Here is a 52,141-nt window from a genome sequence, read left to right as displayed (position 1 = left end):
CTGGTGGGTTGGGTATATCGGGCGTGGATGTTCAGTTGTCTAAAAAAACAGAGGAAAGTGGAGGAGTTTGAGAGGTAGATGAGGCAGGAAACTGAGAGAAAGGGAAGGAATGTTCACAAAATCGAACATCGCGGCTAACAAAGAATTTGTTTGTCTCTAAATTGTAGAGTCTGTAACCCTTTTGGCCAGTAGGATATCCAACAAAGACACAACGTGTGGCGCGGGGGTCAAATTTTTGAATAGGATGGACAACAGTTGCATAACAGAGGCAACCAAATACTCTCAAGTGATCGAATGAGGGGGGCGGTTGTATAAGAGCTCGAAAGGTGATTTATTGGAGAGTAACGGGGAGGGTAATCGGTTAATGAGATAGACAGCGGTCAAGACACAATCACCCTAGAAAATAAGGGGTAGATGAGACTGAAAAAGTAATGCACGTGCGACGGTTAGAATGTGACGATGCTTGCGTTCTACGACTCCATTTTGTTGAGGAGTGTAAACACAAGTGCGCTGATATGCAATACCATGATTCTGAAAAAATTCCCTCATGGAAAAAAACTCTGATCCATTGTCTACCCGAATGGTTTTAATGTTGGCATGAAATTGAGTTTGAGCAAAAATGACAAAAGATTTGAGGAGGTTTTGGGTTTCAGATTTATGTTGCATCAAAAATATCCATGTGCACCTAGTGAAATCATCCACAATGGTAAGAAAGAAACGTGCTCCTGAATGTGTGGGAATTTTATGTGGACCCCAAATATCACAATGTAACAAATCAAATGCAGCTTTAGTGGAGATTAAACTGAGTTGGAATGGCAGTCTTGTTTGTTTGGCCATTGGACAAACACTACAATTATTATCAAAGGAAGTAGTTTTGGAAGGCAATAATGGAGAAGCTAGTCTAAGACGAGAGGGAGATGGGTGTCCAAGTCGCATGTGCCATAAATGAGAGGAGAGGGAAACTTGATATGAAGCAGGTGTCTGTTGTAATGGAGACATGTAATAGAGACCACCACGCTATTTACCCGAGCCAATCATCTTCCCCGTAGCCAAGTCCTGCAAGACACAAAAGGTGGGGAATAAAATGGCACAACAATTTAGAGAATGAGTGAGTTTGCTGACAGACATGAGATTTAGGCGAAAAGATGGAACACATAAAACTTTGTCTAATGTGATATTTGAATTAAATGGTATGGTGCCAGTGGAAGTGATTGGGGCACAAGAACCCGTGGGTAAATTAACAATCGGAATTTGTGATGATTCAACTTTAGTGAAAATTGTGGAGTCATAAGTGATGTGATCAGTAGCTCCACTATCTAAAATCCAAGGTTTGGTGAACACAGAATTTATGGAAGGGTTGAAAAAGGAAGCCAAACCTGCAGCATTAGCATAAGCATTGCTATTATCAGAGGAATGAGTTGAACTTATCATAGAAACAGCTTGTGCTAGTTGCTGGAGTTGCTCTGCAGAGATCTCATTTAGGAGATTAGATTGAGAGGCTAGCTGGGATGGCACACTGAAGCCATGTGGCTGGCCCTTATGCACTGGAGCTATGTCTACTGCATGAGCAGTAGGAAACGACCCACGCGGATTAGTGTTCCCTTTCGATCCTTGATGTTGTTGCTTGGATTGGTTGTGTCTACTGGCTTGAGTTCCTGTGTTATTGGGTACCCATGTCCCATTTTTAAATTTACAGCGATCCTCAGTGTGTCCTCTCCTGTCACAATAGTTGCAACGAAATTTAAGGGTCCGACATTCTTCAATTGTGTGACCGTTTCTATCACAATGCTCACAGTGTTTGTTTGTAGAATTATTCGACATACTGTTAGATCTGCTATGAATTGCAGCTGCAATAGAAAAATTCTCTATTGATCCTATTGATGCTGATGTTACCTGTCGCTGAGTCTCATCTTGAATGACCAGTGAATAGGCTTGACGAACATTGGGTAATGGAGACATCATAAGGATGTTGCTACGAACACCATTGTAACTGTCATTAAGACCCATAAGGAATTGCATCATTCGATCTTCTTCCTTTTGTGCACTGTGTGCGTTCATCTCGTTACATGTGACAGGGGTTTGATGTGTTTCTAATTCATCCCATAGATCTTTGAGTTTCTTGTAATAGTCTGAAACTGTCATGGTGCCTTGTGAGAGAGAAGCGATGGATTTTTGTATCTGATATATGGTTAGAGCATTCTTTTGTGAGAACTGATCTTTAAAATCCTGCCACACTTGATGAACAGTTTTGGCATGGACAACTGCTTTGGCCAGATCATGTTCCACCGAGTGAGCAAGCCATGATAAAATCATATTGTTGCATCGATTCCAGAGAGCATACTCTGTTGGTTGTTCAGTTTCTGAAGGAGGTTGAATGGTTCCATTTATAAAGCCAACTTTGTTCTTGGCTGTGAGAGCATGAATCATTGAATGGTTCTATTCATTACATCGTCAAAATCCAAACTTAATTCAAACAGGATAATAGTTGAGCGTCTAAGACATCGAATCAAAACTAAAAGGAAAACCTAGCAAAACAAGTAAGACATACCAACCAAAACTGAAATTTATGGACTGTGGTTATTTGATATTTTGATAATAAATATTTTTTAAAATGATTTTTAATTAAAAATTTATTAAAATAATATATTTTTTATTTTTAAAAAATTATTTTTAATATTAACATATCAAAATAATATAAAAATATAAAAATAATTTAAAATAAAAAAATTAAATAAAAATTATTTTTAAAAAAAATATTTACAAATTATTTATAAAGCAAGCACAATATGTCACGAGCTAATTAAAAGTTTATTTTAGACAAAAGTAGTTAAAGCACCGGCAACCTTTATATATTAATAAGAAAAGGCAAATATATTTCTAAAGCTAAAGTTTTATTTTAGGCAAAAGTAGTTAAAGCATTAGCAACCTTTACATATCTTAAGAAAAAATGGCAGTGGAGTGCAGGATATGTATAAAGCTAAAGCTTTATTATTGTTTTTTTTAAGTTCGGTAATAATTATTTATCAAAGTATTTTTTATTTAAAAATATATAAAAATAATAATTTTTATTTTAAAAAATTATTTTTGATATTAGCATATCAAAACATTTAAAAACACCAAAAAAAATTAATTTCAAACAATTTTTTTTTAAATTACAAAACACAGTCCATATTATAAAGTGAAGCAGCACACTAGTGAAATCGTCAGGCTGCATTTATATATGATACAGTATTCAGTGAGCTTTTTCTATTCAAACATGGTATCAGAGCAAACATACATGACAGTCTCATCTCCTTCTGCCTAAATTTATTATTTAATGAGTAATTGAGTCTTCCGGAAAATAATATATTACCGGCGGCTGTACACTTCTAAACTTGTCTTCAAAAAATAAATTTATTTGTGCGATCTTCAATCACCTACGCATATGATAGCTATGAAAAAGATAAAGTAGGATTGTTTTATCGAGTCCAGCTACGACTATAATTGCATTCCATCATTTTCTCTTCTTTCCCTGCCTCTCTACTTTCTTCTATATTGTGGGTGGGTGGGTGGGACTGGAAGTAGGAAACGGCACAGAGTCTCCTGTCCTTCAAAAACAGGATCAAAATCCAATAATGGCGGATAAAAATAATGCAGATCCCGTGGGTCAGGATGTTGACATATATAGGATACTGAGCCTCTCTACTATCTTCTATATTGTGGATGGGTGGGACTGGAAGTAGAAAACGGCACAGGGTCTCCTGTCCTTCAAAAAACAGGATCAAAATCCAATAATGGCGGATAAAAATAATGTAGATCGGCCTTTTCGATCATCTACAGTGAGACCAACATAAAAAACCTTTTCAGCTTTATCAAAGATCAGGCCGATGACAATAACTTATGCCAGTAACTTGTAAAAACTCCTCCTTAGAAATAAAAAAATGGGCTAAACAGTTACTTTGTATATTTCGACTGTAAGGAAAAGGAGCGGTAAATTTGAAAACCTGAGACTACCAAGACAGAGACCTTTTCAATTGACTTTCTCAATTGCATTTGTTAAATTTCTAACTTTCTAGGAAATCAAACAAAGGGTCTAAAATAAGTAATAACATTAAAAAAAAAACAGGGGAAATGGGAGCGATATGAAGCTTACTTTTGCAGGACTGGTATTCAGTGACAACAATGTTAGTCTCTAGGTAGCTCCAACACCATCATTGTGCCTTCAGTTTTTTTTTTTGTTTTCGAGTTCTGTTTTTTTATATAAAAAAAAATCAAAATTTTGAGTACAGATTAGGTGATTGGAGAAGGCTTTCCTTTTTGTAGTTACTATCATTTAATTGAGAAATTTTGGGAAATTTTGGTTCAATGAACCCCTCTCCCAGTTAATTGAGAACTGTTACCAACTTTTAAAGAAAAAATAATAATTTTATCATATGAGATTTGTGGATAATAAAATAAATAATTACAGAGTTGGAGAGAGAGAGTATGGAGTAATAATAAAAGATATTAAATGAAGGAAGGAAGGGAGGGAGAGGTTAAAAACCTTTGTATTTAAGAATAAAGATGAAAATGCTCGGTTAAATAATATCCGTACGGTTAAATGCTGCACGGTGAAAATGCTCTAACCATCAAATATGAAAAGATGAGGTTTATGGGTAGCAAAATAAATAGAGAGGAAGAGTATGGAGTAATAATAATAATAATAATGATGATGATAATAAATTAAATTAAATGAAGGAAGGGAGAGGTTAAATACCTTCCGTATATGTTCGTTGAAAATGCTCTAATAATATTCCTTGGTATCCTCCACCCTTTACATAGCGACCATCCATTTGAATGTAGTGCCCATCAATTACAATATGTTTAATGATAGGCCATTCCTACTCGCTCTCGTTTCCCATCCTCCTGTTCTTCCGCTCACCTCTTCACTGCAGCCGTCGATTCTTAAGAATTGCAAAGAGGGAAGGTAGGGTATCATCCCTTGAGACTCAGATAGCTGTCCAAGAGAAGAGAGATTTTGCAGCCCCACTTCTGGAAGAGATTCCATATCATTAATGAAATAAATACCTAGTTCCTTCAATTTTCCCGTCTTATTTTGAAGGAAGAAAGACGTGGAAAACAGAGCATTCTCAGCCCTTTTTCTATTGTTGACTCGTCTCTACTCTTCTTCCACCATCCCTTCAGTCTAGGACAATAAAAGATACGAAGTTCCCTTAAAGATGGGAGAAACACTCTTCTTCCTCCAACCCCCTCACTATCTATGTACTCCAAACTTTCCACATCTGTCATCAACAAATCTTCAAGAGAAGGGATTCCATCTAAGGGAGGGATATGCTCAAGTCTTGTACAATTTTCTAGATGAATCCTTACCAGATTTGAGAGATTTGAAAGCCAACTTGGAAACCTCGTACCTCTATACCCTACCACTTCCAACTCTTGAAGATTCGAGTTTGGTTGGAGGCTTTGCAACATTTTATCATACAAATCAATATCTGAATCACTTAAATGAGAACGTGTAGTTACCACTATCTTACTTCCTACTGCATCACGTGATAAAAACTCCTTCAACCTATCCCATTTTTCACCATCCAGGCCATCCTCACCATCCCACAGATCATCTAATACAAGAAGATACTTCTTTTTTCCTATTCTCTAGTCACCTAGTCTCTCTCTGAGAGCTTTTACTCTATGAACCATCCGTAAACCATACACAAATTGGTTTGATCTTGAGAACAAAAGGCGTACCTCCCTCGATACTCTTTTCCCAGGCATCAACTGTTTCCGCAGAGCTTGTGTTGAGAAATCGTCCAGCAAATCCTCTGCATCATATACAGCTTCCCGCAGCTTCATGAGCCAGTCTTCGATTTGATGGTTCTGTTTTTGTGCCTGCTCCTCAGCGTCTTGAATCACACCCTTAATCCTGGTAACTGTCTCATTGAGCTTCCGCAATTGATCTTGAGCCCCCGCCATAGTGCAACCTCCTGGACTGTTTTAAAAAATCAATCATTACAAGAAACTTCATTTGTTCTTTTGGAGTTCAGAGCTACTCGTCATTTCATGGACTGCTCAGAAATCATAAAGCTGTAGCTAGAAACGAAGTTCAATAGCAACATATTAAAGGCATATGAGCTTTAAAGGGGTGGTTAATGAAGATTAATCATTTTCTAGGTTCAAATACTGGAATCAAGATGTTTCATGTAGGGAAGCCATAATCTTTGAAAACGTACATTGCTATTATATCCAGCCATAATTAACTTTCAATTATGTTTAGGATAAAATTTAGATGTTTAGTACGCTAATGCCTTTAGTTAAAGGATAGGCCACCAAAGCTATAAATCATGGCTTCTCTTTTTCATGGGGGCTTCGGCATGCATAGGGTGCTTCATTATCTGTTCACTGAAACAAATCAAAAGAAGCAAAATGCCTAGTAGTAGTGAATATGGAACCCCCCCTAACTATATGATCAAAAGAGATTTCGATGCGCTTTACTCAGGTAAAATAAATTCCAAACTGTCCCAAACACTCCAGGTATCGAAAACTCCAAATCAATCCTTTGATTCGACTGCACTCAACTAGAACTTTCTTTGCTTTAAAAAATCAATCAGACCATAATCTTTGTTCTTTTAGATCGAGTTCTAAGCAGCTCGTCATTTAGGAATCTAAACAAAACATCAAAATGTTGTGAAATTCTATATATGATTTAGCGATAACACACATGTCCAGATCCCTGCACTCAAGATGTTAACATGGAAACAAATAAATATCTACAGGCTGTTCTGTTAATATTCAAAAGAAGGAACAAAATAACTCGCAACAGCATTGCAGACTGGGTAGCATTCAAAAAATACTGTGAACTTCATCAGGTTGCTTTGTAGTGAAACTCGTCAATTGTAGAGTAAGTAAACCTTCATCCTCAAGTGATCTAATAGATTCCCTGACCAAGACAAAAGAAAAGGCCAATTGAAGGAATTACTTGATAATGTAGAGTGAGAAGGGGAGAGAGAGGTTACTTGATCTTCTCCATGGGAAGTTTCAGCTGTTGGCAAAGTTCATCCATGTGCATCCCTTTTTCCTGCCCACTGCAACCAAGAACCCTTCTCAACATTCGTAAAGGAACTAAACGTAAGTTCAGTATTAGCAGATTAAAATTTAATAGCAGTCAGAATAGTGTTTGCAAAACATGGCTAACTATTCCAAGCAACGCTGCAAAACTTAATTGTCCATAGCAGTCAGGACAAACTGCAAGTGTTTGTTAAAAAAAGAAACCAAAGAAAAAATTAATGGACTGCTAAAAAAACTAAAAACAAGTTCCGTAGCAACAGATTAAAACAGAAAAGAACACCTCTCCATGGCATGGGGCAGAGTGACGTTTTAAACAAATAGAACTCCAATGAAACAAGGAACTATTCCAAATTAGCAGCCTACAGCCGGAGGACAAAAGAGATTGAGAACCATATGAACTTGATATATTAAACGCAATCAAAGGTACTACAGTGGCACTAAGAAAGGGCAAGGCAACCACAGACACCATGAGATTTCTAGGAGAAAGAAGCTGCGTGGAGTAAAGAGTTTAAATGTTCCACTCCCATGCTTGAAGACTGTTGCGGACGGTCAAGGACCAATTGATCACACAATCCCTTAGCCCTTCAACATCAAATTGCTTGGACATTGAAAAAAGTTTATATTTGAAGCTGTCCCATTCCAGGTTTGATGTGAATGTCTGACCATTGATCCGCACAGGAGTGTTCATTGATGATTCAACCATACGAAGCTGAGTTGAAGCTCCACCCTGCAACTTCAGTTGAAACAAATTCACACAACCAACCATCAGAAAACACAATATGCTCTCAAATCATTTCGGAAACTTAAATCCTGATTTTTCAAGCGCTATAATAGTTAGAATTTGGACAAATAAAATGCAGGTTGTCAAAAAAATTTTAACAAAACATTTAAGGCGGACGGCATGACGCCCACCCCAATTACAAAAATCCAATTACAAAAATGAAATTAAGGTCTCCAGTGCGGCCCTAACAAAAATGAGTCAAGTGAGTTCACTAGCCCAATAGTACTTGACCTTTACTTTTATTTTTTTTCTAATTATTTTTTAAAATTAATAGTTTATTATGATTTTTTAAAAAAATATTTTTAATTTATATTTAAATTAATACCCCTTCTCTCTTTTATTTTATTTGGAGTGTCTCTTTTAAATGATAATTATTTTTTTAGTTATATATTTAAATTTGAAGAGTTTTTCTGATTAATCTATAATTTTTTTTTATTGATAAACTTTAGTTTTGATAATAAAAAAAATTATTTATGATAATATTTCTAATATGTGCAGCCTTGCAAGGTGTTTTTTTCTCTTTTATTTTATCCAATATATTTAATTTGTGTCTATATTTATATTATTATTTGCTTGAATAAAAAGATTATTTTAATAAATAAATGTAACAAATACAACCAGGTAAATGTCATGTCTTTTAAGATTAAATATCTTGATTTATACTTATCTCTTTATTTTTCAAGTTTTATTTTTAGGTATTGTTAATGACTTTTTATTTATTTATTTACACACATAGTTCTCAATTTATTTAATTACATATATGCATAAAAACTTATTTTAACTTAATTTTTTAAAATTATAAAAATATATTGAAAAAACTTCCGTATATAATTTTTTATAGAAAGTAAAAGTAACCAACATGCAGCAAAACACGGATTACATAACTAGAATATTTTATTTTGTGTATCTTTTTTATGTATAGTTTTTGTATTTGTGTTTTGATTTTGGTTTATGTTTTTTATAAGGGTGTTCCAAGGTGGTATAGCTATCATCATCATCATGGTGGTGACCTCTGCAAACGTGTGGAGCCATTGCCTCTTGACAAACCATAGCTTCTTATAAATGTCGGCAACTCTTTTACATTTTTCTCTTTATAAAGGCACCATGAAAGTCTCTGCAAACGTGTCGAGTTGATTATGAGGTTTGCTCTTTTTATTAATTACATGGACTCTAAACGTGGAATCAGTATTCAGATATGAGAGATATACCTTTAAAATCTTTTGGAGAAAAGTTTTAATCGTAATTAATATATAAATTGATTTGAAAATATCACTTTGTGATGTGTGTGTGTGTATATATATATAATTCTTTTAGATACCAACCATGTTTAATTTTTAATGAGAGAATCAAACATATAAAAATGAAAATACAGGATGGTTTAATCATGATTAAATTTGTTACTTCAGCAGAACAACTTATGGATATATTCACTAAACTATTAGGAAAAAAGAGATTCTCCACCATGATTCACAAGTTGGGAGTTCTTGATATTCACTCTCCAACTTCAGTAGAAATGTTAAGAAAGAATCAACAATATCTCACATTTACATAATGTATTAGGAAACATATGCTGACAAGGACATCAATTTCTATTGTAACTCTTATTCCAAAAATAGCTTAGCACAATTATAGGAAAATGTTTTTGTATATTGCTGCTGCGATAGATTCAATGAAATTTAATTGAGTTGACAAATCTTTTCTTTCTCTGGTTTTATAGTTTTTTTTAGATTTTCAATGTTATATGAAAAATAGATGTAAAATGAGGAGAATTTAACCCGGTTTGATTTTAGTTTTTTTTAATGTTTTTGGGTGTATTGAGTTGATAAATTGGTCTCTAAGTGTTTCAATGATGTTATTGAGATGTTTTTGGGTTGAATGACTTAAAAATTGAGGATTTTGAATAAAAAAAAGTTTTGCCCTTATTTTCCAGCTACTATAATGGTTTAAACTTGTAAATGACACGTTGTCAACCTTAGCTTGTGACATGTCAAGTGCATTTTTTTTTCCAAGAAAAATAGGGTGAGCATTCTCCTTTTTAAAAATAAAGTCAATCCTAGACACACGAACCTGGGTTTGAATGCCCACTCACACGCTCAAGATTTCCTTAATAGCCTAGGTGTGCGAGGCTATAGATTGGAGTGCCTGGTCTTTTTTTTTTGCTCTCTTTATGTGTGTATGCGCGCGCACGAGTGCATGTTGATTAAGTATAAGTTTAAGATAAAAGAATTATCTCAGTTGAATCTATGATCTGGATCACAAGTTTGATAAGTTAAATCAAACTCTTGGGCTATTATTTGTTTACTTCTAATTTTGTTTTTTCAATGATACCTTTTTTTCAGCATTTCTTTTTTTAAAAAAATATTTTAATAAACAAAATATAGCAAATATAAAAGGGTAAATATCATGTCTTACGAGATTAAATATCTTGATCTATATATATATCTTTTGATTTCTCAAGTTTTAGTTTTAGATATTGTTAATGACTTTTTATTTATCTATTAACATGCATAGTTTTCGATTTATTTGATTACAAGTATACATAAACTTTTTGTTTTGTACTTAAATTTTTAAAACTACATAAATGTGTTGAAAACATGCTTATATAATTTTGTTTTATAGAAAATAAAAATATCTAACTCACAGCAAAACACAAGTCACATAACTCTTTACTATTATTTTATATATTCATCTTTATTTTTGAATCAAATATATTTATATATTTTTTGTATTTATTCATTATTATCGGACAAGTATTGGACTTACAACAAATCACGAGTCACATAACTCATTATCATTATTTTTTATATTCATCTTTATTTTTTAATCAGATATATTTATATATTTTTTGTATTTATTCATTATTATCGGAGAGCATAACGTTTGGTGGTGTGTCGTAATACAATGTAGAGTATTTTTAATTAAAAATATATAAGAATAATATTTTTTAAAGTAAATCAAATTAAAGTATTAAGACAAACGGAGCATAGAACTAGGAGGACAAAGCACACTCTATAAACTAAGGATTCCAAAATCAGTTCTTCTAACAACAGGATGAGCAGTAAATCTCAGACTGGTCAGGAAAGCCTATGGCCTCCATGAAAACAATGATAGTCTGTCCCTATTGTATAATCAGAAGATTTAAAATGTTAAAGAAATCATACCACAATGCATTGGCAGGGGAAATGAAGAGGACAGGTAACATACTCTGCTGTCTACATTTCCAATGTCAAAGTGCTCATGCACCCTCCTAAGGTTAAACACAAGTCAAAACTAGTTTCTACAACAAAGAAAAAACCCCAAATTTGATTTAGTATATCAACAAGTTTTAAGTTCATGATTTGATTTCTGGAGCACCAAACTTTCTCTGACTTAAACTCCATAAAGCAAAAGGAGAAGGTAAAAATGAAGATCAAAATTAAAAGACTTGCACTGAATTTTTCTGTCAATACACACAACCATTTCCTGCAACTGATCCAGCCTGTTCCATCGTCTACAATGAGAGCAACATCAACAACCTTTTCAGCTTTACCATAACTTACATCAACAAGATGTCAAAACTTGTTAGAAAAATAAGCTAAACAATTACTGTGTTTATTTCAACTGAAACCGACAAGATCAATAAATTTCAGTTCCTAGAATAGAAATATGAAAGCACAGTAATAAGACACAGCTTTTTCAAGAAAGCTACAACAAATGGTCTAAAAGAGGTAGTAATGATTAACAGAAAAGGAGGGGATTTGAGATGGAGAGATGAGAGGCCTTACTTTTAGAAGAGGAGTGGTCTTTTGTGGTAAGCTGACTGAGAGGTATGAATCCATCACTATAGGCAGCGGAGGAGGTTCCGAACTGGATGCCGGAGGAGTTAGAGACAGAATTTTTTGAAAAAATATATGAGAGACGTGGGGAGAGGGCAACATTTACATGGAAATAGAGTACTGTTCACAACTAAACAAGAGATTTTCCACTGAAATTAAATGGCCACCTTGCAAAAGAGCAGCTCCTAGAATCGAAGAGACAGGCTGTAGCTCCAAAAATCCTATTGCACTCTTCCTGCTCTCAACATATCAATAGTCCAAACAAAGATGCTCTGAAGCAAATATCAAACTCCTAACGGAACACAAACTGGATATTATCAAACTTTATAAAACACAGTAGATTAAAATTTTGAATGCCACATATATTTAAAACATATAAATTGAATATGATCAAACTTTAACATCCAGGCACTGATATAATGATATTAGCTTTGAAGGCAGATTTTTGACGAAGAGACAAGCACCATTTCTTGACTATATCATAATGCTCATTCGCCCTCTTAAAACTACAGCACCATTTCTTCACTGCCAGTATAAGAAATAAAATAATAAAAATGTCATGTTTTACATATCTCACTTGATTTGTTTGATTTTCCTACACTTTCAGGGCGACCAATCACGTAGCTAGAGGGATAAATTATTTAAAAAAGAGAAGCCTTTGCTTGTTTAGTTATCGGAATATTAAATTAATTCACGTGACGTTATGGAATTAAGATAAATTCATTTACGGATATTATATATTTAAAAAAGAGGAGCTTTTACCCACCAACAGGGAAATGCAACATGTGCGCATAATGCTTATCGGCCATCAACTCCAGACATCTTATTGAGATTTCAAGATTTATCAAACGCTACGGATCGAGAGCAAGCTACTGAAAGTTCCAGGTCTTGCAACGAGCATCATATCTGGATTCTGGGATTTACGATAGCTTCCACCTCTGAACTCCATTGACATCTCTTGCAATGTATATCGGGCATTCATCTCTAGCTTGATAATGGCCTGGGGAGAAGGGGAGAGAGAGGTTACTTGATCTTCTCCATGGGAAGTTTCAGCTGTTGGCAAAGTTCATCCATGGGCATCCCTTTTTCCTGCCCACTGCAACCAAGAACCCTTCTCCACATTCGTAAAGGAACTAAACGTAAGTTCAGTATTAGCAGATTAAAATTTAATAGCAGTCAGAATAGTGTTTGCAAAACATGGCTAACTATTCCAAGCAACGCTGCAAAACTTAATTGTCCATAGCAGTCAGGACGAACTGCATGTGTTCGTTAAAAAAAGAAACCAAAAGAAAAGAATTAATGGATGGTGTCACCCGACATCGCGACCTTAAAAATTTATGTTTTTTTAGAAAAGAATGCATTTCTTGCATCTTTTTTTTTTTATGGGGAATGGTTTGTTTTAAGGAGTCGCCACTTAATATTATGGTTATTAAAAACCCTGACTAGTCAGTAGAGATTCTATGGTACGGGACTGGTTATGCAAAAGAAAAGATATTATCACCCCTTAAACGCCTTGCCTGAGGCAGGCTGCATTGCTGGTTTTGTCATAAATTACTAACATTTTGTTGGTTTATGCTATGATGGTTTGCGTGTAATATTCCTGACTCTAGCGCCAGTGAATATTTAACTACATTATATACTTTCAACTCTGGCGTTGGTAAATATTACGTAGCTATAAAATAAATTTAAATCTAAATCAATATTTTTTATTCCTGACTCTGGCGTCAGTGAATAAACAAATTAAATAAATTTATTTTTTACGCATACATATTTTTTTATGTAACTAAATAAAAGTAAAATATAATAAAATAAAATAAATTTACATCAGTATCTTTATTCCTGACTCTATCGTTAGTGAATAAACCAATAAATTTACTTTATTTTTTTTTTATTTTTGCATGCATATTTTTTATTTTTATGTAATTTAAATAAAATACAATGAAATAAATTTGAATCAATATTTTTATTCTGATTCTAGCATCAATGAATAAAAACAATAAATTCATATTTATTTTTTTATTTATAAATACACACATTTTTGTTTTTTTTATTTTATTTATTTGATTTTTTGGGTTGGGCCCAGCTCAGCCCACGTGGGTTGGGCTAGACCCAGCCAGCCCGGCCCGGTCACTGGCCCAAGCCAGTGACCCGGCTGGGCAAAAAAACTAAAAGCACGCGTGAACTGAATTCACGCGTGCATGAACACTGTGTGAACTGTGAAGGTAATTAAATTACCTTCGCACAATGTTCTTGTAACAATTCAATTTGAGATGAAGATGCAAAAGGGGATGAAGAAACCGGCGTACCTGCTTCTGGAGACCGAAGATGCTTGCAGCGCTGATGATGATTCCCGCCTACTGCTTCCCTTTGTCTTCCTTCTGTTCTCACTTGTCTGTATTTTCCTTTTGTTTTCTCAGTAGCTTTTAAAACTATCTTTGACTGATTCCGGGTCTTTCCTTTGTCTGCAGGGACGAAAGCAATGGCAAAGCCAATACTCCTATCTGTCCTGCTCCTTTACTTTTCCTTCTCTTTTCTGTGTTTTGTTTTTTTGCTCTGTATTTCTGCTCTCTGTTTTTGCTCTCATTTTTCCTCCTGTTTCTGTTTCGTTTTCTCCTCTGGGTTTTTCTCCGTCTCGTCGTCCCCCCTGTCTTCTCTCTTTTTCTCTTCTGTTTTGGTTTTCCCTGCTCGTTCCTCTGTGTTTTTTTTCGTCCCCCTCTGCTCGTTCGTGCTCTCTGTTTTTCTTTGTGTTCGTCTGTTCGGAGGGGAAGGAGGGAAGGTGGTGCAACCGGAGACGAGGCTAACACTCGTGCATTGGCTGGCCAGTGCTGCTCTCTGTTTCTGTGTCGTTTGCTTCTCCAGTCGTCCCCTGGTTTTCTCTGTGTTCTCCCTTGGGTTCTGTCTCTGGTTTTCTTATGATTTTTCTCCAGTTCCCGTCGCTGTGTTTTTTCTCTGCTCTTCCCCCCCCCCCCCCCCCCCGCCTCTGTTCTGCTCTGCCTTTTATAGAGCCAGAGAGCTTGCCCCTAAAACCAGTCCCTGTTACAGTCCTGCATTTACAGGACTGCTAATCAATCCACGAGCGGAATCTTGGGCAAAAGAAGTGGTCCATGATCGGATCGAATTGCTGCCGTTTTCCCTGTTGAATAGGCTTTCTCCGCGCGAAATGGAAGGGATAATGAACAGCTCTTCAAAACGGCGCAGTTTGTGTCCTTGGGAATGACTATTTTTCACTTTGGTCCTTGAACTTCTGGCATTTATCAATTAGGTCCATGATTCCATTAATTAAATAATTCCAAGTCCAATTAAGTCCCCAAACTTTTAAATTATGTTTTCTTGGCCTAAATTTCAAATATATTTTTATTTATTTATTTTTTATCATTTACTCAAAAATTAGGTTACGATAGGATAGAGTGACAACTAAAAAGAACATCTCTCCATGCCATGGGACAGAGTGATGTTTTAAACAAATAGAACTCCAATGAAACAAGGAACAATTCCAAATTAGCAGCCGACAGCTGGAGGACAAAAGAGAGTGAGAACCATATAGAACGCAATCAAAGGTACTACGGTGGCACTAAGAAAGGGCAAGGCAACCACAGACACCATCAGATTTCAAGGAGAAAGAAGCTGCGTGGAGTAAAGAGTTTAAATGTTCCACTCACATGCTTGAAGACTGTTGCAGACGCTCAAGGACCAATTGATCACAATCCTTTAGCCCATCAACATCAAATTGCATGGACATTGAAAAAAAGTTTATATTTTAAGCTGTCCAATACCAGGTTTGATGTGAATGTCTGACCATTCATCCGCACAGGAGTGTTCATTGATGACTCAACCATACGAAGCTGAGTTGAAGCTCCACCCTGCAACTTCAGTTGAAACAAATTCACACAACCAACCAACAGAAAACACAATAGGCTCTTAAATCATTTCGGAAACTTAAGCCCTGATTTTTCTAGCACCATAGTAATTAGAATCTGGACAAATAAAATGCGGGTTGTTGAAATTTTTTTAACAAAAAATTTAGTGCGGACGACATGCCGCCCACCCCAATTACAAAAAAAAAAATTAAGGGCCCAAGCGCAGGTCCTAACAAAAATGGGTCAAGCGAGTTGGCCAAACCTAACAGCGCCTGACCTTTGCTTTATTTTTTTCTAATTGTTTTTTTTAATTAATGATTTTTTTATGGTTTTTTCTCTAAATATTTTTAATTTATATTTAAATTAGTAACCCTTCTCTCTTTCATTTTATTTGGAGTGCCTTTTTTAAATGATAATTATATTTTTTATTTATGCATTTAAATTTGAAGAGTTTTTCTGATTAATCTATTTTTTTTATTGATGAACTTTAGTTTTGATAATAAAACAAATTATTTTTAGATAATATTTCTAATATGTGCAGCCTTACAAGGTGTTTTTTTCTCTTTTATTTTATCCAAACAATTTAATTTGTGTTTATATTTATATTATTATTTGCTTGAATAAAAAGATTATTTTAATAAATAAATTTAGCAAATATAATCAGGTAAATGCCCTGTCTTTTAAAATTAAATATTTTGATCTACACCTATCTCTTTATTTTTCAAGTTTTATTTGTATATATTGTTAATGACTTTTTATTTATTTATTTGCATACATAATTCTCGATTTATTTGATTACATATATGCATAAAAAATTTTATTTTAACTTAATTTTTTTAAATTATAGAAATGTATTGAAAAAACTTACATATATAATTTTTTATAAAAAGTAAAAGTATCTAACATGCATTAAAGCACGGATTACATAACTAGAACATTTTATTTTGTGTATCTTTTTTATGGATAGTTTTTGTATTTATGTTTTAATTTTGGTATATGTTTACAAGGTGGTATAGTCGTCGTCGTCGTCGTCGTCATGGTGACCTCTGCAAACGTGTGGAGCCATTGCCTCTTGACAAACCATAGCTTCTTATAAATGTCGGCAACTCTGACATTTTTCTCTTTATAAAGTCACCATGAAAGTCTTGACATGTCGAGTTGATAATGAGGTTTGCTCTTTTTATTAATTTCTTGGATTCGAAACGTGGAATCAGAATAGATATGAGAGATGTACCTTTAAAATCTTTTGGAGAAAAGTTTTAATTGTAATTAATATATAAATTGACTTGAAAATATAACTTTGCGATATATATATATATATATATATATATATATATATATATATATATATATATAATTCTTTTAGATACCAACCATGTTTAATTTTTGATTAAAAATACCGAATAGAAGAGAAACAGAACGGAAAAACGTTCGGTGGAATGTTGAAGATTTTTTAAAAAAATATATTTACCTTCTCAAAATTTAAAAATAACACAAATTATATAATTTAGATTTCTTTAAATTTTTTAAAATATCAATTTTGTACAAGAGTTTATTTATATTATTTTTTATTTCATAAAATAGATTTTTTTTTATCCACGAGTTCTATGAAATGAAAGTCTTAATGATGTTTTTGTTAAGAAATGATCAACAATATCTTACTTTTACGTAATGTATTAGGAAACATATGCTGACAAGGACATATATTCCTATTGTAACTCTTATTTCAAAAATAGCTTAGCACAATTATAGAAAAATATTTTTGTATATAGCTGATGCGACGGATTCAATGAAATTTAATTGAGTTGGCAAATCTTTTCTTTCTCTGATTTTACATGGTATCAGAGCAGGGTTAACCTAGCTCTTTATCTCTAACTCTGCCTTTGCCTCAAATTCTTGCCTCAATTTTTTCTGCCGATTGTTCACTACCATGGAACGCGAGCAATTTTCAAAGCAACGCTCCTCGTATCTTTCAAATTGAGAGGGACATCGCTTGTGTTTCTCAAGCTCAGATGACAGTTGCTGCATACTATACATTCTGAAGGATAGTGGGATTTTGGGTGCTAAACCTGTGAATTTTTCTATGGAACAAAACACAAAACTCTCTGATGCAGGTGACTTGCTTAAAGATCCATCTCAGTATAGAAGACTTGTGAGGCACCTAATCTACTTGACTATTACACGACAGGATATCATGTATTCTGTATATATGCTAAGTCGGTTTATGCATGCACCACGCAAACCGCACATAAAGGCTGTCTTGCGTGTGTTGTGTTACCTAAAAGGTGCTCCAGGTCAGGGTTTATTTTTCTCTTCTCAAAATGATATGTCTACGAGCTTTTCGTGATTCAAATTGGGCTGGTTACCTAATGACTCGGAGATCCACTACGGGTTATTGTGTTTTTTTGGGTTCTTCGTTTGTTTCTTGGCGAACAAAAAGACAAAAAATAGTGTCACTCTCCTCAATAGAAGCCGAATACAGAGCTATGACAGGCACATGGTGCGAGGTATCTTGGTTACAATCATTGTTGAAAGACCTATAGATATTGCATCTAAAACCAACATTACTACACTGTGATAACAAAGCAGCTTTACATATAGCAACTATTCCAGTTTTTCATGAGAGAACTAGACATAAAGAAATGGATTGTCACTTCATTCGGGACAAAATACAGGATGGTTCAATCATGACTAAATTTGTTACTTTAACAGAACAACTTACAAATGTATTCACTAAACCATTGGGAGTTCTTGACATTCACTCTCTAACTTGAGGGGGAGTGTTAAGAAAGGATCAACAATATCTCACGTTTACGTAATGTATTAGGAAACATACGCTGACAAGGACATCTATTCCTATTGTAACTTTTATTCCAAAAATATCTTAGCACAATTATAGGAAAATATTTTTGTATATAGCTGCTGCGACAGATTCAATGAAATTTAATTGAGCTGACAAATATTTTCTTTCTCTGATTTTACAGTTTTTTTAGAGCTTCAATGTTATCTGAAAAATAGATGTAAAATGAGAAGAATCTAACTCGGTTTGATTTTAGTTTTTTGAATGTTTTTGGGTATTTTGAGTTGATGAATTGGTCTCTAAGTGTTCCAATGATGTTATTGAGATGTTTTTGGGTTGAATGACTAAAAAATTGTGGATTTTGAAAAAAAAAAAGTTTTGCTCTTATTTTCCAGCTACCATAATGGTGGCCAAAATCTGGACTTGCAGGTGACACGTTGTCAGCCTTGGCATGTGACATATCACATGCATATTTTTTTTCCAAGAAAAATAAGGGCAAACATCTTCCCTTTTAAAACTAAAGTCAATCCTAGACACACGACCTGGGTTTGAATGCTCACTCACATTCTCAAGATTTTTCTTAATAACCTAGGTGTGCTAGGTCATAGACTGGAGTGCCTGGTCTCTTTTTTTTCCCTCTTTGTGTGTGTGCGCGCGCGAGCGCATGTCGATTAAGTATAAGTTTAAGATAAAAGAATTATCTCAGTTGAGTCCATGATCTGGATCACAAGTTTGATAAGTTAAATCAAACTCCTTGGCTATTATTTGTTTTCTTCTAATTTTGTTTTTTTATTGATACCTTTTTTTCAGCATTTCTTTTTTTAAAAAATATTTTAATAAACAAAATATAGCAAATATAAACGGGTAAATATCATGTCTTGCGAGATTAAATATTTTGATCTATATATGTCTCTCGATTTCTCAAGTTTTAGTTTTAGATATTGTTAATAACTTTTTATTTATCTATTAACATGCATAGTTTTCGATTTATTTGATTACAAGTATACATAAACTTTTTGTTTTGTACTTAAATTTTTTTAACTACATAAATGTGTTGAAAAACATGCTTATATAATTTTTTTATACAAAATAAAAATATCTAACTTACGGCGAAGCACGAGTCACATAACTCTTTACTATTATTTTATATATTTATCTTTATTTTTTAATCAAATATATTTATATATTATTTGAATTTATTCATTATTATCGGATGAGTATCGGATTTACAACGAATCACAAGTCTGATAACTCATTATCATTATTTTATATATTTATCTTTATTTTTTAATCAAATATATTTATATATTATTTGAATTTATTCATTATTATCGGATGAGTATCGGACTTACAACGAATCACAAGTCTGATAACTCATTATTATTATTTTATATATTTATCTTTATTTTTTAATCAGATATATTTATATATTTTTTGTATTTATTCATTATTATCGGACGAGAGCATTACGTTTGGTGGTGCGTCGGAATACAATGTAGAGTATTTTTAATTAAGAATATATAAGAATAATATTTTTTTAAAGTAAATCAAATTAAAGTATTTAGACAAACGGAGCACTACTAGGAGGACAAAGCACACTCTATAAACTAAGGATTCCAAAATCAGCTGTTGTAACAACTATGACCTCCATGAAAACAATGATAGTCTCTTGTAATATGATTCTGCCTTCAGTTTTCTGTACTGACTATTGTACCTGGCGCCAAATAAACCGAGCAACGCTATGGCTTAAGGTGCCATATGCATGCTAACATGAAAGCCTGGTATAGATAGACTGACACAGAAAATTTGCCAAATAAGAAATCCATGAAAAGGAACTTCATATATATATATATAGGAAGCTTATGACATCCATACCTTGCAGATAAAACACAGAACCATTTTCTGCAACTGATCCAGCCTGTTCCATCGTCTACAATGAGAGCAACATCAATAACCTTTTCAGCTTTACCATAACCTACATCAACAAGATGTCAAAACTTGTTAGAAAAATAAGCTAAACAATTACTGTGTTTATTTCAACTGAAACCGACAAGATCAACAAATTTCAGTTCCTAGAATAGAAATATGAGAGCACAGTAATAAGACACAGCTTTTTCAAGAAAACTACAACAAATGGTCTAAAAGAGGTAGTAATGATTAACAGAAAAGGAGGGGATTTTAGATGGAGAGATGAGAGGCCTTACTTTTAGAAGAGGAGTGGTCTTTTGTGGTAAGCTAAGTTGACTGAGAGGTATCAATCCATCACCACAGGCAGCGGAGGAGGTTCCGAACTGGATGCTGGAGGAGTTACAGACAGAATTGTTTGAAAAAAATATATGAGAGACGTGGGGAGAGGGCAACATTTACACGGAAATTACAGCACTCTTAACTGTATCATTTCTTGACTGTATCATAATGCTCTTCGCCCTCTTAAAACTACAGCACCATTTCTTCACTGCCAGTATAAGAAATAAAATAATAAAAATGTCATGTTCTACATATCTCACTTGATTTGTTTGATTTTCCTACACTTTCTGGGCGACCAATCACGTAGCCAGAGGGATAAATTATTTAAAAAAGAGAAGCCTTTGCTTGTTTACTTAGCGGAATATTAAATTAATTCACGTGACGTTATGGAATTAAGATAAATTCATTTACGGATATTATATATTTAAAAAAGAGGAGCTTTTACCCACCAACAGGGAAATGCAACATGTGCGCATAATGCTTATCGGCCATCAACTCCAGACATCTTATTGATATTTCAAGATTTATCAAACGCTACGGATCGAGAGCAAGCTACTGAAAGTTCCAGGTCTTGCAACGAGCATCATATCTGGATTCTGGGATTTACGATAGCTTCCACCTCTGAACTCCATTGACATCTCTTGCAATGTATATCTGGGATTAGGCAGAGAGGTTGGGTAATTTGTTTTCCCAGTTAATTGAAAAAAGTTGCGAATATTCAAAGAAAAACAATAATAATTTGATCAGATGAGGGCTGTGGATGATAGAATAAATAGATAGATTAAATTAAATTCAGGAAGGAAGGAAGGAAGAGGTTAAAAACCTTTGTATTTAAGAATAATATCCGTAAGGTGAAAATGCTCTAACCGTCAAATATAAATAGATAGATTTGTGAATAATAAAATAAATAAACAAATGGAGAGAGAGAAAGGGTATGGATTATGGAGCAAGGTTGTCAATTCCGTTCTGTTTCGTCCGGAATGGCTGAAACATTCCATATCAATTCAAAAAACGGAACAAATTTCATCTCATTTTAAATCTCGGTCCGTTCCGGATATTTCTGCTAAATTCCGCTCGGAACGTTTCGGTTTTATTCCACATATTTCGTTCCGTTCTTGAAAAGCCATTAAATCAAATTGAACCTTATTCAATTTAATTAATTAAACCACCAAATTATAAAAAACTGTTTTTCATTACTATTTTTAATAACAATGATATTGATAATAATATTGAAAATTATTATTACTATTTTCATTAACAATGATATTAATTTTTTAAAATTAGATTTATCATTAATATATATATGGTTTATATTCATGTTGTTTTTTTCATGTTTATACTTTGTAGGAATTTGAGCAAAACAATGGATGCTTTAGATTCCATTAGCCTTGATAACATTGACCTAACTTTATATTTAAAATATTTGTGTTAAAACATTTTATTTTCATAATATTTTGAAATTTTGTTTAAGTTGAATTACTTTAAGTTAAAAACCTATTTAATTTTGACTAGTTAGGAATATTTTAAATTTTAAAATTATATTTGTTTAACATTGTGTTTATATTGTATAATTTATAATTAATTTATCTTGAATTTGAATTATGTTTGTTGAATATATATATATATATATATATATATATATATATATATATATATAGTACAACTCTGAAATGGCACGCCAAAATACTCCAAAATTAAAACATTCAATTTCAATTAAAAAAATAAAATACCTATCAAAATAAAATTGACAACCTTGCTATGGAGTAATAACAAAAGAAATTAAATTAAGGGAGGGAGGGAGGGAGAGGTTAAAACCTTTGTATTTAAGAATAAAGATGAAAATGCTCGGTTAAATGCTTAAATGTTGCACGGTGAAAATGCTCTAACCATCAAATATGAAAAGATGAGATTTGTGGGTCACAAAATAAATAGAGAGAGAGAGAGTAATAATAATAATAATAATAATAAATTAAATTAAATGAAGGAAGAGGTTAAATACCTTTCGTATATGTTCGGTGAAAATGCTCTAATACTCATTACAAAGGAAAGAGTATGGAATGATAATAATAATCACAGAAAATAAATGAAGGAAGGAAGGGAGAGGTTAAATACCTTTCATATATGTAAGAATGTATGTATGTTCGGTGAAAATGCTCTTTTACCCGTTAAGGGAATATCAATATTCCTTCACCCTTTACATAGCGACCCTCCTTTTGAATGTAATTCCTATCAATTACAATATCTGGAATGTGTTTAATGTTAGGCCACTCCTCCTCGCTCTCCTTTCCCCATCCTCTTGTTCTTCCCCTCAGCTCTTCACTGCAGTTCTTGATTATTAACATTTGCAAAGAGGGAAGGTAGGCTATCCTCCCTTGAGATTCAGATTCAGGTTCAGATAGCGACTTCAACCCTCTGCAATGCCTGATAAGTAATTTATGAAGAGAAGGCATCCCCTGATCAGGCAGTGGCAGAGACTTCAATCTTGAGCATCTCGAAATCGATAGCGATTCAAGAGAAGAGAGATTTTGCAGCCCTACTTCCGGAAGAGATTCCATGTCATCAATTGACCACACATATAGACTCTTCAATTTGGAGAGAGGACGGGTAAATGAAGAAGAAGAAGAGACCGGTGATGTCATCTCCATTGTCTGCTGTAATGGCATTGAACTAGTCCTCCGCAAATCAAGACCTTCGTCGAGAGTTGGAAACAACGGCATTGAAGTCAGATTTGGACAAAATTCAATGCGCAAGGAAGAAAGACGTGGAAAACAGAGCATTCTCAACCCTTCTTCTATTGTTGACTCATCACTATCATCATTCATCTCATCTCTACTCCATCTCTTCCACCATCCCTTCACTCTAGGACAAGCAAGGATAACAAGTTTCTTTAAAGATGGGAAAAACATCGACACTCCTTTTCCTCCAACCCCCTCACTATCTATGCACTCCAAATCATCCAATCCCACAATACTTAATTCTTCAAGAGAAGGGATGCCATGTAAGGGAGGGATATGCTTAAGTCTTCTACAACTTTCTAGACGAATCCTTACAAGACTTGAGAGATCTAAAACCCAACTAGGAAACCTCATACCTCCATAGCCTTCAACTCTTAACTCTTGAAGACTTGAGTTTGGCTGGAGGCTTTGCATCATTTTATCATACAAATCAATATCTGAGTCACTATCCAGCTTTGGGTCCCACCATATGGTCAACGACTGAAGATATTGTTTATCTATCAATTTAGCTCCTTCAAATTCTGATATACAAGAACCACCTTCGTATCCCTTGACTCTTATTTCTAGCCTCCCTCTCAATTCATTTAACCTTCTCAACTCATCCAATTCACCTATCATCTCAGATTTAGGACTTCTTTTTTTTGCAACCATAAAACATGACAACGTCTGTAGACTAGTTATTTTCCCAATCCCACGAGGCATATACTCTAAATCCTCACATAAATCACCATCAAGAATACAACCAACATCAAGATGCCTTAGATTGATCAGCTTACTAATATCTCTTGGTAGTTCCTTAAGTTTACTGCAACCATTGAGCTTGAGCACTTGCAAATTTACCAGATTGGTGACAGAATTAGGAAGCGCCTCCATCTCATAATTATTCGAAAGATCAAGATATTTCAGATGCTTTAGCTTTTGAATGAGAGGTGACCCTTCCTCAATTACCGAAGGACTCAAAACAAGCACACGTAAACGCCTAAAGTCTCGACAAATAGACTCCCATGCCCCCTTATCTCGTTTGCGGCCTTGAAATAATATAACTGTTCTTAGACTTTTTGCATAAGGCAAAGGAATTGGAATTTGTTGTGACAAATCCAATTTCGTGTCAAATGACACGTGCCGAGTCAAATCACAAATCCTATGTCCTCCACGCTCCACTTTGATGCTCTGAAAACCAGCAACTTTGGTTGCAAGATCATGCATAAAATCATGCATTTTGCAACTTTTTATGTTCCCAAGTCTATCCTTTTCCACTTCGTGAAAAAATGACCTCCACAGTAAATGCTCAAAGTACCTAAGACCAACAATATCAAGACACCCACCACCTGAACATGAAGAGCTAATGAACCCTTGTGCAATCCAAAATTGAATCAATGACTTCACATCAATCCTACGACCTTTGGGAAATAAGCTACAGTAAGCAAAACAATGCTTCATAAATGATGGGAGAGGATCATAGCTTAACTTTAGGGTATGAATAATGTTATCATCTTGGACCCTATTTGGAAGTTCTTGTTGGATGAAGGGCAACCACTGGGCTCTATCTTTCAAAGACATTAACCTCGCAATTGCCTTTATGACCAAAGGAACTCCACAACACCTCTTTACAATCTCTTTTCTAATTCTCTCATCTACATGACCCGACTCTTGCCCTTGAGGGAATGCCTTTCTTCTAAACAGATCCCATGACTCAGCTACAGATAGACCTTCTAAAACATGTGGTGCTATTGTGCTTGTGAATTTTGCAATTACATGAGAACGTGTAGTTACCACTATCTTACTTCCTACTGCATCACGTGGTAAGAACTCCTTCAACCTATCCCATTTTTCACCATCCAGACCTTCCTCACCATCCCACACATCATCTAATACAAGAAGATACTTCTTTTTTTCTATTTTCTCTTCGAACTCTTTTTTCAGACTCTCTAACTGATCATCAGAATCTCTACCTACAGCCCCTTTGATAATCTTTCTAACATCTAAGCTGCCTGAGACACTTACCCAGAGTCTCACACCAAAATGCGCCGAAACTTGCTCATCATTGAAAACATGTTGAGCTAGTGTGGTCTTCCCCAACCCTCCCATTCCAACTACGGAGATGACAGAAACATTATGTTCATAGTTGGAATTCATCAGAAAAGTTATAACTGCCTCTTTGTCACTCTCTCTCCCAACTATTATTTCAGGTTCAGATGAGGTAGTTTGCTCCCTGACAGTGGTCAAAGAAGCTCTCTCCTCACCACGAACATCAAAGTTGAATTTTTTACTGTCAGTTTCAATGTCACCTAGTCTCTCTCTAAGTGCTTTAACTCTATAACCCATCCGTAAACCATACACAAATTGGTTTGATCTTGAGAAAAAAAGGCGTACCTCCCTTGATACTCTTTTCCCGGACATCAACTGTTTCCGCAGAACTTGTATTGAGAAATCGTCCAGCAAATCCTCTGCGTCATATGCAGCTTCCCGCAACTTCATGAGCCAGTCTTCGATTTGGTGGTTCTGTTTTTGTGCCTGCTCCTCAGCGTCTTGAATCACAGCCTTAATCCTAGTAACTGTGTCATTGAGCTTCCACAATTGATCTTTGATCCCCCACCACAGTGCAATCTCCTGAGCGGTTAGGGAACCTAATGTCTTTATTATTTCCTCCGCAATATTGAAGAGCACACCTTCAGCCATATTTTCTTTGTAGGTTCAAAAAGGAGTGAGTAGAAGACAAACTCAAAGGAGAAAAAGAAAGAATATGTAGTTGGTTTGGAATGGTGGTCGTTTAGTATGCTAAAAGGGTTTTATATAGTGAAGTAGATTCCGACGTTATCCAAACAGTCAAAGAAATGTGTGGATACTGTCTAAGCTACCAATAAATATCCCTTAATCCTTAGGTTTTGAGCTAAATTATGACTTAAGTCTTTTTTGTTTAAAAATCTAGAACTTAATCTCTGGGACTTATTAAGAAAATGACCTCCGAGTGTTGAAGAATTAAGCTGTAAATATATAGCCTTCCAAATGTAAATGACTATATTATAATCACATTCAAAGCCAAGGGACTACATAATGATTTAGTCTTAATAGTTATACTTAATAATTAACTAGTAGCCTAGGACCACACTTGTATTAATTGTAGGTTCCAAGAACAAAGATTAAGGGGCAAGTGAAATCTGTCGAAGTCTAAGCAAGCCAGCCAGTTATGACTTGGTTAATTAGCACTGATTCCTTGGATTGCTATAAGAGAGACAAGAATCATTAATATGAGAAATGTCCGGGAAGAGATCAAAGCTATGCATGGAAAAATTGATTGGTTGCAGACCAGGCTAATTGAATCGGTCACAGACCTGGAATAGATGGTCTGGATGCAGTATTCATTAGATTAGACGATATAATTTCGCAAGCAATTACGTTAGGTGGAGGAGGTAACCAAGATGTAGATGCTGCAGAGCAGAAGATGCAGGTCCAGAAAATAGACCGCTTCAGTCTTCAGAAGATGCATATTTTCCTGTACTAATGTTCCATTAATTGTAGGTCCCAAGAACAAAGATTAGGGGGCAAGTGGAATCTGTCGAAGTCTAAGTCAAGCCAGCCAGTTATGACTTGGTTAGCACTGATAGCTTGGAATGCTATAAGAGAGACAAGAATCATTAATATGGGAAATGTCCGGGAAGAGATCAAAGTTATGCATGGAAAAATTGATTGGTTGCAGACCAGGCTAATTGAATCGGTCACAGACCTGGAATAGATGGTTTGGAAGCAGTATTCATTAGATTAGACGATATAATTTCGCAAGCAATTATTTTAGGTGGAGGAGGTAACCAAGATGTAGATGCTGCAGAGCAGAAGATGCAGGACCAGAAAATAGACCGCTTCAGTCTTCAGAAGATGCATATTTTCCTGTACTAATGTTCCATTAATTGTAGGTCCCAAGAACAAAGATTAGGGGGCAAGTGGAATCTGTCGAAGTCTAAGTCAAGCCAGCCAGTTATGACTTGGTTAGCACTGATAGCTTGGAATGCTATAAGAGAGACAAGAATCATTAATATGGGAAATGTTCGGGAAGAGATCAAAGCTATGCATGGAAAAATTGATTGGTTGCAGACCAGGCCAATTGAATCGGTCACAGACCTGGAATAGTTGGTTTGGAAGCAGTATTCATTAGATTAGACGATACAATTTCGCAAGCAATTACGTTAGATGGAGGAGGCAACCAAGATGTAGATGCTGCAGAGCAGAAGATGCAGAAGGACCAGAAAATAGACCGCTTCAGTCTTCAGAAGATGCATACTTTCCTGTACTGACCAATTAAAAATTATTAACTTAGAAAAAAAAAATATCTGGCATCTTATTTTTTGGAGGTATAAATATCTTGTTTAAGGAGTCGTCACCTAGTATTATGATCACTAAAAACCCTAATTGGTCAATAGAGATTTTATGGTCCGGGACTGGTTACGCAAAAGGAAAGATGCTATCACCCCTTAAGTGTTCTACCTGAGGGCAGGCTACATTGCTAGTTTTGTCTAAAATTGCTAAAGGTTTGTTTGTGTTCCATTCTTATGATCATTTTATAATATTTCCAACTCTGGTGTTAGTAAATATTCACCTATGAATATTTCTAACTCTGACGTTGGTAGATATTGTGCTATCCACAAAGTATAGTATTCTCGACTCTGTTGCCAGTGAATAAATCCGTAAAATTTGTGTTAAAATAAAAGGAAATTATTTTTATATTTATTTTTATTTCTATATATATTTGTTATTTTTTTATTTTTGGAGTCCAATCTAAAAATAAAAAAGAACATTGTTCCATGCATACATGAGTATTTCACGCATGTATGTAACAGTAACAAGCAAATTAATCTAGCAAACCAGAAAGAAGAAGAAGTTACCTGGTCGCTGTAAGCCGAGGGCGATGGTGATCCAGGCATAAGGCTATTGGCCGAAAAGGAACTCTTTCCTCTATTTCTTCTCATCATGTGCCACCCCCATGCTCATTTGCGTTTCTGTGTGTTCGTCCTCTCTCTACTGGACCGAAGAGAAAAGGTTCCTGCTGGACATGCGTGGTGTAGCTAATACCGGTGGCTGCTGTTTTAGGAGAGGATGAAAGGCTAGAAAGGCTCTCTCTGGTGTTGCTGTCGGCTGCTCCTGGTTGCTAGAGCTGTTAATGGCGTCGTGATAGTAAAGGAGCCGCTAATTTCGACCGGGATGATGAAGATTTCATTGCTGCAGTGAGTAACCAAACCCTACTGCTGCTACTGAAAGGGGCTACTGTCTTTGAGTTTGGTTTGTGGAGAAGGAGTGTCGGTCTAAAGAGAGGAAGCTTGTTGTTGTTGCCGGTTTCGTTGGTCTTAAGAGAAGTTGCTAGACTATGGGGGAAGAGAAGAATGAGAGGTCATAGAGGCAGTGTGTAAAGGTCTGAACAGAAGAGATGAGGCTTCTGCTCCTATCTGGGTTCTGGTCTGGGGAAGAAGGTGGCACCCATTCGGCTATCGAGAAGAAGAAAATGAAATGGCCAGCGAGAAGGGAGAGTGAGGGAGGCCTGCCTTCTAAAATTCCAAGCCAAGAAAAAAATGGTGAATATGAGGGAGCCCTTCCTCCGTGAAGATCTGGAGGCAGGGGAAGAAAAGAAGGAAAGGAAAGGGCTAACGGGGTGCAGCGGCTAGGATAGGTTTCACCGCCCCACCTTTTTTTTTTATGTTTCTTTTTTCTTTTTTATTAACGTGTTTTTTTTTTTTTGTAATGTCTTTTTTCTTATTTTTTTTTTTAATGTTGGCCTCCTAGGGTTTCTTATCATGGGCCCTCTAGGGTTTCGTGTAGCAGCCTCCTAGGGTTTCTTGTAATTGCCTCCCCATTCATGCATACACTGGAATCTGTATTTATAGTGCAAGAGTCTCATCGCGTGTAAGAAACAAAGTTTCAATCAAACTTATTCTCTTCTTTCAAGTTTGAATTTGATTAAGAATCAAATTCAAAAGCAGATAATTATCCTTATCTTGAAAACAGGGATACAATGACAAAAGCACATTGTAGTTTCTAGTTTTCGTGTAAGCTGACAAATCACATCTTTTATCAAAATAAATATCTTATCTTTTAATCTTATATTTTAATCCCTGTAAAATTAAATTAAAACCCAACGGGCCAAAATTGAGTTATAACAGTTGCCCCCTCTTTACAATGCTTACGGTGCAAAGATATTGAAAAATTCATTTTCTTTTGAGTATAGTAAGTTTTGTAAAGAAGAATAAGTGTGAAAACCCTTACTTTTCCTTTCTTTTGATTTTGTCTTTGTTGTTGTGTTTTTTTTTATATAAATAGTCAAGTTGTTTTCGACGACCTACCCGATGATGAAGATGAAACGAGAAAAGGATTTTGTATGCAATGGATAAAATAATATTTTATAGGACACTAAAATAAATGTTAAGATAAGTAGCTATCTTGAAAGATTACCTTTGTCGTAACTCATTTTTGGATCCCTGCATAAAAAAAGAGAAAAGAAAAAAAAATCAATCAAAAATATATCAAAAAAATAATTGCAGTGAAAAGAGAATGTCAGAGCGCCCAGAAAATGGTCAAAAATTGTTTGAGGAGATTCAAAATACAAAGATTAAAATTTGACAGTATATCGTTGACTGATGAGAGCCCTGTTGATGAAGAAAATTTGATTTGAGGAGGAAAAGTACAAAATCAAATGTTTATGGACTTAAATAAATTTTATTGAAAGTTTAATTGAATTTATGGAGGGTTGATTACAAGAAAAATTGATTTTTAAGTCAATTTAGGCTTTAATTAAAAGAAATTAAAGTTCTGGGGTCAAAGTAAACTTTTTTTAGAGTTGATTTGGTCAAATCAGGGGCTTAATTGCATAGATATTGAAGTTTGATGGCCAATTAGGGACTTGATTGAAGAAATCTAGAACCAATGACCAAATTGGAAAAAGTGCGTAAATAAAGGGACTGAAATTGACCAAATCAAGGGTCAAATTGAAGAAATTGGAAGTTTATTGATCAATTAAGGGTCAAATTGCATAAATCCAAAACCAAGGACCAAAGGAAAAAATACGCTGAAATCTGGGGTTTAAATTGAAGTTCTTCATGGGTAAAATTGAACAAAATTAAAAGTTTGAAGCCAATCAAGGGTGTAGATAAAAATAAATCATAAATTGAATGACTAAATCGTAAGATATTGTTCATCCCCTTCTCCAGCGAGGCTGGTTGGGTGGTCACCTTCCCAATGCATTTGGCGCCTCGTTTCTTCACCAAATTGGATGAAACCTACACGCAAACGATGTTGTGATACCTTACTACACGCTAGTGTAAGCTGTCCGGGCTGATCGAGGCTGCAGAGGCGATGGCACTGCCCGAAGTGGCCAACCCGACCAACCATTTTCCTACACAAAACTGACAGTTCATCATGATTGGGATGCTTTCGGATCGAACCAAGGGCTGCAATTTTGCACCAGAATAGACAAAGTGTACCTCTTTTACCGCCTATAAATAGATTTTATCTTCATGTTCTAGGGAGAGAGGATCGGAGGTCCAAAGTTAAGAAAAAATCATCTTTTCCAGGTTCCCAGCAGCTGCTCCTCTCTCTGTTTCTCTCTCCACCGTGGCCTCCTGCCATAACCACCATAGCCGCCACCAGCTGCCACCGTCCTCCCAGTCATAGATAATAGCACCTGCACCGTGAGAAACGAAAGAAGAAGCAAAAACAGAGACAGACAGAGGTAGGAGATCAGCAAAAAAAAAGGAGGAAACCAAAAGAGAGAGACAGGGGAGTGAAAGAGCAAAAAAGAGGGGAAAGACAAAAGAAAAGGGAAGAGGAAGGAGAAGAGCCATCGTTGCTCCACCACCACCGACAGCATCACCACCGCCAGAGAATAAACGGCAAAGAATGGGATAAACACAGGAGAGGGGCATAGGCAACAAAAGGCAGCAGGAAGAAGAAGTAGTAGCCCCTTGCAGCAACCACCGTCTGCCACTGCAGCAACGCCACCAGGGTTCCCAGCCACCGCCACCTCAGCTACAAGTTGCGACCACCCCAGCTCTTAAAGCGCCTCCATTACAGGTAACTCTCTGCTCCCTCTCGTCTCTGTTTTGCATTTCTTTTCCTTGCATGCAGAACGTGCACTGTGCATGTTTCTACAGACAAGGAAAAATCATTACCCGGTTACTGTGCATAAGCACAGTAACTAGCTGATCATTTAACAGGTTATCTGCATGACCACAGTAACCAACCCATGGTTGCCACGGGCCGGATCATCAGCCCAGCTATTGCGATGTCGCGATCTTACAAATTAATTACCCTAGCTTCAAACACAACACACAAGATAATATAGAGCAAGCAAGGGGTCGATCCCACGAGGAAGGTTCACGTCAAATTTTTATGCTAGATGATATGCAATTTGGGGGGGTTGGACGTTATCTAGGCTAAAGCAAAAGAAAATAGAAAACTATCAAACAAAATTTAATAAAATCAAAAAATTATCAAGAGAACAAACCTTGGTCACAAGCACACATCCACCTACAGAAATCAGAACTGATCATGGAAACGAAACATCAATTTATATTCTGAATATTTATATCTTCTTAACATTGGTTTGTTAACGGATTCGCCGTATAACTAACCCTAACAATTAAACAACCACAGTGTCCGCACTAGTAATTTAATTCAATGGTAGCTTTAAGAACTAGATAAGTTGATTAATCAAGAAAACATAATTGTCCGCAGTTTATGTTTGATTTGATTAAATGTTCTCCATAAGATTAATAACGTAGATCCGCCACAATTATTAAACTCAGTTGCATCACAAGTTTATATACCACAACTCCGGTTTTGATATCAAACTTAGCAATAGATTGTCTATAATAATAACTTAGAGTCCACTCTAGCAATTAAAATAAACAATCATAGGAAAATAAGCATAGGAGAACAAACATATTCATCATATAACTTGAAAAGAAAAGATAAAATAAATCTCACAGTTCTTGAAATCCGAAAGTTTTTGTGTCCTTGCAACCAAGAAAAAGTGTTTATCCTTGCATGTTTGTTGAACAACTAATCAAAAAGAAGAAAAAATGTATAATTTCAAGTTTCTTAGAGGAGGGGGCGTTTTTCTCCTCGTGGATGGCTGCCCTCCTTCTCTTCTCTCATTCTTTTTATATCCTATAAAACCCTGATTTCTATTTTATAAAATAGTCCTCCCTTAAGTAGATTGTTTACATTTAAGTATTTCAATAACTATTTTTCTAAAAAAGAAGAATTGGTCTTGCATGAAATCTTCAAGCTTTGACTTAGAGGAACTAAATTGCTTAAATAAAAACTTGGATATCAGTTTAGATGTTTCGAAACGTAATTTGGACTCGTTTCTTCACGAAACCTGTTTGGTGGTAGAATTCAGTTGTCACCTTTGAAAAATCATATCTCCCTCATATGACATCTTTTTTTTCTGAAATTAGGAGCCTTTATAGGCCATTGAGTCAGGAATCCAAAAAAATTAAGTTTACATCAATTGGACTTTTGTAGCTCCAGATATTCAAGTTGGAATGACCGAAGGTCAACACTAGTAGATTGCGAGATTTGACTTTGAAAGCTGCGATTTCCATCTTCTTCCTTATTTTATTTTCTTGCCTTAGATGTCCAAAAAGATATGGATGTTAGCTTTTTAATGCCACTGGAATCACTTCATTTCAACCTCTAGAACTCACTCCCTGCACAAAACATCGACTAAATGTCAAATCTGCTAATTACCTTCAATTTACTCCTTTTTGCATCTTTCATCCAAAAGTGCCTTTAAAACATAAAATAAAGAATATCAAGGTATTTTATATATAAAACATAGGCAAAACACTAGTTAAATGTGGGTGAAACTATCGAATAATATGGTTGCATCACCAGCCCACACGGCCGGGCTGAGTCCAGCCCTGTAGTAGAGGCCTAGCCTGTATAGTTGGGCCGGGTCCAGCCCGGTTCAATAAAATAATAAAAAAAATTCAAAAATTGTGATTTCCCGTGTATTTTTCTACACCATTTTGATTAATATCGGTCTTTATTTTTATATCATAAAGATACAAATTCGGTATTAAAATAACCGGTTTTCAAAAAAAAATATTTTTGTTTTCATGCATACGGCCTAGTCTCTCAAAGCTAAGAAAAGAAATCATATTGTATTTTCATACAACAAAGAAAACTTCATATATATATATATATATATATATATATATATTAGCATGCATTTTGGCTTTAATAGCTAGTTTATTAAAGTCACGAGAACTCGGCCAATATTTCAAAAAAATATTTTGTTTTGTTTTGTTTTAATGTCTGGGATTACAAATTTATATGTAAAACGTATACCCGATATTAAAAAGGTAGTTCTTTTATAGAAATTAGAACGGTTAGGTTTTGCCCATAATATAAGAACTTTCTTACTGAGGAGGGTTTTTCTTGAACCATAGACGGACCAACAATTAAAAAACATGACAAGACCTTAGTTTTTTCAGACAATAAAACAATGTAGCTTACCTTAGGTTGAGCGTATTTGGGGTGCTAATATCTTCTCTTTACCCAACCAGTCTCCATACCCGATCTCTGAGACCATTTAGGGTTCTTAGTGACCAAAATACTAGGTGGCGACTCTCATTCTATTTTTTCCACTGATAAAAGACAAGAATTCTTTGTCTTCCTATATTTTCCAAGTTATACATACCACACCTGATGAGGGTGGTGGGTGATCGTCGCACACATACGACAACCTTAATGGAAATAAATGAATAAAATTTCAAAAATAGCTGAAAAATAAAAAATACAGAAACGTGAATAAAGACCAGATGGAAATGGATTATGATGAAATAAATTTACTGGGATATAAATTAATGAAAATCAAAATAACTCGGGTAAAAAGGTGGTCTAACCTGTATCGGTACTCAAGAATTTTATGCCAAAAACATAAAAATTTACTATTGAGGGACATGAATGGAATTAATTAAATTGTTACAATTTATAAGTTATTAACAAGGGAAGTGGCCGGCCATAAAAGAGAAAAAAGGGGGAAAGGGGAAAAAAAAACAAGAGAAAAACATTAGAAATCAAGAGAAAAACAAGAAAAAGTGAGAGAGAGCTTTGAAACTTGTAAGATTTATAATCTTAGAACATTAAATTAAGGAAGAATCAAGTGAAGGAAGATACAAGAAAAGGAGAGGAGGTTCGGCCACAGTAAGAAGAGAAGAGAAGTTGGGAGAACTTAGATTGGTAAGTATGAAAAATTAAGATTCTTACTTGAATGAAGTGTTTTTTAGTTTATTTGAGTAAGTTATCAAACAATGACAATTAAATTTGATTTAATTTCTTACATTCTTGACTCTTTAAATTAGGGTTCTTATGAGAATTTAAGGAATTTTGAGAAAAGTAGTAAACATGATGGAATTGTGGTAGAATAGTATAGAAATAGTGAATGTAAGTGGTAATTAAGAAAGAAATTGGATAAGTTTGAAGAAATCAACTTGTAACTAAGGATGAGGAAATAAAGGGATGAGGTTTTGATTGTTTTGTGCTTGAGAAAAGATGTTCCTTATCTTATTTGAAGTATTCAAAGTATAAACAAGTGAAGAAACATCATAAGAATGTGAAAAGAATGAATAAATAAATGGTAGAAATAGTTCATGTAAGAATTCTTTAAGTGAATTAAAAGAATAAAATTGATTAAAACTATATGTTGAAAATGAGATGACAAATGAATGAAAACTTTGGTGCAAAACCCAATTAAATAAAAGATATTACGTGCTTCAAATTTAGGCACGTACAAGAAATATTAATGGATTAATAATATAGTGCAATTTGATTGATTCAGGAGTTGTTTCGGGAGTAAGGCATCAGGCAGTAGAAGTTGGGCCATCACGAGCAGACGGTAGGTAATTCATCACTTTTTTTAAAAATTCAAAGTTTCATTAGTAGTTATGAATTGTTTTATCACATAATGATTGATGCAACCATATTATTTGATAGTTTCACCCACATTTAACTAGTGTTTTGCCTATGTTTTATATATAAAATGCCTTGATATTCTTTGTTTTATGTTTTGAAGGCACTTTTGGATGAAAGATGCAAAAAGGAGTAAATTGGAGATAATTGGCAGATTTGACCTTCAATGGAGGTTGAAATGAAGTGATTCCAGTGGAATTAAAAAGCTAACATCCATACCTTTCTGGACATCTAAGTCAAGAAAATAAAATAAGGAAGAGCATGGAAATCGCAGCCTTCAAAGTCAAATCTCGTAATCTGTCAATGTTGCCCTTCGGCCATTCAAACTTGAATATCTGGAGCTACAGAAGTCCAATTGATGCAAAATCAATTGTTTTGTATTCATGACTCAAAGGTCTATAAACTCTCCAAATTTCAGCCAAAAAATATGTCATATGAGGGAGATATGATTTTTCAAAGATAACATCTGAATTCTGCCAGCAAACAGGTTTCGTGAAGAAACGAGTCCAAATTACGTTCCGAAGCATCTAAACCGATATCCAAGTTTTTATTTCAGCAATTTAGCTCTTCTAAGTCAAATCTTGAAGATTTCATGCAAGGCTATTTCTCCTTTTTTAGGAAAAAAGTTATTGAAGTACTTAAATGTAAACAGTCTACTTAATGGAGGACTATTTTATAAAATAGAGACCTAGGGTTTTCTAGGATATAAAAAGAATGAGAGAAGAGAAGGGGGCAGCCGGACAAGAAGAGAAAAATGCCCCCTCCTCTAAGAAACCCTAAAGTATGCATTCTTCCTTCTTTTTGATTAGTTGTTCAACAAACATGCAAGGCTAAACACTTTTTCTTGGTTGCAAGGACATGGAAACCTTCGGATTTCAAGAACTGTGAGATTTATTTTACCTTTTCTTTTCAGTTTATATGATGAATATGTTTGTTCTCATATACTTATTTTTCCTATGATTGTTTATTTTAATTGCTAGAGCGGACTCTAAGTTATTATTGTAGACAATCTATTGCTAAGAGGGTGTTTGGCAGTGTGGTTGTGGGTGCTTTTCAAATAGCTTTTCGTGCCGAAATGCATGCCAATGATGTTTTTTTATTTTTAAAAAATTATTTTTTACATCAGCACATTAAAACGATCCAAAAAGTACAAACCGCACTCAATTTTAGCAAAAAAAAAATCAAAATTTGATGAAACACAGTTACAAACGCAATGCCAAACGGTCCAGTTTGATATCAAAACCAGAGTTGTGGTATATGAACTTGTGAAGCAACTGAGTTTAATAATTATGGTGGATCTACGTTATTAATCTTAGGGAGAACATTCAATCAAATCAAACATAAACTGCGGACAGTTATGTTTTCTTGATTAATCAACTTATCTAGTTCTTAAGGCTGCCATTGAATTAAATTACTAGTGCGGACATTGTGGTTGTTTGATGGTTAGGGTTAGTTATACGGTGGATCCGTTAACTAACCAATGTTAAGAAGAGATAAATATTCAGAATATAAATTGATGTTTCGTTTCCATGATCAGTTCTAATTTCTGTAGGTGGATGTGTGCTTATAACTAAGGTTTGTTCTCTTGATAATTTTCTGATTTTATTAAATTTCGTTTGATAGTTTTCTGTTTTATTTTGCTTTAGCCTAGATAACGTCCAAACCCCCCCCCCAAAAAAAAAAAATTGCATATCATCTAGCATAAAAATCTGACTTGAATCTTCCTTGTAGGATCGACCCCTTGCTTGCTCTATACTATCTTGTGTGTTGTGATTGAAGCTAGGGTAATTAATTTGTGCGACGTGACATCGCAACAATGATATGAAAAAAGTAAAAGAAGAAACTTGTTTGTATTATAATAGGGATGTTGGGTAATTCATATGGAATTACCGGTTTAATTGGCTATTAAAAGAGAATAACTATAAGTTGGGTAATTCGTATAGAATTACCAGTTTAATTGACTATTAAAAAAGAATAGCCGGATGTGGAGTAATTCATATGAAATTACGGGATATTTGTTGGCTATCGAGGTAGGTTAGTCGGATTTGAGGTAAATTATGAATTACCAAATTGAAAATTAAACAATGAGTGTTGGTTGCCGAGGTCCTATAAATATAGGATTGATAAATTATAAATGGGTTATTGATGTTGATATCTAGTAAGTTAGTGATGAAAGACAATTTGATACATTTTAAAGAATAGTGAACATAATAGTTTTATCATTTTTAATGTGTTATCTTCTTTATTTCTTATTAATATTATGTATACAGGTATTTCACGAAGAACTTTGTGTTTAAATCTTTTTTTTATGTAATATCTTTTACTTTATATGTAATTTGTATCATATGTAGATTTTAATAAATGTATCCTAAAGATAATTGCTTTTTGTACACATTTAAAAAGTATAAGATAATTCCCCAAATTCATCATTGTCGTGTCTCTCGACTTGTATGATGAAATGGGATATGATCCATAATGATTGGATTAAAGTGAAAAATTGAGTATTGTGATTGAATGAAGTCTAGCATATTCCAACATTGTCCAACGAGCCAAAGTGTAGCTTAATCAATTTTAAACTAAAAGTATTTAGACAAACGGAGCACTAGAACTAGCAGGACAAAGCATACTTCATAAACAAAGAATAGATAGATAGATAGATAGATACAAGTCGAGAGACACGACAATGATGAATTTGGGGACTCACAAATAAAGCACGTGGGACGGTCACTTAGAGGTTGAAGGAGTGCCAAAATTTATGGATGGTTGGTAATCTTATGTTGTGTAGAAGTGTGATAACAATTGTTTTTTTAAATGTTTTTTGTTTAAAAATAAATTAAAATAAAGTTTTTTTATTTTTAAAAAATTATTTTTGACATCAATATATTAAAATAATCTAAAAACACCAAAAAATATTAATATGAAGTAAAAAAAATATAAAAAATTCAAAACATTAAAAAAATATTAATTTAAAATAAAAAAAAACTTCAATTTTTTTCAACAAAACGTTTGAAATACAAAAACAAAAACCCTCTTAATTCATGCTTACAATCATAGGATGATAATTTGATATTAATTCAAATTTATTAAATGAGTTTTTTTTATGACTAATTCAATGAGTAATGAATATAATATATATATTTCCAAACTCGACTCAAACGACTAATTCATCCCTGCATTCAATTTCCATTGCTATATACCCTCCTGGCTTGAATGTATGCTGGAGCTTGCCAAAAGGTTTAATATAGTTGCCTACTACATTTTGTAAATATAGTTTAAACAGCATCCTGACATAGATTAATTTTAAAAAAAAATAGTCAAGACACCAAACAAACGGGAGACAAATCCTAGTCGTGCTGTTTAATTTTTTTCAAATGAGGAATAAAGTCTTGAGTATTATTTTGACAGCTTAACCGACCTCATTTAAAACATTTGCAAGTTTGAACACAATTTAGATCCTCTTGCATCCCACTCTTATTGCTTTTTGATGCAAGTTGTGTGGTAGGATTGGCTCCTTCATTTTGTTCATTGATTATGTGGCAAGGAAGGTGAGAGCAATACATCTGTAAATTATGTACCATGCATTGAAGTTGACTGACGTTTCATGAAAGTCGTGGATTCTGACGAGGAGCCCACCTCTGACTTGAATGCATCTTATCTTCCCCACAGCACGAATAGACTCAGTCCCCTTCACAAAGGCTACAGACGTTGACACCATTGCCTTAAAATCTTGCTCACAATGCAATGAATAGGTTAAATTTGGCCAATAATGAGAAACACGCAGTACCCAAATGCAGAGCAGCATAATAGAAACATAGCTGTATTGTTTCTGTAGGAATAGAATTCCCCGGGTTTTCTTTAGGAGAAAGTTTACAGCGCATTAGAGCATAGATATCATTACATTATCTCATCTTACTGATTGATAACAGTAAGAATTCCATTGCTGTGACAGTACAATTAAACGAATTTTGCACAAAATAGATGAAATTAAGAAATAGAACATTCATTCACAAGAAATATTTAGAAGACCGTTCAATAAAACAACTTGTGCCAAAGGAGAAAAAACAGGGACTATACAACACGAGGAAATGATCGAAGAAACTGTACCAAGAAACTCGATTGATGTAGGTAACTGGTAAGGTGAGGCCTTGTAAAAAGTCCTCGATGCTCATCTTTGCAGTTTTCAGTCAAGTTTTGTGCAAATTACGTTTGTAGGTGTGGAAACATGGCCTACTTATGATCCAGGAGATGAAGAAACACAAGGTCAGAAAGGGCAAACCCCAAGGCCATCAAATTTGCAGGGAAATCCTCTGGCTGAATTGGTTCAAAACGGTTCAAAACGAATGTTCCAGCTAAACCATCCAAACAGTGCCAGGCAACTTCTACAATAGTTCAAGTTACCTCTCTGAGCTTGTTGGGTGATGTGGTTACTTGTCACAAGGCAAAGTTCACAGCTATGGGCTTGAATTATCTCACATCTTGAAGACACTAGCACTTCCAGCATATCAAAAAATTATCCACTTTGTTATAGCCATAAAAGACCAGCCACATGAGATTACAGACCAGTATCCATACTATAGGAGTAGGAGAACAAATATTGATAAGAGAAGATAGAACAAGAAAGAATAGACCAATGCAAAAAAGGGAAAACATGAACTTTTTATAATGTTGATGAAACTTTGGAACTTTACCGATAACCAACTCAATCAAGGGGAAAACATCCTTTAATTTTGCTCCATTTGAAAGCTGATGACATGAAAGAATAAAAACAAAAGGAGATGGGAAAGGTTTAAGAATTTTTACCTGCACCAGAATAATTAGAACATCCAATTCATTTTTCTCCATTATTTCAATGGTTAAATAGAGTACTAAACAAGAAGTAAAACCATTATGCGCATCAACTGAAAAACAAGAGTCCCTTGTTTGACCATGAGAACCCCAAAACTCAACCAATTTTGAAATTTATTTTTTAAGAATATGGCAACCACATTTAAGATTCCTAAAAACCCCAACTTCTGTGGAACAGATATACCTGCCAGAAGTGTTTGAAGCAGCTCTCTATCCTTTTAAGGTAACTAAATGGGATGCCATTAGAGTTTGAGGAACGAGCATCACAGCTGGAGTGCAATCAAACAGAAGCATGTAGGCACTTAGTTTAGCAGGGAACCCAAACATTCAATATTGAAGATTTGAAGCAGCTCTCTATCCTTTCAAGTTAACTAAAAGAAAGGCCACTAGAGTTTGTGGGAGGCGCATCACAGCCGAAGTGCAATCAAACAGAAGAATGTAGACAAGCAGTTTAGCAGGGACCCCCAAACAATCAAAATTGAAGACCCCAATGCAGGGTGGCCAAGAATGAAACCTCAAGTGTAGAGAAGCACAAAACCAATGAAGCAGACCCAGAAGAAACCTCAACACAAAAAGAAAAGCATAAAGTTTTAGCACCACTCTCAGAAGCAACCTGTCTCAATAAATTCATAAAAACTACCTACAGAGCCTTCTTCTTGATAAGCCTACAACTATCCTGCATAGCTTAAAGAAGATTAACATAGTAATAAGTATGAAGAAAACTTAACCAAATCCAAGAGGCTGAGGGCGTTGCCCGTTTAAAACATAGTCGTACTGAAGTCCAAACATAATAAACACACTAATTTCAGTATTCTCCAAGCAAAGCCAAGTCGCCTAGGCAGCAACTCTTAACTCCTGCTTCGGCGCCGATCCCTGATGCCATTTCTGCACAAAACACGGAACCACCAACCATTAGTAAATCAACATAAGCAAGCAACATGGTTGAGGACAAGGTCCTAACAATGACAATTGGAAATTATAGGAAGTTCACTAAAAAAATTCACCCGTTGGCATATGGGAGCTCTTCACGTCCACGGTATTGTGGTGACCTGCTATAGCTGCGCCCACGAGGTGACAGACTGCGGCGCTTGGGGGATCGTCCTCGAGGGCTGTAGCTCCTGCTCCAGAGCAACGCATGCAAAAGAAGAATTTAAACAGGTGCAAAAACACCAAAGATAATTCCCCTTTATCAAAACAAAGGGAAATTTACAAGCACGCATACACATCATAGACACACATATATTGAAGGCAATATAAGTTTCAAAAATTCACCTTCGACCATAGCTTGGGCTCCTGCGATATCTAGGGCTGCGGCTACGTCGTCTACCTCCTCCTCCTCCTCCTGAACCAACACGCAAGCGACACTCACGAGCAAAATGACCAGGTTCCCCACACTCATAGCACTTCAAGTCAGAACCACCAGAACGACCACGACCGCCTCCTCGTCCACCACCACCACCTCCTCCTCCTCTAGAGTTGTGAGAAAGCTCAACTCTCCAGCCATTTTTTCCTGCTCCAAAAACAATTGATTAACAACTAAAATGAAACTCAGCAAAATAAACCAAATAGCTTATGTGATACATACTATACAAGCAATTTACAGAAAGATAGAGATGAATAAAATTGATACACAACAGGGGTGGATCTTCAACCTACTCAAAAGAAAAGACAAATAGAAAACGTGAAATGTTTTCTACGCCTTTACTATGTCATGCAGTTAAATAACCAAAGATTCAAACAAAAAACTTACAATTATAAAACTAAACTTAGGGGAAAAAACGCATACCATCCAATTCATGAATAGCATCCTGTGCATCCCTTTTATCATCGAAATCAATAAACGCATAACCTGGTGGCCTCCTCGCAACCCAGACACTATACATAACTCAATAACCAAATAGGCAATCATCATTATCAAAACAACCCGTATTCAAGATTCCATAAAACAGGAAAAAAAGATCAAGAAGCCAACCTTCTTATCACACCAAATCGGCGAAACTCATCTTCGAGATCACGTTCAGAGACTCTTGGATCCAAGTTACCGACATATACACGAGACATTGTTTCTTTATATCTGTCAAAATAAACAAAAACCCAGTTCGAAAAACCTGATCTTTTTCTCTCTTTAAACCTCAAGCAACACAAGATAAAAACTTCCAAGAATCAAGAACAGCAAGAAACAACAATAAAAATTGCATGCCGGATTCTTATAAAATAGACGAAAAAGACTTCATGAGCCGTAAGCAATAAATATTTTGTCATAAAAAATTAGATAAATAAGTGAAAGAGAGAGAGATCTGAGAATGTACCAGGAGAAGCTTGTAGGGAGAACCAGAGAACAATAAACCCTAGGCGCCAGCCGTGTTTCTCCTCTACTGTTTTTGGTTTATTTTATGGCTTTGAGAGATATTTTTATAACGAGTAACAAATTAGACTTCTAAAGTCCTTCGATTTTGTAGTTGCTCATACGTTAGTCCCTACGTTTAAGATTTTAATATGCAATTTGGGCCTGAAATAGGAAAAGAGGGATGGGCTGATTTTTGAATTTTGTCAAGTTGGGCCTATTTGACCCACCTTCAAATATGGGTCATGGGTCCAGTATTATCCACCCGAAACCGAAATATTTATTGTGGCCACTATTGTCATGGCGACAATGTTCTTTTTTATTTTATTTTATATTATGAAAGAACAAAAATGGCCAAAGACTATTGTCAGTTGAAAATAACTTTTTTTTTTTACTTAAAAGAAAAGACTTTAATATACACTGCAAAGCAAACATGAAAATCATCCTTGTTCGTTATTGTGATGCGGTATAGTGTGAATTTTTTTTTATCTTAATCACAAATTAATTTAAATCTCAATTTTAAAACATTGGTTAAAAAATTACAATTTATAATTTTTCCTAAACTTATTTTTTCAAATTGCAAATACAAAAACTATGACAATACTAAACACACACTTCATACAAAAGAAAACATAAGTAAAAAGAAAAGGAAAAATAAAAAAATAAAACGTAATTATAATTATATTGGAAACAACGTAAATGAACTAATTGAAGTGACCAATCAAGTTAACTATGTTATCCTTTTTTTATTTAGCACAAGATTGGATTTCATTGAAAGGGCTAACATGTATGCTAGGCTTCACATTATAATTATTATATTTTACCAACCTGCTTCCCACGCGCCTTGGCAACGACCAAACAAAGTACAAACGATAGACAAGTTTACTTGCACAATTTAGGGAGAAAGTGAAGAAAAAGGAAGGCAAACGGCATGGAAAGCTAGCAAGCACAATTTTTGCTCCTTCTAGAATACATATACTAATTAATATGCACGAAGATGGTCAATGAGCTTGCTCAGGGTATCATACGACGACCCATCTTTTTGCACCGCCCTCCGAGCCACCCTGCCTAAGGCCTCTGCTCTCTCCCGTGCACTCCTTCCCTTTTGTCCTCCCATCAACTCCTTCACACCTTCACTAATAGCTTGCCTTGAAACAAGGATTTCAGAGCCTTGATTTTGTACCCTCTTGACGCTAAGCCCGGCTCCGAGTCCATCCACTACAAGCTTCGCATTCAAAGATTGTTCAGCCATCATGGGCCAAGCCAAAATTGGCACCCCAGCAACTACACTTTCTAGCACCGAGTTCCAACCACAGTGACTCAAGAATCCACCTACGGCACGATGAGATAGTATTTGGCGTTGATCAACCCATTCGCTTACAATCAAACCTCTGTCCTTAATTTTCTCCTCCATGCCACTTGGTAAAGACCATGCCTTTGATCGTACCACCCACACGAATGCAAATCCCGACTCCTCCAAGCCAAAGGCCACCTCATCAAGCTGAGAATCTGATACGTCAGCTTGTGTACCAAATGAAACATAGATCACAGAATCTGGTGTGCTTTGCTCATCAAGCCATTGTGTTGACATGGAGGGATTTTGATTTTGGTTAATGGATTTTTCAAGACCCTCGATCTTGTCATACAGAAATAAAGGGCCTAAACACCAAGCCTTAGCCCCATTCATGTAAAATGACTCAAAAAAGGGGATATGATCCTTTTCTAGCTCTTCAAAGCTATTAATAATGATTCCCCAACTGTTTACTTCAGCCCAACCCACCTCACCTATGAATTGAGACATGGGGTCATCATGGTTTGATGATTTCAGTGTTTCTTCGGGCAAGTCTGCTTTAGTTAAAGTGAAAGGAAGCTTCATTCCAGGCAGGTCAACAGGATCAAGCATAGATAGTGAGTTTATCTGTGATGCATTTACCCAAGATGATTTGATAATGGCCATTGATAAGGCACTCATGCCATGGAAGACTAGCCTAGGAACACCTAATGCTTGGCATGAAGCAAGTGTAAAGCCTAGAAAGAAATCCGAAATAACACACAAAGGAGGGGTGTTGGATTTTATCATGGTTTCCAGTACCTCTTCAAAGGGCTTTTGGAGTTGTTTGGTGGCGTGGAGAAAAGGAAGCAAGAACTCCATTGAAGGTAGTTGAGATGTGTTTTCACAACCTTCAGGGAGGCCTTCAATAGTGGGGAATGGGATTTCATTGAGATGGATGTCAGGGTGACTAGGAACACACTTGGCTATTGATTTAGCATTTGAAGGGGTGGTGATGATGGTCACTTTGATTTGTTGAAGTGAAAGAGCTTTTGAGAGGTCTAGCAATGGAAGAGTATGGCCTTGAGACATGAAAGGGAAGATGACAACATGGGATGCCGAAGGGGAAGGCATGGTATCAGTACCCTTGCTCTCTCTAGCGTTTCTAGGGGCTTGATTTGCTTTATCAACGAACTTGTGTGTGTTCCTCGATGGTGCAAAATATTGTTGCTTATATATAGATTCGAGAAGGCAATGCCTCACAAGTCGTGAATTTGAATCTCTCAATTGTAATGGAAAAATAATATAATATAAGAAACAATCTCGATGGACACTTTTACCCAAGTCTGATCTTTGAACTAAAATGGTTTTACTAATAGTTTTTCTCTTCTTTTTTTAATTTTCTCAACTTGAAGCAGTTTATTAATTATAAAATAATGTAATCCTGATAATTTCTTGATGTTGTATTCATATTTATCTAAGTGAATTATTTTTATTAAAACAGTAATTTTTTTTTTTTTGGCATTGATGAGTTTAGAAGAGAAATCAATTTATATAAATTAAAATTTCAAACAAATTTTTTTAAGTTGATATTTTAAATTTTTTTTAGATAATTTATCAAGTGTTCGGGAGTATGATAAAAATTATTTTTTAAAGTATTTTTATTATGAAAATATATTAAAATAATATTTTTTTATTTTTAAAAAATTATTTTTATATTAACATATTAAAATAATTTTAAAATAAAAAAAATATTAATTTAAAATATAAAAAATATAAAATTTTTAAAAGGCAAAAACAACTAAACCGTACGTTACGTTTAACAACCATGCGTGAACCATGTCTTCTTGCACTATTAATTTTGAATGAAATTAATTGATTGATTGAAGTCACATTCAGTTTCAGTAATGGCCACGGCCAAGCAAAGTCAATCAGAGCGTGATTTACTAAGAACAAAATAAGGGTCTTGTCAATACATTGTTAAGGATTTATGCCGCTTAATCCGTCAAGGCGTCAATCATGCTAATTTATCAAGTTTTAGTAAACTGTAAAGACAATCTCGAACAAGATGAATTAAATTCATTTACAGTAATATTAAAATTCAAAATAATTCAAAAACACTAAAAAAAATTAATTTAATATAATTTTTTTAAAAAAAAATATTATTTACACCAATCCATAGTTTTGATCATTTCAGAAAAGACCACCACTTCACATAGTTTTTCCGCTGTCCTTGTTGAATTACAAATGCTTTTGAAATTATTATCTACTTAAAAAATATTAAATTGTTATATTTGTAATGTACTAGTACAAAAAATAAAAAAAAATGTATAATTTTAATATATTCTCACCTATAAAACACTTTTAAAAACATCGTCCATTGCATTATAAAAGAAACACTAGATTAGACATGGTTGTGTGTTTCATGTTGTTCAAAAAGTAAGAGAACGACATTACACGAGTTCATCACAGCATAAATGATTCTAAATAAATAATATTTTTTATAAATAATAAAAATTAGAGACAAATACACATAGTATTCACAAATCATTCGGTCACTTTCATTGCTATTTTTCTAGATCTAAGAGCACTGCCTGGTTGAGAACTTTATTGTTGTTTTTTAAAATGTTTTTTTATTTTAAAATATATATTTTTTAATTTTTTAAAAATTATTTTTAATATTAATGCATCAAAATGGTATGAAAATATTAAAAAAAATTAATTTAAAAAAAAATTAATTTTTTTAAAAATATTTTTAAAATGCAAAAATAAACTAGACAAGTTCTTTCACGTTTCCCTTTAATTTATTTTTATTCACCACAAAATTTGAGTAGCATGTTATCTTAATAATTTACATTAAAAAATTATATTTAATATTGAGCGAGACAAATAGTTTAATATTGGCTACACGGAATAGGAAAAACAAAATGTTCATACATACATACGTGTAGAACAAGACATGATACAGAAGAATTATTATATACTACCAGAGTGCATCATTAAAAATTAGTGTCCACAAGAAGGCAGAGGAGGTGGGCTGCTCATGTATGATTTTTAAGTAATGACTGTGGTGTTTTAAGGCAAAGGTTTGATAATAATTATAATTACAATTTAAAATGTTTTTCATTTGAAATATATTATAATTTCATCAATGTGACTAATTTGAAAGGGAATGGTAATCAGGTTTTTGAAAGAATAATTATGGTTACGATTTAAAATGTTATGATTTTAAAATGTTTTTTATTTTTAAAATTTATTTTTTAACTTCAATAAATAAAACATAAAGAAAATATAATAATTTAAAATAGAAACAAAATTTGATGAAACAGTGGTTTAAAATAATAATAATAATAAAATCTTTTTAGTTGTATTTTTTTAGCATCTTTTTCATCAAAATATTTGTCTTTTCATCATGATCATAAAAGTAAGATTCTTTGATTTTATTCATTAAATGTTACCATGTGCTTCCTCAATTTCATCATGCACGCTTGTCTTTAACAATGAATATTGGAGGTTCCTTAATCTTGTTGGTCAACGCTTGTTTACATTGTATAACAAAACACCATGACGATCGATGCTAATCAGTTAATTAATGTGCCATGCAAGACCTCTATTTTATACACTTGATTGAACTATTAGCCGACGATCGAATGTATCATTATCCAATAGATTAAAGGTGTGTTTGGGACCATAATGCAAACAATGTTCTTTTAAATTTTAATTTTTTTTTGTTTAAAATGAATTTTTTATATATATTTTCAGATTATTTTGATATGCTGATGTCAAAAACAATTTTTTTAAAATAAAAAAACATTTATTTTAATGCATTTATCAATACAAAAACATTTTAAACTATTATTATTATCGCAATCTCAAACACTTTCGTTGACTCAAAATTAATAGGAAGAGACTGAATTATATTTGATCCTCATTATCTATATCTCAGGACTTTAAGGGCAAAAGGGTATTAAAAGGAGAGTTTTATTTTTGGTTGGCTTAATCAGGATCTAATCACACAATCACAAGAATTTGGGGATCAAAACATAATTCGGTCTTCGTGCGGCTTTTTTCCCATTAATTTTAGGCCAACACCTTAATTGATTGGTTAATGGTATATTCAGGATCTTTTTAGAAAAACTATGGTTTTCCAAATTAATTATAACTTTTAAAATAACACTGATATATATTAACCCTGACAGGTCGCAGCCACTAAATTTGATGGCTCTTGAACTGTTATTAACATCTAGTTAACGAGACAAACAAATAATTCACATGAATAGTTAAGAATGTAAGCTTCTTTAATTGTCTGATTAACATAGTAATTGTGTTTTGTTAGACAATCTAAACAAGCATTGACCAACAAGATGCTGACCAAACAAGATTAATTAAGGAGCCTCCATTAATTGTTAAAGACCGACAAGCACGCATGATGAAGTTGAGGTAACATTCAATGAATGAAATCGAAGAATCACCTCATTAGATGGGTCATTGAACCTTAAATATAGAATACAAGCCAATCCAATAGGCTTGAGTACTTACCTTTAATTTCTTGGTATGCCATTTATATCATTTTCTTAATTAAAATTACTTCATCAATGACGTTTGTATAAGATTTTTCACGCTGTCCCTCTTTAATTAATTCTTTACAAACATATGTCATTTTTTATATATTTGAATTCAAAATAATAACATAGATATTGACATGTTTATATCCAAATCAATAATTCAAAACCATTTTCTTGGTATTAATGATATGCAATCCTTTTTTATATTAACTTCTCAATCCAAGTAGGTTAAAGAAACCCAATTGAGATTTCGACCAGTCAAAATCTAGTATGACAATTCTAAGAGGAAGTTTAATTGGCCAGATTCTGGATTTATTTTCCAATGGTCATGAGTTCAAGTCCTTTCAACGCTACTGGAGATTTACGTGAACGTTAACTTTAGGACCCGTAAAATTAATTGAGATATATACAAACTGAGCTGAAAAACTATATTAATAATAATAATAAAAAATCCAGCATGACAAGGAGGATATATCACCAAAATATAAACACTAAAGCTGGGTTACGTCGACCAGTAGCAACAAGAAGACTAGTGTTTAATTCCCTTGTCCACATGCACAGACTTATTCTCAAAAGTGTTTTTTTTTCTTTTTTGGTTGCTTCGAAAAGATTAAAATTTATGTTTCTCCTTGTCGAGATAGTCTTATGAAAATATCTGTTTAATCCCTGATGTCTTAGGCTATTAAACCTTGATTTTACCAGTACTCTTGCTCGGGACATAATGAATATTAATATGCAATGTCATCTCTAAATATCGATACATAGTTAAATATCTCATCCAATTTACTATGATTGTTATTAGAATTATTCATTAGAATTGGCTATTTTGACATTTTTTTAATAGAAATACTAGTTAATTTATACACTTCACTGATCTGTCAAAACACTCACAGCTTACGTACCTAGAAGTGAGATGATTTTATGTTCATCTAGAGCCCCGTTTTAAATGAGTTGTTTAATTATAACAATAGGATTAATTAATGTGTTCCGTTGACCTATTAAACTGTTTTTCTATAAAATAAATCCTCAATTTATTTAAACTACAAAAGGTTCACGATCGAGCAATGTTGCCGTGATCTTTGTCTCTTGTTATGGTTTATTGTTTAATGAATTGATTTAATAATTAAATCCAGCATAATCTCTAAAAACCCAGGACCTTCCCTGATCACTAATTAAGTCCTTGTTTTCTTAAAAATATTACCACGTACATAGAATCTCGGAGACACTGTATATTTTTTATTGGAAGTAATATTTTTTATTTTTTATGGTAAAGCTTTGATTTAGAAACTAGAAAAACATTAGATTTTTATGAATAAATATCTGGTCGACATTCTTAAGATTGCTCTCGATTGATACACAAGCTGCCACTCTCTTGATTAAAACAAATAAAATTTGCTAGGTCCAATATTGGATCGCGATAGCTAACGTACTCGCATAAATAGGAAACGAACGCATAAACAACGTGGAGGGAAAAAAAAATGGGAATATGATTAACATGCATCAATACCAGAAATTTTATAAATAAAAGTATTAAGATAATAATTTTTTTATTTTTTAAAAATTATTTTTAATATTAACCTATCAAAGCAATATAAAATCACTGAAAAAATATTAATTTTAAATAAAAAAAATTCATATTAGAGAGTGTTTCCTAACATGCTCACAAGTGTAATGCCATCAGAAGCTTCTTTATTGTCCTCGGTAGTTGGGAAGGCTGTATAATGCCATCAGAAGCTTCTTTATTGTCCTCGGTAGTTGGGAAGGCTGTGTAGAGTTCATGTGATCTTGTCTTGCAATTATTAACCTATTCTTGCTACAAACATTACCCAATCCTATTCACGTTGATAGTATTGTATAATATTTGTTTTTTTTAAAAATATTTTTATTTAAAAATATACTGAAATAATGTTTTTTATATTTTTTATAATATATTTTTATATTAACATATCAAAACAATATAAAAATAAAAAATAATTTTTTATCTTTTAAAAAAATCTCCAGAACTTATCAAATTAGAGAAATGCCATGTTGACTCGCTGTCTTCAAGGTTGTTCTCAGACTTTTCTTCTCCTTTTCCTAGCACTAAAAGACACAGATATTCAATCTTCAAAGCTACTATTTATTAATATTAAATACATTTAAATTCTATATATATACACATAATAATTCAAGAGATCACGATTTCAAACTATTATAATTAGTTCTAAATATTGATTTAATATAGTTTTAAAAAATATTTAAAAACATGATAAAATATCTCTAATTTATTAAAGAATTTTTAGGCTAAATATTTGACTCAGTCCAGAAATAAAATCTCTGGTAATTTATTAGACTTATATATATTTAGATTCAATGTATAATTTTAAATAAATAAATAAATAAAACATAATAAACACTATAAATTTAAATATGTTTTTCTCTCCTTCTTCTTAACAAAAATCAATTAAGTAAACATTGGTAATTACACCTCTAATGCTATAAATTGCGAAGTGATTCCTCCCTATATATATAAATGTACACAATGAGCAGACTTAATTATTTTTGCTACGTCCAAACTTCTTCGAAGACATATTTCTGCTTTCAAAATAATAAAATTTGAGGTTCAATAAAATAAATAAAAAAGTATAATGGCTACTCTTCCTCCTGGGACGTGTATATTGGATGCGTTAACAAACTCAATAATTTTGGTTTTCTTTAGATGAACAAATTAAGATTGCCTCACTTGACATTTATATTGGTCATTTATTTATTTATGTATTTTTAAGGTGTTTGACTAGGTGATACAACCATTGTTTCATTAAATTTTGAATTTCTTTTTTAAGTTTTTAAGATTTTATTTATATATTTATATTAAAAATAAATTTTAAAAAATAAAAAAATAATTTTATATATTGAAAAAAAATAATTTTTTTTACCGTTTTATAAATACCCCTTTTATCTGTTAGTGTACCACTACCATCAGAAGCCTTCTTTATTATCCTCGGTAGTTGGGAAGGCCGTGTAGACTGCAGAGTTCATGTGATCTTGTCTTGAAATTATTAGCCCGTACTTGCTATGACCCGATTGTTAATCACTATGTCGGTGTCGGTTTTGTACTGTAATAACCTTTTTTTAAAATTTAAAATAATATTTTTTAAAATTTATTTGTAATATTAAAATATCAAAACAACTTAAAATATAAAGAAAAAATTAAAAATAAAGAAAAAATTAAAAAAAAAACACTTAAAAAAAACCTTTAAATAACGACTAAGAACTCATCAAATCAGAGAAATGCCATGTTGACCTGCTGTCTTCGAGATTGATCTAAGACTTTTCTTCTCTTTTTGCTAGTACTAAAAGACAAATATTCAATCTTTAAAGCTATTATATATATAGGAGATTACGCTCTCAAACTATTATAATTGGTTCTAAATATTGGTTTAATACAGATTTTTGTTTCTAGAAAACAATATATGTCAACTATTCACATCTCAATATGTACTACATAAGATTGGATTTCATTAAAAGGGCTAATGCCCCACCAAAGTATGGACTACATAGAATTTTCTAGAAATGGTTATATGAACATGCATTTATGCTAGCTTGACTTTATATTTTACCCCGAGCTTTCCATGCACTTTTGGCAACAACCTAAAATCAGGTCGATACAAACGATAGGTAAGTTTACCTGCACAACTTATGAGAAAGTAAAGGAAACGCAAGGCAAACGGCAAGGGAAGCTAACAAGCACAAATTTGTCCCCTTTAGCATCTCCTAATTAATATGCACGGAGTTTGTCAATGAGCTTGCTTAGGGCATCATGAGACGGCCCACAATTTTGCACCGCCCTCCTAGCCACCCTGCCTAGGGCTTCTGGCTCTCTCCCTTGCACTCCTTCCCT

General features: G+C 34.0%; 4 protein-coding genes and 1 long non-coding RNA gene across 10 annotated transcripts; all 5 read right to left on the bottom strand.

Annotated features, from left to right (window-relative positions):
* Positions 1-3,231: 3,231 nt before the first annotated feature.
* LOC133690272 (putative disease resistance protein At1g50180) lies at positions 3,232-15,419 on the bottom strand. 2 transcript variants are annotated; one of them, XM_062110509.1, is made up of 3 exons: positions 15,297-15,419; positions 6,990-7,058; positions 3,232-5,965 (listed from the first exon to the last, which is right to left on the bottom strand). In XM_062110509.1, the coding sequence occupies exons 1-3, from the start codon at positions 15,374-15,376 to the stop codon at positions 5,632-5,634; spliced, it is 483 nt and encodes a 160-aa protein (XP_061966493.1). In that variant the 5' UTR covers positions 15,377-15,419; the 3' UTR covers positions 3,232-5,631. The 2 variants fall into 2 exon arrangements, 1 of the variants encoding a protein (XP_061966493.1); XR_009841402.1 differs by lacking the exons at positions 3,232-5,965; positions 15,297-15,419 and adding an exon at positions 6,509-6,913 and having other exon boundaries at positions 6,990-7,985.
* Positions 10,894-12,718, bottom strand: LOC133690277 (uncharacterized). The gene is made up of 2 exons (XR_009841407.1): positions 11,587-12,718; positions 10,894-11,312 (listed from the first exon to the last, which is right to left on the bottom strand). It is a non-coding gene; the product is annotated as an uncharacterized LOC133690277 (long non-coding RNA).
* A 4,376-nt stretch (positions 15,420-19,795) lies between the features above and the next one.
* LOC133690270 (putative disease resistance protein RGA4) lies at positions 19,796-28,917 on the bottom strand. 5 transcript variants are annotated; one of them, XM_062110504.1, is made up of 7 exons: positions 28,154-28,917; positions 22,654-27,556; positions 20,991-21,195; positions 20,685-20,749; positions 20,499-20,592; positions 20,170-20,269; positions 19,796-20,086 (listed from the first exon to the last, which is right to left on the bottom strand). In XM_062110504.1, exon 2 carries the CDS (start codon positions 25,953-25,955, stop codon positions 22,707-22,709), a length of 3,249 nt encoding a protein of 1,082 aa, XP_061966488.1. In that variant the 5' UTR covers positions 25,956-27,556; positions 28,154-28,917; the 3' UTR covers positions 19,796-20,086; positions 20,170-20,269; positions 20,499-20,592; positions 20,685-20,749; positions 20,991-21,195; positions 22,654-22,706. The 5 variants fall into 5 exon arrangements, with proteins under 5 accessions (XP_061966488.1, XP_061966486.1, XP_061966487.1 ...); XM_062110502.1 differs by having other exon boundaries at positions 20,499-20,749; XM_062110503.1 differs by lacking the exon at positions 20,685-20,749.
* An 11,736-nt stretch (positions 28,918-40,653) lies between these two features.
* LOC133689620 (serine/arginine-rich splicing factor RSZ22A-like) lies at positions 40,654-42,547 on the bottom strand. The gene is made up of 6 exons (XM_062109550.1): positions 42,392-42,547; positions 42,055-42,156; positions 41,869-41,957; positions 41,355-41,592; positions 41,087-41,200; positions 40,654-40,967 (listed from the first exon to the last, which is right to left on the bottom strand). Exons 2-6 carry the CDS (start codon positions 42,141-42,143, stop codon positions 40,931-40,933), a joined length of 567 nt encoding a protein of 188 aa, XP_061965534.1. The 5' UTR covers positions 42,144-42,156; positions 42,392-42,547; the 3' UTR covers positions 40,654-40,930.
* A 534-nt stretch (positions 42,548-43,081) lies between these two features.
* On the bottom strand, positions 43,082-44,916 carry LOC133688885 (probable UDP-glucosyl transferase 73B6). The gene has a single exon (XM_062108524.1). The coding sequence runs from the start codon at positions 44,828-44,830 to the stop codon at positions 43,409-43,411; it is 1,422 nt and encodes a 473-aa protein (XP_061964508.1). The 5' UTR covers positions 44,831-44,916; the 3' UTR covers positions 43,082-43,408.
* Positions 44,917-52,141: the final 7,225 nt, after the last annotated feature.

This window comes from Populus nigra, chromosome 3 (assembly GCF_951802175.1).
Source record: "Populus nigra chromosome 3, ddPopNigr1.1, whole genome shotgun sequence".
NCBI classification, from domain to species: Eukaryota; Viridiplantae; Streptophyta; class Magnoliopsida; order Malpighiales; family Salicaceae; genus Populus; species Populus nigra.
The sequence above is the reverse complement of the archived record's forward strand: the minus strand, read 5'-3'. Positions and strand labels throughout refer to the sequence as shown.

Coding starts and splice junctions, on each gene's coding strand:
- LOC133690272 (XM_062110509.1), bottom strand. CDS start 15,376: ATGTCCATGCAATTTGATGTTGATGGGCTAAAGGATTGTGATCAATTG. Junction 7,059..15,296: donor CTGCAACAGTCTTCAAGCAT/GTGAGTGGAACA, acceptor TCTTGGTTGCAG/TGGGCAGGAAAAAGGGATGC. Junction 5,966..6,989: donor CTTCCCATGGAGAAGATCAA/GTAACCTCTCTC, acceptor TTTTTAAAACAG/TCCAGGAGGTTGCACTATGG.
- LOC133690270 (XM_062110502.1), bottom strand. CDS start 25,955: ATGGCTGAAGGTGTGCTCTTCAATATTGCGGAGGAAATAATAAAGACA.
- LOC133689620 (XM_062109550.1), bottom strand. CDS start 42,143: ATGTCTCGTGTATATGTCGGTAACTTGGATCCAAGAGTCTCTGAACGT. Junction 41,958..42,054: donor CGATTTGGTGTGATAAGAAG/GTTGGCTTCTTG, acceptor AGTTATGTATAG/TGTCTGGGTTGCGAGGAGGC. Junction 41,201..41,354: donor AGCCCAAGCTATGGTCGAAG/GTGAATTTTTGA, acceptor GCTCTGGAGCAG/GAGCTACAGCCCTCGAGGAC.
- LOC133688885 (XM_062108524.1), bottom strand. CDS start 44,830: ATGCCTTCCCCTTCGGCATCCCATGTTGTCATCTTCCCTTTCATGTCT.